Source organism: Nelumbo lutea, chromosome 1, assembly GCF_056320005.1.
Source record: "Nelumbo lutea isolate HS-2025 chromosome 1, American lotus-T2T, whole genome shotgun sequence".
In the NCBI taxonomy this organism is placed as follows: domain Eukaryota; kingdom Viridiplantae; phylum Streptophyta; class Magnoliopsida; order Proteales; family Nelumbonaceae; genus Nelumbo; species Nelumbo lutea.
The window spans coordinates 112,084,028-112,140,037 of NC_142684.1; the positions used below are offsets into that span (position 1 = coordinate 112,084,028).

Here is a 56,010-nt window from a genome sequence, read left to right on the forward strand (position 1 = left end):
ACCTCTGATTGAGAAGATGATGCTTGCTGAGTTCGTCGTCTGACTTTTTCATTCAAAACAGCAGCTTTTACATATTCCAAGGTCACTACACCACCAGGAGCATAACTGGACAAAGTCACGCGCAAATTTTCCCAAGAGTCAGGTAGAGTATTAAGCAACCAAAGTCCCAAAATTTCACCTTCAAATTTTATACCCATGTCGGACAATTGATCAAAGCACCCATGAAATTCACTTATGTGATCAGAAATAGGAGTACCTTCCTTGTACTTCAAATTCATAGCCTGTTTCAACAGAAATAATTTATTGTTCCCAGATTTAGAGGCATACAAAGTCTCAAGCTTATCCCACAAGGTTCTGGCATGCGAATCATTAGCAATATGATTCAAAACATTATCATCTACCCATTGTCGAATAAAGCCACAAACCATCTCATGCTCAAAAGCCCATTCTTCATCAGATTTATTTTCAGGTTTTTGAGTAGAAAAAACTGGTAAATGTAACTTTTTCACAAATAGTAGATCCTTCATTTTTCCTCTCCACTTGTGGTAATTGGTGCCATTCAAACTAATCATTCTACCATAATTAGGCTCCATCATGCAATCAAACAAATCCACAAACAAATAACTTGGCTCTGATACCACTTTGTTGGGAAGAAACTAAGTTTATCCACAAACTATTTCTCTCCCAAAAATAAAAACTTGTAGATATTCAACTATCACAATTCTAAACAAGATATCAACAAAAACAATCATAAGCCAAGCAAAAACACTCTTTATCTTCTTCTTCTTGCCATTTGTTCACGAGAAACGCATCGCTGCCACCCACCACCCGCCTCTAGCAACATTGTCGGAGGTGGTCGGAGGCAGAGGTGGCGACGGTGGCACTGGTGGTCATTCCTCTACCTGCTACCGTCGCCACCTCTGTCTCCACCAATGTTCCGCAACGTTGTCGGAAGTGAAGGTGGAGGTGGGGGCGTTGGACAGAGAAATCACTAGCACTGCCGCCGCCACCTCTGGCAATGTAGCCGGAGTCGGAGGTGGAGGCAGAGGTGGGCGGCAGCGGATGGCGGTGGCGGGTGGTGGTGGGTGGCAGCAGGTGGCAACGGATGGCGACTTTGGTGAACAAATAGCAAGAAGAAGAAGATGAGCACTGTTTTTGTCCTTTACTGATATTAATTTTAAAAAGTTAGCCTATTTTTGAAATTTTTTTAAATATATTACTTTTATTGATATTAAACCCCAAAAGTTGCCCTTATATTGCTATTACCCCCGATCTGGGTTTCAGAGGGCAGGTCGATAGGAGTGAAATTCACATTTTTGGGCGAAATCACTGAAATGGGAGCTAACGAGACGAGATAACGACCGTCCCATTAGCTCCGCATGAGGTTGAGGAGCTTGCATGTGAGAGGACACATGGCGTTTTTTAATGGTGTTGGACATCTTTGGAGCATAAGTCAATGGGTGGCAAATTCAAACTCTCTAGTATCAGGAACGAGACCAGCTCCTCACACGGGGGCGCCTCACATGCACATTCACCATGTATTGGGAACATTTCCCGTGAATAATAATTTATAAGTATGGGAGATATTCCCAATGCATGGTACGATGTGCGTGTGAGGCACAAATGAGGTGCCCTGTGTGAGGAGCAGCATGTCTTTCCGACAGCATAGATTTTCCTTTAATTTAATGATGTGCGTGTGAGGCACGAATGAGGTGCCCTGTGTGAGGAGCAGCATGTCTTTCCGACAGCATAGATTTTCCTTTAATTTAATGATCTCAGCAAAAAAAAAAAAAAAACTCAAGAAGGGAAGGAAGGTTTTATCAAAAAGTCAAAGAAATGAAATGGAATAAACAAAAAATATCCCAAGCCCAGCCTCGTAATTAGGGAAAGATTTGATCTAACCCATCTCATCAAATAATAAAGAAGATAAATAATTTTGGGATCGACCGAAAAGGGAAATACTCAAACAAGACAACTTATATATACCTTGGCTTGCAAAAAAAATATGGGGAAACTCAATGGGTGATAATACATCATATAATATTTAAAAAATAAAATGCCTACTTATAAAAACTTCTTCATGGCTGCTTCTTAATGGAAAATTACCTACAAAAGAAAACACCTAAGAAGGAAGGAAAGGACTAAATAATGATGTGGATTAGCCTGTTTTGTGGGGAAAAGACGATGTTCATGTGGAGTTAGCTGTTTTTTTTTTTTTAATATTGCGCCCAATATACTAGGTCCTAGAGAAGATGAACATTTTTTTTGTGGTAAATAGAGGATGAACAAATAACCATCTAGAATGGTTGAAGAGAGTTAAAAAGGCTGCATTTGTCATTCTCTATTTTAAGGATTTATCTCCTTACAGTTAAAATAGTCACAGCTAAGTGAGAGACAAAAAAAAAAAAGTGAGAGACATGTAAATCTGAAACTTCCTACGAAGGATAGCCTCTCTCTTTTGAAATATTTGGAACTATAGAAAATAGTTCTCCTTTGAAATATTTAGAAATATAGAAAATTGTTTCTCCTTTGAAATATTTGGAAATATTGAAAATTGTTGAATGAATTGCTTGGAGCCCTAATGCCCTTGAAAACAAGAATAATAAACTTGGGCCCATGTTAAAAGAAAACCACAAATGAAGGGAAAGTTGGAAATATTGGATGCTTTGCAAAGAGGCGAAATGATCCACGTGTTTTCGGGTACATTACCAGTAAAAATTTGAGAATGTTCTTTAAAACAAAGTTGTAAATATTGGATCAGTAGAAGCAGAACAAGCTTTTGATCGAGGGGTAACTCATAGGACATAATTGATTGCCTCAATCAGAAGCTGGACATGTTATAGAATGGGAGGTACGCCTAAACGTTAAATACCAGCACATATTCTGGGAGTCCGCAAACTTGCTTTATAACTTGAATTGAAATTTCGTAATATTCTTATGTGAAATATTTCGAGTAATCATCGATATTTGTAACTCTGGTTTCACCTTTCAGATCCCCACACGACTAACGGCCAGTGAAGTCATGCGCATTGCGCACCTGTTCTGCACTTCAACAGTGAGATGGCCTTATAAGAAGGCACATTGCCACTAAGGCTAAGAGCACAAATACATACAAAATAAGAGCACAAATATTTGTATTTGCATCCCTAGCAGACCGATGAAACTCACAGTACAAAACACAAATATGTAGAGTGCAAAATCTTGTATTTTATATCATTTTGTATGTATTTGTACCGTGCATATACAAATAGATAAATCCTGTCCAGCAATGGCAAACTATCAGGCCCTGTTTCGGTTTGCCTACTTGTATGGTTTGATGTAAAACCCAGTTCTAGAAATTATGAACTCGAAGCAATTCACTTGGTGCAAATCAGCAATGAGCAATCTTCATGGAGCTCAGTTAAATAAAAGGATCATGTCTTGACACAGATTTCCAAAACCACTAGTCAAAACTAGTAATATCCAAGCACTACTTGCTATAATTCACCAAACTCTATTTTTAAAAGAAATAAGAGAAACCGTACTCAGGCAAATTATCTATGAGAAAATACTCTACTAAACAGGATTATCCTATTTGGTTGAAAATGAAAAGGCATCTAACTCCATCTACTCTCACTGCTCACCAGGTAATGTTTTAATTATATCAGAATCACCTGTAAGATACGTGGAGAAACAAATTATCCACCAAGTCAGGATAGAAACCCCATGGTAAAGTGTAGATGTAGATCAATAAAAGAATATTGCCCCACCTGGATCAATTATGCTACGGCATGACACACGGTAATACTTTCCACAGGCTGTGCCCAAGTCAACATTGTCTACAGAACAAATAAAGAGGATTTAACATAATGTTTCTCAATCATTTGCAAAGACTTTAAACCCCATTATGATCATTTTATGTATAGAATCATTACTTGGAATTGCAAATCTGAAAAGTATGCATCCTTTTCAAAAATAGACGTCCAGAGAAATAAAATAGTAAAATTGGGTATATCGCCCCATCCATAGAATTGTGTTGCTGTACAGATCTCATTCAATACGTATAGAGAATTAATATTAAAAGCAATGCAGTGGATACCTTCTACTGAGTCTCCGCATTCTGTGCACCGGTGGGTTCACTGGACGCGTGAACCCACCAATCTTAATCAACCACATCATCCAGCCCCAAGATTCAGAACGTTGACGCATTTTTCACCGTTAGCATGGGTTAGCCGGTTCAACTAGCCACAAAAAGACAATATAACTCAAAAACACTCGGCCTGCATTCCTCCCTCATTCTCCCTTCCATTTTGCGGTCACAGCAGAGGGTGACCCAAACCAGCGGCCATCAGCGGCAAGAGCTCCGGCGGTACATTTTCTGGCCTCTGCTCTGAAAATCTTCATGGGAGGATGCCTGTGGATGGATTTCTTTCCATCAGGAATGACTGACTGTACAAGGCAGACCATGGATTCCCATTGGGTTCTCTCAATTGGGTCGCTTATGAACATTAAGTCTTTTGTTTCTCAAAACCTCCAGCAACTTCTTGGCATCAAACCTGAGAAATCCGATGGTCCAATAAATGGACCTTACCAAGAAAAACAGCTACTAGACATGAATCAGGATGACTTTTACATACATGGAAGCCAGTAAATGTTAAGTGTGGACTATGGATTAGTAAAAAGTGTCTAAGTGTGTAGTCATGTATGATTGTAATAAAATTCTTGCTTGTGTAAATGCTTGTTACCTTGGTAGTTTGCACTCGTAAGGCTCCCATCTCCAATTCTGATAAAGAGAATCAGGCCTCCCATTCTTCTAGCATGTCACCTGTTTGGTCAAGTAGGGGCAGCTCTCTTCAGTATACAAGGGATGGGATGCATTGTCCAACACCCATCTCCCATCAAACACATTGCACCAGCCCACAATGGATTCATGGCCAGAATTATCAGTCAATGGTCCCTGCTATTCACTTTCGGATGGTAGAATCTCCAGAGAAGCTGATTGGAGAGAGCAGACGTTTGCATTGTTTCTCCGACAGAAGTTCTCTGAGACTAGGCTCACGGTTCCAAATAAGAGAAGAGAAACCAAAGCAAAGGGGTAGATGGACAGAATCCGGTGATCAGATGAGGGCTGGGTGGCCATTCTGGGTGGGAGGAATGAGATGAGTTTTCTCCATTCTAGTCACCATTTGAGAAAAGTTGTTGTTGTTGTTTGCTTTACAAGTGTATATTGACTCTTGAATTTTGGATGCAACCACCGGTTGGTAACTTGGTAAGGCCAAGTTAGAATATGAGATCTTCCATTATTGGAGAAGAACTGAATGTCAAATAGAATGATGAATTCGCACACCATGTTGTGATGTGATCACTGATCAAACTATCTGAATTTTGGCAGCACAGACCTTGCCCTTCACGGATTGAGCCCTTGAATCGGAAAAAAGGATAAAATCCATACACTGAACAGGGTTTTGGAATTTTGGGCTTTGGAATAAGAAGAAGAAGAAGAAGAGGCCAGCCAGAAAACGTACCATCGAGGCTCTCGCCGCCGATGGCCGCTGGTTCGGGTCACCGTCTGCTGTAGCATGTTGCCGGTGTGTGGGTAGTAGGGCTTGGTGGAGGAAAAGCAACGAAAACTCTAAAAAATGGGAGGGAGAATGAGGGAGGAATGTGGGCTGTGTTTGAGTCATATTTTGTCCTTTTGTGGCTGGTTGAACTGGCTAGTCCATGCTAACAGTGAAAAACGCATTAACATTCTGAATCTTGGGGCTAGGCGATGTGGTTGATTAAGATTGGTGGGTTCACGTGTCCAATGAACCCACCAGTGCACAGAACAAGGACTCCCTTCTACTTGCATTAATTCCAATTTACGATGTGCAAGACACGTCAATCAAGGAAATTTAAGCAGCACCCTTAATAATCCAAATGTATTGTGAATATCTAAGTTGAAAATGTGCCATGAAAATGCCAAAAGTATTTTCACATGTGCAAGCTCAAGTATATGAACATAGAAAGTCACAAGAGTAACACAAAGTAGGATAGGCTTCTGCTTTTATTGGGCACTTTGGGAAACTGGTAATTAAGCACATGTGTTGCATGTGAGAAATTTTTCTTCATATTAATTACTTGAATTTTAGATATATCATAGTTATGATAGAAATTGAAAATTAACAAAAGTAAAACTATGATTAAAAATAAACTTAAATGCTTGTACCAAATATGGGACTCTTAATCCATGTTGGACACAACAAAAAACTTATACTGAAATTGCCCTTTAATGTTGGATGATTGGAAAATAAAAAAAGGGGTTTTAGTTTCTCTCTCTCTCTCTTAATCTCCTTCATACTCTCTCACTCTCACAATCATCGTTATCTACTCGACGACTTTGTGATTTGAAAATAAATAAAAATGGTTTTTGGCTTCTGTATTTACGTTCTCTATATCAATTTCTCTCATTCTCTCCCTCTCTACATATAGTTCTCCTTCAATCTCTCTCATTCTCTTTCTCGATCGATCTCTCGTTCTCCCTTAATTTCTATCGTTCTCCCTCAATTTCTCTCTTGCTCCCTCTCTCATTCTTTTTTTTTTATTTTCTTACACACTTGTATGGTATTAATTAGATCGTATAAAAGAACATGAGAACAACTTGGTATGGTTCAAAAATCAGTACACCAATTTGATAAAAATTCACAAAAAACTCTTGACTATGAAATTTACACCAATTGGAGAATGATAGAGATTAAGGGAGAATAAGATATTGAACGAGGGAGAGTGAAGGATAAGAATGAGAGAGACTAAGGGAGAACGATAGAGAAAAAGAGAGAGAGTGATTTGGCTACAGACCGAAGTTGAGAGAGTGGGAGAGACAGAGGGAGCGGGAGACCGAGAGATGACTATGAGAGTGAGAGAGAACTTAAAGCTTTATCCACTGAACACTTTCACAAAACAGGGGCACAGCCCCTATATTCATTGAAGTTACTTTTCTTTCTTCTATTTCTTGTCATGAATGTGCTGATTTTTTATGTTCTAATACAAAGTTGATACTTTTTAATGAAGATTATTGATAACTACTAGTGAAAGACGATTGCTGGTTACTATGAAATTTGAGAATTTACACTAGATATAGGTTTTTTATTTACAAAAAAAAATAACTACTAGGTGCAAAGGCGCCCCCTGTCCCCTAGACTTGCCTTGGCAACTTAAAAAACTATAATTTTAAAGTAAAAGTGTATCCCATGTTAGCACAAAATCTGCAGCTCTATTGCACTCTCCAATCTCCATATGTGTGTTCAAGCATACCAAATGAAACCATTTCAATTAGCTATTTACTAAAACTTATTACTTATATGAAAATTTTGTCAACTAAAAGAGTTTCGTATACCCACATGTTAGACAAGATCATGTGGAGCATATCAATCTAATTGGAATATATGTTAACCAAAGTCGTGGGAAAAGGGAAATACATGTAATATTTCCTTCAGTCATTTGTTTATAAGCTATCAAAGAACTTTTAACCTTCTTCTTTTCATCTTTGATTTATAACTGACAAAGTTCACTCTTAAACATTCAGATAATAAATCCTTCAAATAAGTGCTAAGAGTGAAAGCTGTTACTTTAATACATAATAAAAAATGTCATTATTTTCATAATGAGCTCAAAGAGGTAAAAGCTTAGTGACAATAACCTAGAAAAGTATATAGAAAAAACAACAAACAAGAATAAATCAAGTATTTAGATACCACTGACTTTTACTACAGGATCGTTTCAAGGAGATTCAAGCATTGTACACTAGTGATAATAGGAATTTATGTCGCATCCCTCTAGTACATAAAGCAGGAAAAAAATCAAGGTTATAAGAGAAAACTAAAACATATGACGACGATTAATTTGAGCGACCTCAAAAAGAAGTGCAGACCCAAAATGTAACAGATGGAAACAAAAATAAAATAAACAAAAGGCGGGGCACATTGAGATAAAGAGCATAGAATGACTCACTGACATTTATTTAGATTTACGCAATTAATCAGTAAGAGAAGCTACTTACTTCCATTGAAATGGTGGACGCCAACCTTGGCAAGCATTGCATAGTACTCAATCTCGGACTTCCGCAGAGGTTGGCAATTGTTTGAAATAATTATCAATTTTGCTGCAAATGCCCAAAATAAAACAAATCACCAAGCCAGATCTTCAAAAGAAATGAAGATGAAAACGGATAAACGTCTCTATTTATTTACATAACGAAGAAACGACATCGAAGGAGAAAGAAGCTAGGATATGAGAATCCACCTTTCGAAGTTCTTAGGGTCCGAAGGACGGTCTTGTATCCAAGCGTGTATTTCCCGCTCTTCATCACGAGAGCGAGTCTGTTGTTGATGCTCTCATGAGTCTTCTTCTATAAAATTCATTCAGAGAGGATTAAGCGACAGAAACATAGAACCAAATAATGAGGTAACGTGACAAGAGGATCATACCGTCTTCTTCGCCGCCACCATCGTTACTCCTTACAGATAAAAGAAAAGAGAGACTTCGAAGAAAACGAAACGACTCAGAGATTAGGTTTTCTATCGGGGAATCTACATTATTTGACAACGTGAAAAACTTCACCTAACTTTCATATATGTGAAATAAGCCCCTATAAGAAATATTAATTATTATATAGTTCCATTGAAGATAAATTATTTGAAACCTCCCCTTCATATTATTGACGATGTCTAGAATTTCCCCTTGATACCTCCAATTCTCCAAAGTATCCCCAGAGATACTTCATTAAATGGCAGGTGACAGCAAAATTACTACTCCGTCCATCACACTATCACATATTATGTACGGTTGTTAATGGAGTAAACCCATCTTCCGATTCCAGATATGCTCCTCACACCGACTTCATACTTCATAGCATATCTTGGCCGCACAGAGTGCCCATGTTAATCGCAGCCATACAGGATTCCGGATCTCTTACCCACGCCTACTACTACTACTACTACATAGCGGGGGTGACCCTGCGTTGCAGCGAATTGGTTGAAATAAATTAATGAGAATGGTAAGGGTGTCATAACAATATGTAAACAAAACAAGGGGTGGTTTGACAATTTTGACATAATTGCAGGAATATATTTGAAATAAATTAATTAAATATCTGAAAGGGGTGTAATAAGAAATGCCCATGAGAATTTAAAGAGATAAACATCAAATATAAAATATTTATATTTAATAAATTAATATAAATATAATATATTAAAATTTCTTTTGTATATATTTTAATATATAATATAATGTATAAAAATATTTGTTTATTATTTTAAATATAATTATAGATATTTTATATGTTAAAATCTATAAATACTATAATATATATAATTACATTAAGATTTTAATTGAATCATATGTGTTTTATGTTAAAATCCATAAAAACACACCATTCACAATAAAACTGGTGCAACGTAACCAGGAGACAAAAATAGTTCATCTCCAAGTCGGTTTTATGAAAAAAGACTTTATATAAAAAACAGACAAACAATCAGCCAATACGAAAATTTCAATGTCTAGGAAAAGCGGAGGCTCAATCATCATGTATTGTCTAAGTACTTATAACAAATAAAAAACATTTCATTGTTTACAGATGCACTCAGCCATTTGATGTTGTTACAATCGAATAAAAAAGGTACGGAGGCTCATTGAAAGGACACCATCAGCTGTCTGACGTCTCATGCCTCGAGCCTCAGCCTTGAGCCTCCTGCACCAACCTGTGAGAAATGAAATAATATTTTCTATCTGTAATTCCCCACCATTCACTAACAACTGTCAAAATTTCGATTAAATTCTGCACATTTAACAAATAACAAAGATTTTTTATTTTAAATTCCCATTCCATGAAGAAAAATTTTTTATCCGTCAAATTGGTCGACTTCCAAGTTCCAACCTTGAATATAATTCATTCCAATTCTATGAAAATCACAAAACAATTAATTAAGCAAACAAAAAAGAAAGAAAGAAATCATGTTGGGCCATTCAACTTACAGTTACAGTTGGCTATTTACCCAGTTCCTCTGTTCTTCTTCAACCCTCACACCTCCCCCCACCCCTAAATTACGTGTTGTGAGCAACAACCACTGAATAATAAGAGCAATCATCCACTAAGGTGTGGCTACATCTGGAGGAGTCCGTGACTCCGTGGAAAGAGTCTGGCCGTTTAATCCCTTTGAATCTTTGACCCATTAATATCCTCTATCATCCACACTACTACCTAAAAATCAGGCCGTCGATCAAGCCATGGCTATCACAATTGCACCATCTCTTCCTCTATGTTCTGATATTTCGTTAGCTCCACATCAAACGCCTCAACCTTCCATTCTTCTCTCTCTCACCATTGACTGGATCCACCTAGGCAAATCAATCCCTTCTTCCCTAAACGACGCTTGATTCAGGGCCTTCCCTGTCAACAACTCTAGTAACAATACACCGAAGCTATACATCAATACATGTTCGAAACGCCACTTTTTTTCATTTTAATACAAATTAAAAATGAAAAGAGGAATTTCCTTTGCTGTAACAGCTCAAGATTCCATACCGTTCACTACATATAAGCGAGAGAAAGAGAAGGAATCCGGCTTTAAAAAGAAAAAAAAAATCGTACCATGCAGAAGAGCAAATTAACTTCCGGCGGCATGTAATCGTAGACAAGCAGCTTCTCGTCCTTGGAGGAATCACAACTCCATCTGCATCTCGAATTAATTCTTTTGAACCACTGCATCCTCGAGCCTCTTCACTACCATGGTCATCCCTTTCTCTAGAACCGCTTTATATGAAGTACCAATACTTTCTTTCCCTAAAACCACCATAGAAACTCTCAGCAAATCTTCCAAATCGAAATTATAAGCCCCACCCTCGAAAAACACCAACTTATTTCTCTCGGCTTCCGCCACTCCACCTGCCATATCGTCCTTTAATGGAGAGGTTCCCACCTCTGTAACCACCGACTGCGATCCATCATGATGCATGACTTCGCGATCACTGAGAGGTGGTAGTCATGGGAAAGAAATAGAGATAGGGAATTGATGGGAGAAGACTTGAAAGAGAGAGAATGCATTAGAGAAGGGAGAAATACAAAGGGAGTTGAGAGAGGGACCAGAGAAGTGGAGAGAAATTGAGAGTGTAGGACGATGGCTTTCTCGGCAAGCTTCTCCTCGGAAGAGGTGAACGAAAAACGATGAGAGGGGTTGGTGAAGGTGAAGGTTAAGAAGTGCGGGGCAGTAACCTCTGAGGGTGCGGAATGGTTGGGAGCATGCAGAGGGCCATTGGCTGTCAAACATCAGGACGCCGGTGCTAGTCCGCCTGTAGTAGTCATGGGGAAGAGATAAGAGAGGGGGAATCGAAGGGAGGACATGACACAGAGAGAGAAGGGATTCATGGGGAAGAGATAGAGGGAGGGGGAGTTGAAAGCAGGAACCAGAGAGCGGAAATGGCTTGATTGGCAAGCTTGAACACAAGAACAAAGAAAGAGGGGGCAGAGATAGATAGACGAGAGAAAAAGTTAAGGTATTCGCACGTTTGGATTAGTGTCATGATGTGTTGCTGTCACGTAGGAATCTACTCCCATTTGCCCATCCCAATCGTATTAATATATATAAGATAATAATAATAATAATATAGGTATTAAGTAATAATTTGTATTTCTGTTTTGCTTTCTGTATTGTATATTTGTGTTTTCTTGAATTTTAGGCTGCATTTGGTTGCAATGCAATTTTATTTGTACTAGTATAAATGTATGAAAGTGCAAATGAAAAAAAATGCAAATTCTTATTTAATTATGTTTGGGGTTTTACTTTATTTTGGTTCATGTCTTAATTCATTTTATTTGTAATGTAATCAAACAAAATAAGTTGCCCATAGACTTTTTCAAAAAAAAAAAATCAAACAAAATAAACTAAAACTTAAAAACAAAAATAAGTTAGAATTTACACTCAAATCATTTGCACTACCATGCTTCAATGCAAATTTATTTGCATTGCAATCAAACACAGCCTTATGTGTATAATTATATCTTGGATAATAATACTTTTATGTGCAAAATGTGTGATTTGATAGGAATAAATTAATAAAATTAAGATATTACATAACATACACCGGGCTTTAGGCTAGGGCCTGAACTTTGAGCTTTATATTAAGCTAGGCTCGAGCTCAGGTCTTTATTTTCTATTAATAAGTGGCAAAGCCCGATTTGGCTCGTGAACAGGTCTCATCACACAGTATACTATTCAAACATGTATATTTTAATTATCCAAAATACCCGCTAAGAGGCCTAATTATTTGAACAAACTAGTGAGGCATCCATGCGGTGCACGGGATTATGTAAAAAGTTACGATAGTATGTATACGAATGAAGAATAGATATAGATGATTTAATTCAAACTTATCGTTGGCACAATAGCAATAGTACTTCAAAACAATTTGAATGTTTGGGTTGAAGCTATATTGGATTCATAAGTTAATTGTTGAATTTAAAAAATAATTATATTATAAAGTTTAGACAAATATCTATATAAATATATTAAGTTAAAACGTGTAAGAAAAGCGTGAGGATGCAAGAAATTGAATTAAATAGTAATTTTTGCCTTTTTTCTTTGAAATTACAAGAATGTCATATAAAGACAAACCCCTTATGTAATTGATTTGTAATTGCCCCTATGTTATTCAAAAATTACATGATTATCACATATAAAACAAATCTTATAATTTATAATTGCCTCTATAATATTTGAAAATTATAAAACTACCACATATATGACAAAGTTTTTAATTTAATTGACTCTAAAGCATTCAAAAATTATAGAAATGCCACATATAAGATAAACATTCCAATTTAATTAACTCTAAGGCATTCAAAAATTACAAGAATGCCACATATAAGACAAATTTACTCTCTTTACAACGGTGCCTCTATGATATTTAAGAATTATAGCAATGCCGTATATAATTATTTACAATTATGCCATCCTACAAAATAAAATGTCATCCATATTCTATCTCGCTTAACTCTCTCTCTCCTCCTATTCTTTATCACAACTTTTATTTATTTATTTATTTACTATTCTTATCTAAGCATTTATTTATTTAATAAATTATTTTAAATCAATAAAATAAAAGAGATTTAACATTAAGAGAAAGATTTTAATAGACATTTATTTATTTAATTTATTATTATCATCTAAGAATTTATTTAGTTAATAAATTATTTATAAATCAGTAAAATAAAGGGGATTTGACATTGAGAGAGAGATTTTAATATACATTTATTTATTTATTTTACTATATTATTTTTTATTATTATATAAGTATTTACTAATTTAATAAAATTAAATAAAATATTTTTAAATCAATAAAATAAAATATATTTGACATTGAGAGAAAGATTTTAGTAGACACTTATTTATTTATTTAACTAAATTATTTATTTAGAAATAATTTACTAACAAATTGTTCTCTCCCCTTGAGCCCAATATTTAAGTAGGGTTGTCAATAGGTCAAGTCTGACCCGGTGGACCCAATGCACCCAAACCAATTGGGCCGATTCTAGTTCTAGGAAATGAAACCAACGAGTTGATTTTGTGTCCTAATATGGGGTCCCAAATTATTAACGTTTAAAAAAAAATAAATATATATATATATATGTGTATACATAATGTATGATATATTAAATAAATAAATTATATATACTATACGTATAATATATATAGAATATTTAGTATATATTATACATAAATATTTGTTTTTTATTTATTATAATCGGGTCTGTCGGGTCCGATCAGTTCGATTTTGATCCAAAATTTGCAAACCCTATCAAGTCTGGGTCAAATTCAAGTAATCAACATTTCATGTTGGGTCGGTTCTGGTTCAAACTGGTTCTGACCTAGACCCGATCTGTTGGCAGTCCTATGTTTAAGGCTATCAATAGGTAGATTTAAGCTTAATATTTATGAAGGGGGCCAAAATGTAAGTGGAATAGGGGGCCATGGCTTCCCAGGGTCCCCTTGGCTCCACCCCTGAGGTTGGGATTAAACCTATTCACAGGTCATGTCGAGATGTGACATTTGCATTTATATCAACCGAACATATTCAAATCCAAGTTTGAGCATGACCGAACCATCGGGTCTAGATCTTGAGCCCAAGCCCGAAGCTCAACCAAGAAATTGAGAAAAAAAAGATTTGTATTCTTTATTTGACAACAAAATTGATTTATTTATATTAAATTGACTTCAAAAGTGAAAATTTTAATTATTTATTTATTATTTTATTTTATTTTATTAAATATATTATTATCCATAATTTTTATTTATTTAATTCAACATGCAACCAATTTAGGGTTGTCAATGGGTCGGGTTTGGTTCGGGATAACTTGGACCAATCATGTCTCAATAATAAATGAGTAGTTACTTATTTATTTTATTACAATAAATAATTGATTTATTTATTTTTCAAAACTAAGTAAATTATTATTCATATATTTATGTTTATTTAATTTACTAAATTATTTAATTAGTTAATAGTTTATTTTACTAACAAATTATTTCTTTTCTCCCCGAGCCTAATAATTTAGGGCTATCAATAGGTTAGGTCTGCATTGGGAGGGGTAAAGCTAGGAATTTTCTATGAGGGGGGCTAAAATCTAAGTGGATTAGGGAGGGGGGGTAATTTAATCAATAGGTTAGGTTTGGGTTGGGCAGGAGAAGAGCTAGGAATTATGAGGGGTGCCAAAATCTAAATGGATTAGGGGGTAGAGGGAATAAATATGGATGGCCTTTGGAGGAGAACCATTGGCGTAGGGAGTGGGGGAGTGGGAAAATATGCATGAAGAGTGGGGATTTATTGGGCCATAGGGGGCCATGGCTCCTTGGGGTCCCCCTATCTCCGCCCCAGGCTTGGGATCAAACCTATTCATAGGCCACGCTAGGCTTTGCCTTTATATCAACGGAACATATTCAGGCCCAATCCTGAGCATGATCGAAACATCGGGCCTAGATCTTGAGCCCAATCTCAACCCCCCCCCCCATATAAAGCCCAAAGCCTAGTCAAGAAATTGAGAAAAAAATATTTGTATTCTTTATTTAACAACAAAACTGATTTATTTATATTAAATTAACTTCAAAATTGAAAAATTTATTTATTTATTTATTAAATTAAATATATAAAAATTGATAAATTTTTACTTATTTTAAATAAACCCTTTTTTCCTAAAAACTATTAATTAAAAAATTTACCTTTCCTATACAATAATTTAACTTATGCAAGCCCTTGCAACGCAAGGCCTCTCCACTAGTACAACTAACATCAAAACACCTTACATTCCTAAATGTTACTAAAATTTCATCAACCCTTAGCCTGATAAAATATATCAACCCTTGACTTTAAAAGACCCTATTGTCATCAATATTGTAATGGACCGAAAGCCATCTCGATTCCTCTTGATAGCTGTTGTAAATCACAGCAGCAATGTGGCCTGAAACCACCCTTTATCCCTCATTTTTTTTTTGTACAAATCTGAGTCCATGTTATGCCATAAACCACTCTAAAGTCTAAACTAACTCTCTTTTGTTGTTATTCCCAATGCATTTCAACTTTGCAAGTTCGAGTTTGGAGTTCCTCTTAAAAAAAATTGTCCCAACATTCATGCATCACCATAAAGCTAGGACCCACCATGTCTCAAATGTGGATACATAGTTCATGTTTTAACATTTTTTTGTTGGGAGCAAAAGTATTCTCTACAACTCCCCCTCCCCACCCCCAAGTCCCCTCTCTTACAATTAAGTTTTATTCATAAGTGAAGGCTTTGGTTTTCTACTAAACATTATGAAAGAATTTGACCACCAAGATTCACCCCAATTGTCCCCCTTATTCTACCATGAATTAATCATAGCAAAGGCTTAGCCCCAAGATCCTCTATGAGGTCTCGATATTTGACAATTTTGTTATGACTCACACATGGCAGAGTTTCCACCCTAAAGCCCCCTCACCCGGTGTTCTGTTATGATTCATATTGCATTAGAATTAAACCTATATTCAGATATTATTCTAGAACGAAATGTTTATCAAAGGGACAAAACTGGATACATGACTATCATGATAATTCAGTGATGGCAGTGTTATTGGAGATTGATTAATAATGAACCTTGATCAAACTTTGGTAAAGCTCGGAAGGGATTTGACCCCACTTTTGACTTTTACCTTTAACCAAAAACAAAGAGACTTAAGATCATCGATAAAACTAAACATTACGATGGAATACAAAGAAAAAAAAAACACAATAATTAATTATATAATACAACAAACGTAATAAAATTGATGGTTGATGGTCTCCAACATATAATAGAAAGATTGACCAGCCCTACAAAACAATGAAAGAAAAGGCAAAAAAAAAAAATTGATAGCAATTATTGTCAATTGAAAAAAAAAAAAGTAAGTAAGGGATTTATTTTCAAATGAAAGAAAAAGAAGGGCATCTTTGTTATCTTTCACACTGTAAAAAAAAAAAAAAATTAAATAGGCCATGTTCGTTTTCCGTGAAGTGAAGGGGGAAGGTTTGTTCACCCATTGACCAATTTACCTGTGTTCGGATTTCAAAATTTTGTGGGACCTGCGGTAAGTTTGATTTACCCGGGAATCACTTTTCCGGGTAAATGATACCCTTGCGAGACTCGGGTAAGTTGATTTCGCGAGTGAATGGTAAGCAGATAAAAATAAGAAATCTCAATATTGTCCCCACAAGATATAAAAGTTCGAGACTCTACCTTTCCGAAAAATCACCTCTGTGTCTCCCTCCTTCACTTCGTTCTACTTCTCTGAAAATCAGCTTCTACGTTTCTCCTCCACTCCTTTCTTCTTCTATGCCATTAATTCTTTCAGACAGAAAATGCTGAGTTCTTCTATTGCTGATGCGTGTCTTTGAGTTCTGCTTCTCTGTGTATCTCTGCGTATCTCTGAGTTCTGCTTCTCTGCGTTTCTCCTCCGAAAATTACCTATGCATATCTCTGCATTTCTCCTCCAAAAATCACCTCTGCGTATCTCAGAGTTCTGCTTCTCTGCCTTCGCTGCTGCTATATCAATTCATCGCAAATGTTGAAGAGTTGTCGTCGCTGTCCTCCCTCTGTTGCCGGCACCATTGATCATCTCAGTTGTTGTCGCCGCTCCATCTAGTTTTCGTCGCTGTTCATTTTTTCTTCCATTTAAACAGTAAGAATCACTATTTCACTTGTCGTTGATCCACCATTCCTCTGTAATGCATCTTTTTTTTTCATCTTATTCAAAAAATGTTGCTTCTCATCTTATTGTTTCTCTTTTATTATTATTTCATTGATTTCCTTTTTTTTTTATTTTTTGTTTCCAGACTTCTTGGATCTAGTATTTTGGTTTTTTAGATCAACAATGATACCTAGAGTCTTCAGAATCAGAACAGAAACAATTCTTATTGTAGAAGATCTACTCGGTGAATCACTGTAAGTAGTTGATTAATTTTGAATTTCTAGGTAACATTGTCTTGTTCTCTATTTCATGAATTTGTTAGGCACTAAGGAAGATGTTAGGCACTAAAAACATGTTAAAAGATATATTAAGAACATTTGGTGGCTGAATATTGTTAGGTAGAGGAAGAACAATGCAGGACTGAAAATCTGCACGGACCTCATTAATTGTTTCTTCGGAAGCTTCAAGCAAGCCTTTGGTGTCTGAATCTGAAGCCCTTGAATTAAATGATAAAAGATCATATTGAGAATTATCAGAAATAGGAGATACACCACGAGGCAAACTACTTTGGGAACTAGTTGAATCTTTTATTTCAGTTGGATCATATGCATCGCCACTCAAGTTGTTTCCAGGGGATTTCTTTGTAGTTTCTATTGGCTTAAGCATGAGTGGTTTTATTTTTAACTCAAATCAGGTTTGGATGTTACTATATTTACATCATGTTGATGCTTATTTGTTGCTGAATATGATAAAAAGGACATATATGGATTGAGGTAGTGAGAAATGATTTAATAGCCCATATTTTTTTATGAAGGGTGATTTGGTCCTACCTAGTAGAAAGGGGACATGTGAATACGAATTGACTAAGAGATGACAATTCAGCATGGCATACCTAGTTTGCAACAATTGAGTTCAGGTATTCAGGCACCTCGGCACAAGGAACGCCTCGCCTTGAGGCTCATCTCGGCGTAGGGTCACCTCGGCACTAGTCTCACTTCGACATCGAGGCCCCTTAGTATTCAATCCAGTTTGGAACTAAAAGACCGAAGTACCGGCTTGGGACCACAACTCGAATCGCCACGAACTGACTCCCACGTAACAAACCCCAGAGGTCTCTCCAACAGATCCTGAATCTCTCGGGATCATGATGAGTTAACAGATCCCAACCTTTTCGGGATTGTGATGAGGACTTACCCTGACTCCGTCGGAATCGGAAGTGGAATGAGATAAGCCTTACCTGTATACTGCTCCTTAGAAAGCGGATCAAACTCTATCTCCACACCCCATATATCCCTGAGCTCTTTCGTGTGCCCCACGACTACTCTAGTATATAAAGGCACCAACCCCAATGGCGCAAGGTATGTGTGATTTTTCAGCTCTCTAGCACTCTAAGCTCTCAAAGCTCTTCAGCTCGCATCAGATTACTAACATAAGCATCGAAGCGACCTCGTCGGGTTAGCCACCTCGAGTTCTTTGATCCTTTCTTGTAGATTCACTTAGCTCACCATCCAACTGGAAGCCAGATCATCCTCCAACAGGGAGCAATCAGATTGTGCTACATCAATTGGCGTCGTCTGTGGGAAGATGATAAAAAAGCCTTCTTCACAATCAACAACTTCTCACTAAAATCAATGGCCTCTTCCAGTCATGTTGGACAGAGTAATGAGATGAATGTCTCTGGGGGGAAACCTCAGCTTCCTTCAGTGTACATTGGCCAGTTCACCATACCGCTTACTGCGGCTGGGGTCCCAACACTGACCATGCCACAAAACACCACACAAGTGAACGCCCCACTCCCTCTAGTGGTAGGTGCAACCTTCGCTGAGCCGTCTGTGGTTCCCCCCGGAGTTGGACAATCTCAATTTGACAACTTGGTGCACTACGTGCGGGCCATCTAGGTCCAAATGTAGCAGTTCCATCAGTACCAGCAGTATATGTTCTACCAGCACTACCAGCAGTAGTTCCCTCCACTACCATAGAGCCAGCAACCAGTTCCACCAAGGCACCCAGCAGAACCAGAACCGACCTTGCGTGAACTAGGACATCACTCGATCTCCCCACCGAGGCAAGGAGACTTCCTAGGTCCCAGTTCCTCCCAGGAGTCAAGTCTCACCTCGCGGGAGGAAAGACAATCAGATCACTCCACCTACTTCACAAGGCAACCTCATAAACAAGTCCGGTGACACTCAACCCAACCGGGCCATTCTTCCTCGGCGTTCACATCAAGAAGGATCACTCGCAAGAAACCGGTTTGGGGTTCTGGGTGTGAACTCAAGGCAAGGCCCCTCCATCCACGATAGTCAACCCCAGAACCCCACAAGGAACCAGGAGCTATCTCGCAGTAGAATAGTACCAGAGCATGCCGAGGTTAGCAGCACCAATGCAGAGCCATCAAAGAAGTAGCAATGGAGGCGTCGCAAGGCACGCCGAACTTCAGTACAGAACAGCCAGCTCGTGAGACCGAACCAATAAGAGCAGATGAAAGGTAAAGAGGAAGCGAGCTCGGTAGCTACAAAGACCGCTCCTCTACTCTCCGGGTCGTCCCTTCTGTCTTTCGAACTCTTGGCGACCCCAATGCCCAAGGACTTCAAGATGCCTCCCCTAGATAAGTATGACGGATCTTTTGATCCTAATGATCACGTGGATTCCTTCCAGTCCTAGATGCACCTGGCTGGGGCTGATGAGTCCTGCATGTGCGTAACTTTCTCCACCAACTTCAAGGGAGTAGCTCGGACTTGGTACCGAAACCTCGAGCCAGGATCAATCAAGAGCTGGGCGCAGTTCATGGAATTATTTACCTCGCACTTCATCACCAGCAAGAAGTGCCCGAGGTCGTAGGAGAGTCTGATTAACGTAGTTCAAAGAGAAGGGGAGTCTATCAGAAGCTACATCAAGCAGTTCAATGACACCTGTTTGCAGATCCCTGACCTAGACCCAGCAGTGAGACTCATGGCATCCAAAAAGGGCATAACTCACAGAGAGTTCAAATGGCATGTGGTGGCCAATAAACCGAAAGACATAATAGAATTCCTCAATCTCGCTGACCAGTTCATTAGAATCGAGGAAGAGATGATTCAGAAGATAGAAAATCCAGCAGAGAAAAAAAAAAGAGATGGGGACAACACAAGTAATGACAGGAATAAAAGAAGAAAGAGTAAGTCCCTAACTAGGGGAGGAAACAAGTCTAGGAGCCGATCTCCTTTGTGATCTCGCAAGTCAGGTCAGCGCTCCAGGACCCCACTTGTTGAAAGGACGAACTACACACCCCTCAACGCTAAGCGAGGAGAAATCTTGATGGCTATCAAAGACTCCTCCTTTGTCAAGTGGCCTCCAAGGTTAAGGGGAGATCCCGCCACCAGAAACAAAAATGTCTACTGTCACTTCCACAGAGACCACAGGCACAGTACAGAGAACTATAGGAACCTCTGCAATGAGATTGAGGAGCTCATCCGTCGCAGGCATTTGAAAATTTTTGTACAGAGAGAAGAAAGAAGCCAGACAGATCGACAAACAGATCGATAGGAGAACCAAAGAAGGAGTGCCCCCGAATCTAGCAATAGATAGAATGAGCAGCCGCCACGACAACTGCCCGAGGAGAGATTGATCCATGGGGTAATCAATATGGCTACTGGCGGGTCCATCATTGCAGGGTGCACTTTAGCAGCCGAACGAACCTCAGTCCATGAACTAGAAAGCAAGGAGGAGAACCCGCCAAAACGACCCCGACTTGAAGACCCTATTTACTTCATGGAGGATGATGTGCGCGGGATCCAGTATCCTCACGATGATGCCCTGGTGATAAAGCTGAGGTTGAATGACTTCGAAGTCAAGCGCATCTTGGTGCATTCGAATAGCTCGGCGGACATATTATTCAAGGACACATTCGACAATAGGGTTGTTCATGGGTTGGTCTGGGTAGGTTTATTGAGGTTTTTCCAACCGACCCGACTTGTTTGGGTTACCTGAGATGGAAACTGAAACCGACCCAGTGTTAAGCAAAACCGACTTGGTCGGTTTGAGTCGGTTTCGGCTCTAAGTTCATCCATGCCCCCCATGGCCACCTAGTTTTCTGGAAATATATTTAAAACTGAAATATGTATTTTAGAATATATATATATATATATATATATATATATATAAACAAAAATGTACATACAAATATATTGAAATATATATTTTCTAGAAATATATATCTGACATATTTCATAATATATATTTTTTAGATATAGATATTGGAATATATATTTTCAGATATTTCAGTTTTTAGTTAAGTAGGAACTAAGTCGGTTCGGTTCGGGTTGGTTTCGGTTTTCACACAAGAAAACTAAAACCGACCCGAACCATCGGTTTATGAATTTGTACAACTCAAAACCGACCGGTGCTGATGAAAACCCGACCGACTCGGGTTGGATCGGTCTAGGTTGATCGGTTTGGGGCTTCTTATGAATAGCCCTATTCGACAAGTTGCAGCTCCAAGAAAGCGACCTAAAGCTGACAAATACTCCCCTGGTAGGCTTCAGTGGTGAGGAGGTCAGACCTCTAGGACAAGTTTCAGTACCCGTAGAGGTCGACACGTGGCTGAATATTGTAAGGTTCAAGCACACATTTCTTGTAGTCGCAACTCCTCTCCCTACAATGCCATAGTAGGTCGGCCCATTACGCATGCCCTACATGCGGTAGTATCCACCTACTACCTAGCAATGAAGTTCTCAACAGACTACGGAGTAGGAGTTGTGCAAGGTAACCATCTTGAATCTCGCAAATGCTACGTAACCGCCCTCAAGGGGAAAGCCAAGCTAGCGACTGACATCAAGCTCGAGCGACCAATAGAGTATGCCAACGAGTGAGCTACACCAATAGAAGAGACGGTCCACATCCCAGTCTCAACCGATGACCTAGGTAAGACTCTCTAGATCGACGCTTCGATCAAGGAGCCACTTCGCTCGCAGTTGGTAAGCTTTTTACTTCAAAATTTAGATATATTTGCTTGGTTCGCGGCAGAAATGCCCGGAATAGATTCTAAAATTTTAACGTCATTAATCGGCAATAAAGTTGAGTGTTATGTAGTTGACATGGCCATGAAGACCCAATTTTCAAAATTTTTGTTAGGCGATTTGCAAAGTGTTTTTGAAAATTTGCGTAAGTATAATATGAAATTAAATCCCAACAAGTGTGTCTTCGGGGATACCTTGGGTAAATTTTTGGACTACATAGTCAACCGACGTGGCATTGAAGCCAACCCAAAAAAAATAAAGGCCATCTTAGATATGAGACCACCCCGCAAATTAAAAGAGGTTCAGAGATAGCCGCTCTGAGCCGTCTCATGTCCAAATCAGCAGATCGCTGCCTACCTTTCTTTAAAGCTATAAAAAAGAATAATGACTTCAAGTGGACTGCAGAGTGTCAACTCGCTTTCGACGAGCTAAAAAGATACTTAGCTAGTACCCCGATTTTGACCCGACCCAAGGAAGGGGATATTTTAAACCTGTACATTTCCGCAAGTGACAAAGTGGTCAGCTCAGTACTGATCAAAGAGGTAGATCGGGTCCAACAACCCATCTATTATGTTAGCAAAGTTTTGCAAGATGTTGAAACAAGGTACCTAGAGATCGAGAAATTGGCGTACACACTAGTCAAAGTAGCTCACAAGCTTCGTTCGTACTTCCAAGCCCACACCATCATCGTCCTCACCAACAAGCCTCTGAGACAGATCCTGCTCAAGCCCGAGGTGTCTGGCAGATTGACAAAGTGGGCTATCGAACTCAATGAGTACGACATCTAGTATGAACCTCGGACGAAATTTAAAGCCCAAGCCTTGGCCGATTTCGTGGCAGAGTGTACGTTCAGTATTGCAACTCCCGAGCTGGCCGAGCTCGAGCACACGGTGGAAGCTTCAACCAATGTGGCACCAATCTCGGTTAGAGCTGGTCCAACCCGGGATGAGGAGCCCTAGATCCACCACGTTGACAGCTCATCCAACCAACAAGGAAGCGGTGCGTGAATAATTCTGTACGGTCCAAGCGAGGTGAAGCTAGAATACGCACTCCGGTTCGGGTTCCCAGCATCGAACAACGAAGCAGAGTACGAAGCATTGGTTGTCGGGCTCACTCTAGCAAAGGAAGTAAAAGCTAAGCACCTCGTCATATGTAGCAACTCTCAGCTCGTGGTCAACCAAGTCAGCGGCAAGTATGAAGCCCGCGACCCCACCATGGCTGCCTATTTGACCAAAGTCAGGGAGATCCTGTGCGGCTTCATCTCTTACTTCACCAGACAGATCCTGAGATCCGAGAACGTTGAGGCCGATGCCTTTTCCTGATTAGCCAGCACAAGCAGCAACACCATGCGGATCATGTACGTAGAGGACTTACCTCAGCCTAGCATTCTTAGGGGGAGGAGAGGTTGCCCTTGTCGTACAAGCAGAGCCGAGCTGGATTGATCCACTCGTGAGTTATTTGTTTTACGGGACCCTCCTTGCAGAACGCAATGCGGCCCGAAGGGTAGAGCACCAGTCGACTAAGTACGTCATTAAAGACGGACAGTTGTACAAGAGATCTTTCATGCTCCCCTACTTGCGCTGTTTGCGAACCTCAGAGGCCGAGTTTGTTCTCCACGACACCCACGAAGGCTTGTGCGGCGGACACTTGGGGGGTAGGGCTCTCGCCCAAAAGGCGTTACGGCAGGGCTACTACTGGCCCATGATGAAGCCTGACGCACTCGAGCTCGTCAAGAAGTGCAATAAGTGTCAGAGGCATGCTAATATCCACCACCAACCTGCTGCTGACCTGAAATACCTCACCAATCCATGACCATTCGCACAGTGGGGAATTGACATACTAGGCCCATTCCCGCCAGCGACCAGACACAGGAAGTTTCTGGTCATGGTAGTTGACTATTTCATGAAGTGGGTGGAAGTTGAACCTCTAACAACAATCATAGCCTACAATGTACAAAACTTCTTTTGGAAGAACATAGTGTGTCGCTTTGGGCTACCTCGGGTACTCATCTCTGAAAATGGGAAGCAGTTCGAAGATATAAAATTTCAAAATTGGTGTGCTGAAATGGGAATTTAGCAGAATTTCACCTCGGTGGCACACCCCTAGGAAAACGGGCAAGCGGAAGTCACCAACAGAGCTATACTTCATGGACTGAAAGCCCACCTAACTCGAGCCAAACGATTGTGGGTAGACGAATTGTCCAATGTGCTCTAGGCCTATCGGACTACCATTAAGACTGACACAGGTGAGACTCCCTTCAACCTCACTTATGGCACAGAAGTGGTAATCCCTACAAAGATCGAGGTGCCTACACTACACTTGGAGGCCTACGATGAAGAAACGAATGATGACGAGCTCTGTACTAACCTAGACCTAGTGGAAGAAGTACAAGACCTAGCATACATTCGGACTGCAGCTTACCAACAGAGAGTAGCTCGGTACTATAATGCCCAGGTCAAGAAGCGACACTTCCGCATCGGCAACATGGTTCTTCGGAAGGTTATGGTACCTGAGACCAGTGTCGGTAAGTTCAGACCGAATTGGGAAGGTCTGTAACGAGTAAGACATGTATATGGGGAAGGTACGTACGAGCTCGAGACTCTGGAAGGGAAGCAAGTACCTCGAGTGTGAAACATCAGCAACCTAAGAAGATACTACTTGTAATCACCGAGCTAGAGAGAGGACTGCGAGTCACTCCTAGGGGCCCAAGGGCCACGATGCCCATGATGCCGAGCTGATATAAGACCTCGACACTATGATAAGTCCTAGTCACCTCTTCGGCATAGGCAAACAAGTCCTAGTTGCCTCTTCGGCATAGGTAGACAAGTCCTAGTCGCCTCTTTGGCATAGGCAAATCAGTTTTCATGCCCAAGGCATAGACAGCTTGAGTAGAAACCCAACGACGTCTAGCCCGCTTCGGCATATAGCAACAGGTTGATCCCATTTGAGGTCAGGCCCAATGGCTTGACACTATGACCTAAGCGAGTAGCCCGCGTGCAGACAGGTTGGGTATATACACTACAATGTTCGCCCACCTCGGCGTGCAATAATGCGAAGTTACCCCTACATGGAGTCTAGCTTGTTAGCTCAACAATTTGGGGTAACCAACACTTAGAAAAAATCTATTTCAGTTATCCCTACTCGTAGTCCAGCTTGTTAGCTTGATGATTCGGGGCAACCAACGCTGACAAATTTTTGCTCCTATGTGGTTTAGTTTGCTAGTTTGGGAGTTACTTACACTTAGAAAGTTTTCGCATAGAAATAGTCAAAGTTCTTGCATTTCATTGATATAAAATTTTGAATAAAAAAAAAAAACTTTCACTATGAACCAAGCTTGGAGGCTTGGGGTATACATCATAAAGACCAAAGAGAAGACAAGACTCAGGTATCCAAACTACTGGGCAGGTTAGTCTCCATGCGATCTTCCTCCACGCCCTTTTGACCTGATGGGCATACCTTAGCTTCAATCCAATTTGATGTACTTTTGACATTTAGTGTAAATAAACAAAGTACATGTTTGATTCATGTTGTTTGATATATTTCTGTGTAAAACCCTAAAACTGGACACTTATAGAGACTCGTGTTAGTTTTAAATGTTCACAGCCATTGGATAAGTCTGGGGAGATTTATCCTGCCAAGGCTAATACTGATGTATGACCAAGTGTTGGGATGGCTTGTCTCGGCCATTAGGGTAAGACCTAAGGCACATGCAATATGGGATTGCTTGAATCCTTGAACTGGACCAGATTTCCAGTATTGCCCTAGGCCTTGGAGACAGATGGGCAAAACTGGAAATTTACACCTGACCCCTGGACTCGATTATGACACTTCACTAGGTGTCGGATTGGGCTGTCTTTGATATGTCAATCAGTGAAATCCTTAGTGGGGTCAAAACCTGGACATGTTGGGGCAGTTTGAGAATTCATCTAAGTGAGTGATCATAGTGACAGGATTAGCCCCTTTGTCGGACAATGGTAGTGATCAGGAATGCATTCTCTCTGATGGAAACCAAATTGTCAGCAGTTGATTTCAATCGTTGGAATTTTGTTTTGCAAAATTAATATATATATATATATATATATATATATATGTGTGTGTGTGTGTGTGTGTGTGTGTGTGTATGTACAATTTCAAAAACATTTGCAAAATGTTTTAATTGCCGGGATCCATGTGAGTAGAGAGTGCGGCACTGTTCCTTGCAGTCGAGGGAGAGGTCTTCTCTTGTCGGGTAGTGCTTGATCATTAAGGGCTGAGAGGTTAAGTGTAAGACCATTTAGGATAATACCTGATGGGCTAATCTTACACCTGCCCACAGTCCCTGGGTTTTTATAAGATGGCTTGGCCTAGAGACCACTTAATGTAAGTGTTGGGCCCATAGGGTCCATGTGATGGGCTCAAGGGGGTCATTGAGTTTTTCAGTGAATTCGGTTGGGCTTTGTAATAAAAGCTGGGCCAAACCCATGTGGTTGGTGTGTAGATCAATGCTTGGGTCCCACGTCATACAAAGAAGTTCAACTGGGCAGCAAATTGGAAACTAATTAAACACTGAACACTTAATGGGCCAAAAGCCCATTACGAGCTGGGCTGATATGATCACCCATCTGTGGGGTGAATCTGAGATTAATGTTAGTGAAAGGATTGGGCCTTTTACCTTATCCACTCTGGGAGACCAAATTCAAATCAGATTTGAATCTGGTAACCTCCTGATAAGATCAGGAGTAAACTAACTTAATCTGTAGATAGGATTAAGATTATCCCCTATCCAAATATTGATTTGGATTGGGATAACTCCTAATCAGGAGGATTTCTTAATCAAGAAGAAAGGAGGAGAAAGCGAATTCGAATATACCAGATTTCGAACCAAGTTTTTCCAAGAAAAAAGAAGAAAGTCTTCTGCAATAGAGATTTGATCTCAAGAACTCCAGAGAGAAGAAAAGTTGTTCAGCCATCTTCGTCCCAGGAGTTCTCCTCCAGTCGCCGCCAACCCCCTCTTGCAAGATTCAATCTTTGTAGGAGAAAGAAGTCAAGAAACCAATTCTTGACATCAGTGTTGCAGAAAAGACTGAAAATGATTCAGTGTTCAGAGTTTCCAGTGGGTTCTTGCGAATGATCCAATGTGTAGGACGCACTCTGCTGGTTCCGTTCCATCAACAGCTGTGTCATCTTCAGCAGGAGCGGATCTTGGCAACTTTTTTGGGCATGAACACCAACTTTGGGAGATATTGTTTCTCCGGATCAGGTATAATTCTTCTTGTTTCCTTTTGGTTCAGATCTGGTTTGATTATGGTTCAAGTAGAATCATTGAATATTGTATTCTAAAGTTAGGGAATATGATTCCTAGTTGGAAGAAAGTAGCAAAACTTTTGAAATTCGTCCACCTATTCTGCACCCTCCATGCCGTCCATTAGATGGATCCTACCCTTCTTTCAATGGTATCAGAGCCACATGTTCGAATCTTGAACCAAAAGAAAATCAGATCTGAACCTGCGTAGATGGACAGAAGTTGTTCTGCCAAGATTTGCGCAAATTGTTTTCTTTTTTTTTTCAAGAAATTATTTCTTGTTAAGGGCGATTGATCTGAAATTAATTTCTGTTAAATTCAAAATTTATTTAGAACTGCTCTTTATTTATTTTTATTTAATGGCCTATTCGAACCTGGAGATCGCAGTGCCTCTAAGCACCCTTTTTTCCTTTTCTATTCAATTCGGTCTGTAAATATATTTTTTTTTCTAGACTGAATGTATAGGATTTAATCAAGAATGTAATTAATTAATAGAAATAGGATTTCTGTTTTATTTTCTTTTATTTTCTTGATTAAAGAAGAAGGAAGAGGAAGGCGGCATTGGAGATTTGCAGATGGAGAAATCATTCTCTACGATTTGCAGTTTGTGAAACTGCAACCCTAGTGATTAACCTCTATTTTGCAGGTGGTGCGAACAGTCCATAGTTGATTTGTGCTTGTCTAAAATCAAAATTATTAATTTCAGATCTTTCATGAATTAATTCTTGAATTGAAAATCAGTTTCGGACCATTTCGGACCAGATTGGACCAAAACTGTTTGGGCCAAATCTGGGGGTTCGAAAGGGACTGTTTTTCAGTCCACTTTTCTCACACTTTCGTTCCAAATGATGTTCAATTATAGGGATTAATTCGGCCCACCTATAAAGCCTAGTTTTAAAGGGTTAAAACTGCAAAAGCCCACACTTGTGAGAAAATTTGTATGGGCCGAACTGCTAACTGCGATTCAGCCCATACACCTAGTAGACATTAATTGTTAATGTTATGGATTTCATATGGGCCTTTTAATGGGCTTTGCAGCAATTGATTGATTGGATTAATTCCTCCTTTTTCATGTGATGATTGGATGTTTGATGTGTTGCGACCATGGGCCATAAGCACTTGGCCCATGATGATTCGTTAGTGGCTCTTGCGCACACCATGGCTGAATGCACATCATTGCCATGGTGTTCCTTAAGGTCATTGGATGACCCTTCCTTTCTTGGTGGGCCCCACAATCCTGAAAAGGGATGCGTACGGAACCCCTAGCCGATCAAGGCCCATCAAAAATCTGACTTTATGAAAGTCAATGGGAGCCACTTTGGTTTGACCTAAATTAGAACTAGGGCGTAATTTTGTTCCCTCCAGCAAATATGAAAGCATGTAATAAGGAGATCCATATGATGGATTCTCTAAAGGCCTTTCATCATTAGCACAATGATGGGTCCATCAGTAATGAGGAAATGCACCATAAAATTGGGTTATCCATTTACTGTTGGATCTGTTAGAGTGTTTCATAAGATGATAGGGACGTCATAGACTGATGTGAGAGGGGCTTCACTAGAAAATGGGAACTCTCTCATGGTACCTTGGCGTAACCTAAATATGATGGGTGTGCACTCACTGGACAGAAAGGTTTACCTAAAAACAACTCTGAACATTGTCTGACAGAGGCCAAAGGGAAACTCATCTGACGAGTGGATATGATCCGTCACAGAAAGGTGGTGGAGTTATGCAGCTGAAACAGTTGGCTTCGTGCACCCCATGTGATTTTCCACATTTCCAGAGACATTTCGTCGTCTCCGTCACTGAGAAAGGAGGAAAATCTCAGAGATGAATAAATGGGAATGGAACGTAGATTAAAAGCCATATCTATGTAGGTAACTTGAATCAAACTAAGGTTGTGGACAAATGATTTTGTTGTTTTATCAAAAAATGGCAAACGGTCAATTCGCAAAGCTTCTAGATGATAACAAGCTTAAGGGCCCAAACTATGCCGACTGGTACAGAAATCTTATGTTGGTCCTAACTTTTGAAAAGTTAGATAAGGTAGTGAAAAATTCTGCCCCGGAGTCCGAGTGATAGGGCTTCTGAGGCCCATAGGAGGAACTACCAAGATTGGGAGGATAAGAACTCCCTAACCCGCTGCTTTGTCATTGCCTCACTAGACAACTCAATACAGAGGCTAGACAACTCAATACAGAGGAAGTTCGATCAAATCGAACTAGCCAAGGACATATTGGACAGTCTAAAGACAATGTATGAAGAGTAGAACCGTTCTACTCGGTAGAAAGTCCTGAAACAGTTCATGACCGCATAGATGTCCAAAGGGCAGAAAGTTCATGACCATTGTCTTCGGATGATGGGTTACATTAACGAACTTGAAGCCCTTGGATCCGGGCTAGATCTTGGCACGCAAGTGGATGCTATCCTGAATTCTTTGCCCTCTTCCTTCAATGCGTTCACAATGAACTATAACATGAATAAGCTGAATGTCAGCGTCCAGGAACTCAGCAATATGTTGCAGAGGGCCGAGGATCTACTAAAGAAGGATGAGCCTGTGGTTATGCTTGCTGAAGCTAACAAATCGGGCAAGAAAAAGAGAAAGGCAAAGAAGCCCCAGAAGAAAGCTGCTAAACCCAAGAAGTAGAAGAAGAACAAGGCATCTGATGTCTGTCACTTTTGCAAGCAGACCGGCCACTGGAAGAGGAACTGTCCTACCTACCTGGAATCTAAGAAAGGTAACGTCAAAACTTGTGTCATAGAAACTAATATGTTAGTTACTTTTGTGTCCTGGTGTGTTGACTCTGGGGCATCAACTCATGCGTGTAACTCACTGCAGGGGTTCAAAGTTAGCAGAAGATTGAGTGAAGGCGAAGTGACACTGTTTTTGGGAACAACTGCAAGTGTTGCAGCTGTGGCAATAAGAATCGTAGAATTAGTTTTTAGAGAATGAGTGTTTGTACTTAAAGATTGTCTTTATGTACAGAACTTGAGAAGAAATCGTAGAATTTGTTTCTAAATTGTGTGCTGATGGATATACTGTTTATTTTAGTAATATGATTACAGTTAAACGGAATAACAAATTCAACGCATGTGGAGAACTGGAGAACGGTCTCTATGTTCTACATCCTTCCCTGGAAACTAACTTAACTGAAACTACATCGGTCGAAAATCCCAAGAAAAGAAATCGAGATACAGTAAATCCCACGTGCCTCTGGCATTACCAACTTGGCCACATCGGTGTTGACCGAATCACAAGGCTGGTAAAGGATGGTCTTTTGAATTTTCTAACTGTAGAAAATCTTCCCACTTGTAAGCCTTGCCTTCAAGGCAACATGACTAAGCGGCCATTTGACGGTAAGCCTGAAAGAGCTGCAAGCAAATTTGACCTAATACATACTGATGTATGTGGTCCCCTGAGTATTAGGACACGAAATCAACACGTGTATTTCATCACTTTTACAGATGATTTTTCACGACATGGTTACGTGTACCAAATGAGACACAAGTCTGAGTCATTTGAAAAGTTCAAAGAATTCAGACAAGAAGTCGAGAAACAGTTAGGGAGAGTAATCAAGGCCCTTCAATCAGATCGAGGTGGCGAGTATCTCTCTGACGACTTCACGGACTTCTTAAAAGTCAATAGGATAGTGTCACAATTAGCTCCTCCTGCCACACCTCAACTCAATGGTGTTTCAGAGAGGAGGAATAGGACCTTGTTGGACATGGTCCAGTCACTTCTCGTCCACTCAGAATTACCCACATTCTTTTGGGGATATGCATTAGAGACTATTATCTACGTACTGAATCGGGTTCCAACCAAACCGGTTCCAAAGACTCCATATGAACTATGGACCGAAAGGAAGCCAAGTGTAAGACACTTGAAGGTTTGGGGTTGTCCTACACACGTTAAAAGAACAAGTGTGGACAAGTTGAAATCCAGAACCAGTCGTTGTCTATTTATAAGCTACCCAAAAGATTCGGTGGGTTATCTATTCTATGACTCAAGTGAGCAGAAAGTGTTCTGCAGTCGAAACGCCCAATTCTTAGAAACCGATTACATCCTGGACACCCATTGTCAAGAAATAGTTCTTGATGAGGAGAGCTCAGGTGCAGTGGGAGATGTCCCACAAACTCCAGGTAGTGACCAACCTAGAAGATCCACTCGGGTATCCAGGCCACCAGTCCGATATGGTTATGACCAGGATAGTTACCTGGTGGAAGCCTTGACTAGTGAAGAGGATCTCGTAACTTACGCAGAAACTAAGTTAGACATAGATTCCCAGAAGTGGGTGGAGGCCATGAGAGCTGAGATGGACTCGATGGAGACCAATGGAGTCTGGACTCTAGTAGATCCGCCCTCCGGGGTAAAAGCAATTGGTTTCAAATGGATCTACAAGAGGAAGAAGGGCCCCGATGGCAGGATTGAGACCTACAAAGCTCGTTTGGTGGCAAAAGGGTACACTCAGAAAGAAGGTATCGATTATGAGGAAACCTTTTCGCCCGTGGCCATGCTCAAATCCATTAGGATCCTACTAGCTGTAGTAGCATACCACGACTACGAGATTTGGAAGATGGATGTCAAAACCGCATTCCTGAATGGAGATCTTAATGAAGATATCTACATGCAGCAGCCACAAGGCTTCATTGCTGCTGGTCAGGAACATATGGTATGTAAACTTAATAGATCCATATATGGACTTAAGCATGATTCTAGGAGTTGGAACATCCATTTTGATTCTGCTGTCAAAACGTTTGACTTTGTGCAGAATCCGAATGAGCCTTGTATTTACAGGAAATCCAGTGGGGATAAGATCACCCTTTTGGTGTTGTACGTGGATGATATCCTACTCATTGGGAATGATGTAGGAATGTTGACTTCGGTCAAGGTATGGCTATCACAGCAGTTCTCCATGAAAGATCTTGGAGAAACTTCATACATACTGGGTCTTCGACTCTATAGAGACACATCGAAGCGGATAATTGGATTATCCCAGACTGCTTACATTGGCAAAATTGTCAAAAGATACAGCATGGAGAATTCCAAGAAAGGAAATGTTCCTTCCAGGCATGGAGTTACTCTCTCCAAGAAGATGTCTCCCAAGACTTCTGAGGAGATTGAGGACATGAGAGACATTCCCTATGCCTCAGCCATAGGGAGCATCATGTATGCCATGCTGTGCACTCGCCTGGACATAGCTCAGGCGGTGAGTGTGGTAAGTAGATTCTAGGCCAACCCAGGGCAGGAGCATTGGACTGCTGTGAAGAACATACTTAAATACCTTCGAAGAACAAAAGAGTTTTGTCTAGTATTCAATGGTAGTTCACTACAAGTTCTAGGGTATACCGATGCCGATTTTCAGTCAAATCCAGATGATAGAAAGTCTACATCTGGGTATGTTTTCACGATAGGATCATGTGTTGTTTGCTGGAGGGGTCCACTGCAGACTCCACAACCAAGGCCAAGTACATTGTCACAAGTGAAACTGCCAAGGAAGCCATGTGGATGAAGAAATTCATACACGAATTGGGAGTGATTCCATCCAGCATATCACCCATCCCGTTGTTGTGTGACAACAATGGAGCGACCGCCCAGGCTAAAGAGCCTTGGGCTCACTCGAAGTCAAAGCACATTGAGAGACTCGTTGGTAGAGGGGACGTCCTAATTCAGAAGGTAGCATCAGTGGACAATGTGGCAAACCCATTGACTAAGCCACTGACACAGAAGGTGTTTGAGAAACACGTGGAAAGTATGAGACTCCGGCTTGTACCAGATTGGACCTAAGTGCAAATGGGAACTGTTAGACAGTTTTGCATGCCCTTAGCTTCAATCCAATTTGATGTACTTTTGACATTTAGTGTAAATAAACAAAGTACATGTTTGATTCATGTTGTTTGGTATATTTCTGTATAAGACCCTAAAACTGGACACTTATAGAGACTCGTGTTAGTTTTAAATGTTCACAACCATTGGATAAGTCTGGGGAGATTTATCCTGCCAAGGCTGATACTGATGTACCAAATGTTGGGATGGTTTGTCTCGGCCATTAGGGTAAGACCCAAGGCACATGCAATATGGGATTGCTTGAATCCTTGAACCGGACCAGATTTCCAGTATTGCCCTAGACCTTGGAGACAGATGAGCAAAACTGGAAAGTTACACCTGACCCCTAGACTCGATTATGACACTTCACTAGGTGTCGGATCGGATTGTCTTTGATATGTCAATCAGTGAGATCCTTAGTGGGGTCAAAACTTGGACATGTTGGGGCAGTCTGAGAATTCATCTGAGTGAGTGATCATAGTGACAGGATCAGCCCCTTTGTCGGACAATGGTAATGATCGGGAATGCACTCTCTCTGATGGAAACCAAACTACCGGTAGTTGATTTCAATCGTTGGAATTTTGTTTTGCAAAATTAATATATATATATATGTGTGTGTGTGTGTGTGTGTGTGTGTGTGTGTTTACGGTTTCAAAAGCATTTGCAAAAGGTTTTAATTCCCGGGATCCATGTGAGTAGAGAGTGCGGCACTGTTCTTTGCAACCGAGGGAGAGGTCTTCTCTTGTCGGACAGTGCTTGATCATTAAGGGCTTAAAGGTTAAGTGTAAGACCATTTAGGATAATACCTGATGGGCTAATCTTGTACCTGCCCACAGTCCATGGGTTTTTATAAGATGGCTTGGCCCAGAGACCACTTAATGTAAGTGTTGGGCCCATAGGGTCCATGTGATGGGCTCAGGGGGGTCACTGAGTTTTTCAGTGAATTCAGCTGGGCCTTGTAATAAAAGTTGGGCCGAACCCATGTGGCTGGTGTGTAGATCAATGCTTGGGTCCCACACCATACAAAGAAGCCCAACTGGGCAGCAGATTGGAAACTAATTAAACAATGAACACTTAATGGGCCAAAAGCCCATTACGAGCTGGGCTGATATGATCACCCATCTGTGGGGCGAATATGAGATTAATGTTAGTGAAAGGATTGGGCATTTTACCTTATCCACTCTGGGAGACCAAATTCAAATCAGATTTGAATATGGTAACCTCCTGATAAGATCAAGAGTAAACTAACTTAATCTGCAAATAGGATTAAGATTATCCCCTATCCAAATATTGATTTGGATTGGGATAACTCCTAATTAGGAGGATTTCTTAATCAAGAAGAAAGGAGGAGAAAGCGAATTTGAATATACCAGATTTCAAACCAAGTTTTCCACGAAAAAAGAAGAAAATCTTCTGCAATAGAGATTTGATCTCAAGAACTCCAGAGAGAAGAAAAGATGTTCAACCATCTTCGTCCCAGGAGTTCTCCTCCAGCCGCCGCCAACCCCCTCTTGCAAGATTCGATCTTTGTAGGAGAAAGAAGTCAAGAAACCAGTTCTTGACATCAGTGTTGCAGAAAAGACTGAAAATGATTCAGCGTGTAGGACGCACCCTGCTGGTTCCGTTCCATCAACAGTTGTGTCATCTTCAGCAGGAGCGGATCTTGGCAACTTCTTTGGGCGTGAACACCAACTTTGGAAGATATTGTTTATCCGGATCAGGTATAATCCTTCCTGTTTCATTTTGGTTCAGGTCTGGTTTGATTATGGTTCAAGTAGAATTTTTGAATATTGTATTCTAAATTTAGGGAATATGATTCCCAGTTGGGAGAAAGTAGGAAAATTTTTGAAATTTGCCCACCCATTCTGCACCCTTCATGGCGTCCATTAGATTGATCCTACCCTTCTTTCATTACTTACACTTAGAAAGTTTTCACATAGAAATAGTCAAAGTTCTTGCATTTCATTGATATAAAATTTTGAATATAGAAAAAAAAAAACTTTCACTATGAACGAAGCTTGGAGGCTCGGGGTATACATCATAAAGACCCAAGAGAAGACAAGACTCATGTATCCGAACTATGGGGCAGGTCAGTCTCCATGCGATCTTCCTCTGTGCCCTTTTGACCTGATGGACCTGTCTCGGGGACTTCATCGTCGCTTTCCTCTTCGGAGGAGTCAGGTTCTTCGTTCACTGCCTTCGCCACCTCAGGAGTAAGGTCAAACATAGAAACAAATCCCGAGGTCCATTTCGGGAAACTTTTGTCACATATGATATTTACATAGCTTGAAGCCAGACCGGTAAGAGCTCGATGCGTACTCGACCTGGAGATTGTGAAACTCCGGAGACTCTTTGAATCTTTCGATGGCGTGCTCTTTTTCTTCAGCTCGTGCCTCTTGAATAGCAGTCTCAAAGATCTCGGTGCGCTCTTTGATCATCGCTTCAAGGTTCTCTTTCTCGCATTGGAGCTTCTTCTTCTCCTCAGTCCGTGCCAGGATCAACTTCTGTTGACTCCGAGCTCCCTTCTTAGCTTGAAGAACCTCACCCCGAGCTATGTCCAACTCGCGGTAAAGTTTCCATGCATTCTCCTCGGCTTCCCGAGCTTGCTTCAGGTGGACCTCGGACTAGTAGACCAACAAGTGAATGGCAGAGTTCACCTAGCAAAAGGAAGCAAAGGAAAGTACACTTATAAAGCAGACAAGGAAATGAAGTGTGGAGTTAGAATACTCACCACCATACAATAGTTGGCAGCCCGGCCTCCAAGCTGGCTTGTAGGCATGTCAGCCCACTCCACGACGTCGGCAGGAAATACGACGTCCTTACTGTTGAGGAGCCCGAACCGAGGGGTCATTATGCTCTCCCTTGGGAGCTAAGGCTCAGGCATGAAAGTGCTCTCTGGTTCACGATGTGGAGCGCCTTCGTCCTGGTCTTCATCCAGGTCCACAATGAGAGGCTAGGGATGGACCTCCTCCTTCAGAAGCTCGGTAGAGATCGGCTCTAGCGTAGCGACCTCGGGCGGGACGGGGGCAGAGGGACCGGCCTCCCGACGAACCTTCTTTGAGGCCTTCCTCTTCTTCCCTCTCTGGAAGCTCTTCAAAAGGTTCTTTGCATCGACCTTTGGCATGGCTACTGCAAGAGAAAAAGAAAAGGTTAGTCACGAACTAAAGAAAATTCAAAGTAAATAAGTACCGAGGTGGAGGCCTACCAAGAGGGCTCAATCCAGCTCGCACAAGTTTCTCCTCGGCCAAGAAATCTTTCATCTCCAAGCAGTGGTCCCTCCAAGAGTTAACGACCACCCTAGTTTCTGCATCTAGCCTCACCCCGGGGTCTTTGATAGCCACCCGCCAGTGAGTCAGGAAGGACCATCCCTCAGGGTTCCGGACAAGTATCTCCCTTTCCAGGCCGGTAATTTATTCGGGTTGCCAAATAGGATTTTGAACCCAGGCCGAGGAGAGATGTAGTAACTATGTCGGACGTCCCCACACAGGCAAGCAGAGTTCTTTTTGATTGAGCAAATTGAACTAAAAACGTCTAAGGACAGAGGTCGGTTGTACTCGTGGAACAGGGGATCGTACGTACTATAGTTCGGATGGAGTTCGGGTGTAGTTGGTTGATGGTGATGCCAAAAAACTTGATTATTTCTATAATGAATGGGTGGAGCGGGAAGCGCAGCCCAGCCACAAGCTACTCTTCGAAAACCGCGAGCTCATGGTGACCATGAACCCAAGGGTACCGACCTAAAGGAATACTAAAAACTAGGTTGTTAGGAAGACGATAACGAGCTACCATGGGCAATAGCCTATCTGAGGTCATAGTAGAAGGCCCGAAGTCATCCGGATCCTGACCCCGAGAAGAAGATGGGACCCCCTCTCTGGAGGTCGGTCCCTCCTCCTGAGCTGCAAGCTCCTTAGGCCGAGATGGCCCAACTTCGGGTAAAGAGGTTTCTTCTAAAGGTTGAAGGGGGGAACTACCTAGCGAGGAGCTGACCTCGCCAACGAGAACCGAGGACTGCACCTTGGCACCCTCAAGCTCACTAGAGTCACCAAGGAGTCTATCTATGCTAGTACTAGACATATTGAAATAGGAACAGGAAAAGAGAACAAACTAAGGAAGAAAAGACAACTCACCAAAAAAGAAAACGACCTGGGAATACAAAGGAAGAAGTGGCGAGCTAAAGGACTCCAACGTGACCTCGGGGGAGCTCGATCATAGGATTTTTGGCAAAAAAGAGGGGCCCCTTGGTCCCCTATTTATAGTTCACCGCGAGGCGATCAACGGCTGAGACCTGCTCAATCCAACGACTCTCATGAAAATTGGCTACATGACACCCGAGGATGAAATTGGTTGAGCGTGTTTTTTGACGTCCGCGGAGTCTATAAACAGTGACATCCACGCGTACCTGGGACATGATCTGGGTCATTTGGTGGTTGAGCCAGACAATTGAACAGGACCGACCAGCGGTTCACTCTTCAGGATGTCAGACCCCGCACCAATTCCACCTAGATCGCCTGTGAACTCCTCGCACCGGGTTGGGACCCTTGGCACGAGGAGTGGGGGGCAATTGATGAAGGGTGATTTGGCCCAACCTAGCAAAAAGGGAACACATGGACACGAACTGACTAAGAGATGACAACTCAGCATGGCATACCTAGTTCGCAACAATTGAGCTCGAGTATTCAGGCACCTCGGCATAAGTACTGCCTCGGCGCAGGGCCACCTCGGCATTAGTCTCACTTCGGCATCGAGGTGCCTCGGTATTCAATCCAATTTGGAACTAAAAGACCGATGTACCGGCTCGGGTCTCTCCAACGGATCCCGAATTTCTCGGGATCACGATGAGTTAACAGATCCTGACCTTTTCGAGATTGCGATGAGGACTTACCCTAACTCCACCGGAATCGAAAGTGGAACGAGATAAGCCTTACCTGTATACTGCTCCTTAGGAAGCGTAGCGAATTCTATCTCCACACCCCGGATATTCCGGAGCTCTTTCATGTGCCCCACGACGACTACAATATATAAAGGCACCAACCCCAATGGCGCAAGGTACGCGTGATTTTTCTGCTCTCTAGCTCTCTAAGCTCTTCAACTCGCATCATATTACTAACTTAAGCATCGGAGCGACCTTGCCGGGTTAGCCACCCTGGATTCTCTTATCCTTTCTTACAGATTCACTTATCTCGCCATCCGACTAAAAGCCAGATCATCCTCCAATAGAGAACAGTCAGATCGCGCTACATTATTTTTATAATGGATATGGCACTGAATAGAATGGTGCGGCAGAACAGGATTCATGTAGTTGACTGGCCCAACCTCATATAGTTGGGACAAAGCTTAGATGATGACAATGATGATAATAGCCACCCATGGTATGCAGTTGTCCTAAGTTTTAATTTGCTAAAAAAATACCATGGGACTTACTGCTTTAGGGGTCCAAAAATATCTGGTAAAACTTATAAGATAACAAAAGGTAAGAGTTGACATATCTCAAATGTTCTATCATTTTGGGGATTGCCTTTTCTAAGAAAAGGTAAGAGTTATATTACATCTAGAAAGCAAAAAAAAACATACAAAATATGGAGAAGCAGTTTCATGCATGGGAATGGAGATATTGGTCCATAAAAAATAAATAAATAAATAAATAAACAAAAAACTACTGATTTCTGAAGTAGGGAGACCATCTTCTATGGCATTCAGGCTAGTAGAGGCAGAGCACTATGCAAAAATGGATCTTCATGCTCATGGTGTGGTCAAGTTAAATTTTGATAATTGATCCATCAGCAAGCCTGTCGAGAATGAAGACAATGTTTGTTGATAGTAGCAATACGTTTTAGGTGCTACCTTCTTCTTACCTGGTTCATATATAGCAGAAATTACCATCTCAAGTCTGAACTGGAGAAATTAATTTCCAACTGCTAAGAGTAGACTCAAAGTTGTGGTCATTTCATGGTTTCATGAAATTATTGAAATGATTCCATTTCACATCAATTAAACATGCCATAAGGCTCAGTTTGGAAAGACTGTACAATTGCAATATGTACAGTTTAAAAATAAGGTTTACAAATAACATTTATTGCACATGCAGTTCACTAAACATATTTGTATCTGCGTTCTTTTCAAATGGAGCCTAAGGAACCAAAATTTTTCACTATTAGTAAGGATTCATTTTGGTTGGCAGTCGGAAATCGGAATTATTAAAATAATTAGTATTTAATAATTCATAGATGTGTCCATGAATCTTTGGTTTTTCATCTTGCCAAGTCAGATTCCTGAACGTGTGTTGGATTCTGATTCTTGTGACTATGTCCATGCAACATTGCTTTGTAGTTTTTGGGAAGGCTTGCTGCTTGTATCTCTTTCTTTCAACTAAAGAAGTTTCCATTATCAATCAAAAGTTAAATTGGGGACCATCCCGTATCAGATTCATGTTGAAGTTGATTAGTTTTATTTCCATTTATATAGTTAGAACAAGCATGGGATTCAAAATATGCTTTCACTGCAAACTTTTCTTTTGCAATTCCACTCTAGGGCCTTATCATCTTAATTAATGGATTGTAAGTCCCCAGTTCAGTTTCTGCTAATACAATCACTCTCCTTGTTGGCCTTCCCCTATCTCTTTTAAGTTCATTCACTTGAATAGTGATATGTTTATCTTCTATAAATTGGTTCCTTTTCTATATTTCTAGCATTTCAAATAAAAAAGATACACTTACAATCGAGTGTATCCTTAGGAACCCAGTATGTAACAACCTCAATAAAATTTAACAATGTTCAATATAAAAATGTAGCATTCTCTTTCTTTTATTATGTACTTAAATTCACTCATGCCCCAAGGTATCATTCTCTGTGATGCTCCTCCCTGGCACAAAATCACCATTCTCCCTTGAAATAACTGTCAAAATATATACATAAGCAAAACCCAATATATATATATATATATATATATATATATACAACATTCTGAAGAAATTTGTAGTTTTGTACATGCATTTATAGAGACTAACAGGTCTAGCTTCCCCAAAAAAGTCTCTAGCTTATTATCATCTTCTTCAGGAATGGCCATAATTATCATCAGCACCTCATGGTGCTATACCAAACAACTTAACAAGCAATTCATGGGCTTTCAAGGGAAATGAATGTAGTAGCAGCTCGCACGAGATTCCTCATGATTTAGGCATTAGACAATTCTCAGTCTGTTGACGGTCAGTTCTCCGGTGAGCTTGAATTTTCTCAGCAAGGAAGAAGGCAATACATGGAACTTGGGAGCTCAAGGGTGTATGATTCTTCTAATAATCAGATGCACTGGTCTCTTTAAATGGACTCACTTAAAGCTTAATAGGTTTATGCTATGCATTTGCCTTTTTCCCCAGTTTTGCTTGGACCTCTTTTTTGAGTTTCAATTCATGCCTTTTGACCTTGAAAATAAGTTCTGGTTTTGCTCAGATTTAAGTTGCAGTTCTACTCCTTTAGTAGCTTATTGGGTATGCTGGTATTAATTAGGAAGAGCAAGAGCTCTTTTAATTAGTTTATTTTAAATTTGAAATCCAGATATTTAACTTGGCCTTGGAATATCAATGGAGCATCCACTTTTCAGGTAATGCAAGCAGCTAGCAAACTTGGTATCTCAATTACTGTCAATAAAGTAGGAAGTGATTCCCCAAACACTGGAGCTCCTACTACTGTCTCTCCAATTGATGGGTCTAAAGAATGGAAACCAACATTTACTTTGGACGAAGATGGGCTCCTTCATCAGTTACGTGCTGCTCTTGTGCAGTCTCTTGATATTGCTGCATGGCAGTTGCTCATACACTGTTATTATCCTCTTTTGAAGGAATCTACTTGAAGAATTATGAATATCTGGGGAGTGGGGAGGTTTATGACAAAGTGAACAAGAAATGGACTCTTGAGCTTCCAACAGATTCTCACTTGCTAGTATATCTTTTTTTATTTTGGTAGGATGAGGTGGGGTATCTCTGTTAATAACACTTCACTTCTTTCATTACAGGAAGTAGCAGAGAAACTTATGTTGCCAAGTGCTTCGGGTCCTCACATTATTCTTTTCTTCATTTGTTGTATATGCCCATTTGTGAATTTCATAATTGTGATTTTGGAGGTCAAAGGATTGACATGATCTTATAAGCATTGACATTTTAAACTCTCCTCCGCTATTTGTTATTTGTGAAAATTCAATGGTTCATTAAATAACCAGAACTAGTTTGATTTTCATAAAGAAAACCAGAAATTATGACAACAGTCTTAAATGCCCAAAATAATGGCAGATGGTGTTTTCTTCTATCGTTCCAGAGGAAAAACTTGAATTAGGCTCAAATTGGGTTTAAAAGAAGAGGCAGCATGGTTTATTTCCAAAAATTTTAGGGGCATTTAAGAGTTTGTGACATGGTTTTCAAATCCATGTCCAAAAGGTAAAATTGGAAAGAGATGAAAAAAATAATAATTTACCCAGGAAAGTGGGTGTTGCAAAAGAACATGGGAAAAATAAGAAACTTCATTTACTTAGGTAAATCAAAGAAAAAAAAGAACATGGGTAAATGCACTACCCAATTAAGTATTTCCCAGGAAACACTCTTACCCAGGTAAATATGTTTCCGAAAAAAGAACATGGCCTTAATGTAAAATGAGAAATCCAACTTCCCTTATCTCTTATAACTTTTACTTCCCATGTTCTTCTCTCTTACCCAGGTAAATATGTTTCCGAAAAAAGAACATGGCCTTAATGTAAAATGAGAAATCCAACTTCCCTTATCTCTTATAACTTTTACTTCCCATGTTCTTCTCTCTTACCCAGGTAAATTTATTCTTCTCTTATAACTTTTACCATGGCTAACCAGGACCAAATGATTTTTTTTTTCTTCACTTAGAAGGCATCCTAAGTCATTCTCTCTACTCCATTTTCAAGAAACAGATAAATACACCCTTGTAAAAATGATGGATTTAATTGAACAAGGTGCATATGGTACTTTTTGAAGCAAAAGAAATAGTACGAAAATTAATGGATAAAAAGAACAATGGTCTTGGCCTCAATGTATAAATCCGACAAACCTTTTTGATCCGTATAGCTATTTGGAATGTGCAAACATATCATAGATATGCATATCTAAGAATATTCTAGCTCATATAGAAAGTTCAAAATTAGAAAATTAAACATGATCATCTTGGACACATGATTGGGAGATTAAAGAGAAGCACTTGAGAGGTAAACCAATTGAAAGTAAAACTAGACAAAGTTACATAATTAGATTAGGTTTGGGAGAAGTCGGAGTTTAGTCATTTTGGCAGCAACATATAAAAGCAGAGCAAATAAAAAAACCTACTTCCCTAGAAAGCTAGAGTTTAGAAAAGAATACCTGATCTATTTTCTTGAGTGTATGATTGAGCTAGAAAAGAGGTTCACATGTCTATTTAAGAGCAAAACATATCCACCTATAATGATTCTATTGATACAAATTTGCATATTTGATTAACACAAAATATGGAGACAAATTATAAAAATAAATTTGTAATGAAGGAAAAAAACAAGGGATTTGAACTCTCTTTGATTCATGCTTGATGATGTGAGCAACTTCTAATTAACGGTTGAATTCGATGAAGACGATGGCCATCGGCATATTTCTCGTATTTCTTAAAGTGTTGGTGTACTTTTTCTTGAATTTGGTGCTTCTGAATAATTGATGTAGATTTCTTCACTCTATGCTTCACGCTTGATCGGTTGTGAATGATGCTTTTGTAAGAAGGGCCCTTTTGTAGTTGCTTGATTTTCTTTAGAGATCTTGAATCCAAGTGTGTTGTAGAGAATTAAGAAGTTTTTCCCTTTTTTTTTCTCTCTTGTTCTTAAAATTGTTGGAGTTTGTAGGAGCTTGTAGTTGCTTGTAATCCTTAAGTATTGGTGTGTGAGAACTTCTTGCAATGTGAGTGTTGAAAAAGATGAGATCTTTCTCCCTATGCAACGCTATTTATAGTCATGAATTAAGACTACCACCTCAGCCCATTTTGCTAACCAATCCCATGTGAGTGGGGTGTTAGGTTAGGGTTAACTCCCATACATGCTCCAATATATGGGAATTAATTGTCTTGCCAATTGGACCACCCCTATTACAATAGGAGATGGGCTAGATTGGAATTAATACACTTGGATTCTTGGGCCACCAAATCATATTTATGTAGACTTGGGCCTTAGGCCCACCCATTTCTTTGGCTTAAAAATTCACATGTATACATATTTATTTACAAAGGCTTGTGTAGCTATACATATCCACCTGTAACGTGCATTTGTAAAAGCTTGTGTATATATACCTATTATTCAAAATTAAAGAATGAATTAAAGACAATATTATGCAACCTTTATTCAAGGAGTTGGAGGAGAATTACTCAGATTTAAAGGAGTTTTAGAGGAGAATTCCTCAAATTATAGAAACGGATGAGCATTGAAGAGAAAAAGGACAATGGAGAGAAATGGGTGGAAGAAGGTAATTACAACATGGGAAGAAATAATTCGGAGAAATTTGTCTTTTTCATGCCATGAATGTAAAGCAATGGTTAACAATTCTAGGTGTACAAATAACAGGCTAGAGGAACTCGTGTGAGCAATGTGGCAAGAGGTTTCTGCCTCCCCTCCTTCCTCTTTTTATTTTATATATAGATTGTCACATAAACTAATGAAATCAGGCCAGACTCTTGGCATCCCTATAATAAGACAAATGTCCTCCCATTAATTTGCAAAATGAAGAACAATCTGATTAATGGCCTTCTAAAATTTATGAGAAAAATTAGACACCTGTCAACAATCATAGAAGTGGCCATTCAAGAACACAGCCCACAACCACTCTCTACCGGTTCCTAAAAAACAGGAGAATAAGATGCATTTCAATGTTTGCATCTCAGACACGTCTCCAACTCTGAGAAATATACAACCCATAGAACTCTGCAACTTAAAGATTCAATCTAACAAAAACAAAAACTTGCTGCTCATTCAACGTGTCTGTCAAAACTTTTCTGCTCATTCATCTTGGTTGGCGATGTAATGGAAGTTGAAGACTCCCGCAGCACTCACGGTGACCTCCACCCTTTTCAGGTTACTTCAACAAAGCAGCCGTATAGAATCTCATTCATCTTGGTTGGCGATATAACTGAAGTTGAAGACTCCCGCAACACTCACGGTGAGCTGCACCTTCTTCATCGGACTGATAATTAATAATGACATTAATAATTGTAATTATTAATTTGACTATAGTCATTTAATATTCTTATTAATTCATAAATATATAAGTAAAGTTAATTATTAATAATATTATTATTAGTAATAATAATGAATAATAGTGTTATTATCCATTAAAATTAATTACTGTTAATTATAATATTGTTAATTAATAAATACATTAACTTAATTGTATTTATAGTAATTTATTAGATTACAGATAATTATCATAAATATTAACTATATTTATCAAAATACTGTTAATTAATTACTGTAATTACTGTCAATTTGAATTAATCAACAGTAATTTCATTAACCAAAATTTCAATATTTATTAACATTTAAAATAAGTAATGATTATTGCATATTTACATTTTATATTTATTTTTATTAATAATAATATTAATTATTATACTGATTAATTAAATATTATAATATTATAATACTGAATATTTATTGCAATAAGTCTAAATTTATAATATTACTGATAATATTATTATTTTCAATAATAAATTTTATATATATATATATACACACACACACATACACACACTGCAATCCAATGCAAAATTCTGATTTAAAACGGATAAATTCAGCAAATAATTTTAACATTATTTTCTATCAATGGAAATAATAATTATTAACTTCCCTGTACTAACTAATGTTAATTATGATTAACTTTACGTGTATAATTATAAATATAAAAGAATTATTAATATTTTTGTTATTAATTATCAGTATTTAATTTAATCGGGTTTGATAGTAATAGGTAAGTATCATTAATTTATTTTTATCTTTTGGAAAACTCAATAAGAGAAAAATAAAATGGTTAGTATTGAAAATGAAAATTTAATTGGATTTTTGAAAAAAACAATATTTATTGAACATAAAAAAACCAATTATTCAAAGGTAAGGTCGCCCTACAATAAATTAGCAAAAGTGTTTTTTTAATAAATTGACCAAAATTACAGAAAATATCAAAATTAATGTCAAAGTTGGAAAAATATATTCAATTACACTGAAATAAATTTTCTAATGAAATGTTATCGATAATTTTTAGTTATGAAATTTATATATATATTAAAGGAATGATTTCAGGCCAAAGCCTCCCTCATTCAGACATGTGGTTCTCCTCTATCTAGACACCTGTCATTCTAAAGATTTAAACAAAATGGACACGTGTCAAATTCTGATTAGTGGTAGTTCAAGAAAAGAGCCCACTAACATCCAGATTGGAGCCCACCACCATGTAGAGTTGTGAGAATTGGGAAGCTCCCACTTTCAATCATTTCCTAAAAAAAATGAAATTGTGCTATTAATTATTGTTAACTACTAAACTAATTAATTAATTTCAGCTATTGATTATTAATAATAATCTACTTCTAATTAATTAAGTACATCTATTAATTACTAATAATAATCATTGTTAATTACTAATTAACAATAATTGTTTATTTCGTGTGCATTTTCTGAATTCATATCGTAAATTAGGAGTAGAGTATCATTGGATACTCGACATCATATAAAGTATTTTAAAATCACAAGTTAAATACTTAATACTACTACTGCTTCACTACTACTACTACTACTACTACTACTACTAATACTACTACTACTAATAATAATAATAATAATAATAATTATTAAATATTACAATACAAATAATCTTTCTAAAAATAAAGAAATAATAATAGAAATTAAACATTTTTCTTTGCTTAAACAAATGTCATTCCTAAACTTCTCTAAACTTCTTTGTGTCTGCAACTCATACAAGCTTGCAATCTTAGAGAAACTAGTTCTATCAGGTTAGTTAATTCGTATGTGTCTGCAACTCATACGCACGCACGCACACATATAGGATTGTATCTGCCTTTCAATACCTTCACCAATTATAGGCAAGGTTGGCCCAAGTTAGCATGTCACATTACTTCAAGCTTGGGCTTTGGGCCAGACCCACTCAAATTTTGACAAGAGCCCAACCCGAACCCTCCCAAGTTGCGCCCCATTGTTCAGCTCGAACAAAGGTCACCTCATTGCCCATTTATTATTGTTTTTTATAATTCTCATTTTCTCATTTATCTTAGACTTTATATTTTATTTCTTCTAAATCACATGCATCATATATATACTCTTCACTAATGCATATTAGTGCAACAACAAAATAAGAATGCCTTGTTCTTAAAACAATGTTGGTTCATATCCCTAAATTAAAGGAAAAAAAAAACTACTTTGGTAAGATTCTAAGTCAAATTGTACTATATATTTGGGGCACCAATACCCCCTTTTAAGGTGTTTTTTTAATCTTTTTAAAATTAGATAATATAAAACTGACCTTGGAAAATTAAAAATAAAAACTTAAAAAAATTATGCATGATTCAGAGTGTAGATCATCAATACATCCCTTTCCGCATATTGGGGTGTATAAATACTTTAAACCACAAATCCATGTCTAATACATCATACAAGCCATATAAAATTCTAATTGTAGGTTTTCATGTCTTTATTGTTTATGGATTATTTCCTTTTTCTTTTTTTTTTTCCTCAAGACTAATGCCTCAAGACGTCTTTTAGGCTTACACTTGCCCATACGAGACAGCCGCCTTACGTTATTGTTTATGGATTATATCCTTCTCATTTTTCCTCAAGACTATACACCTCACAACGCTTATAGGCTCATGCCTCACCCGTATGAGACACAACCACCTCACCTTCAACTTTAGCCTTTTAAAACCTCATCTCCAACAAAGTTCATACAACCCGATCCACCGGCATGGACAGATCGGCCCTCGCTCCCCATTTTTGTCTTTTTTGTGAACCTGACTTAGAGGGGTCAGTCTAAGGCCCTTCTAACCCCTGAACTGGGTGAAACCCAAAAACACCCCTGTAAAGGTGTATCAGGAGACTTCCAATACGAATATATCAGCCGACACGGGCTGATATGTGACAAAATATTGAACCTTGGTCTCAAAGAAACTCTTAAAATATAGAAACTAAAAATGCCTTTTCAAGCTCTTGTGATACCAGTACTTAGAAACCCGCACTTTTCTTTTCACTTCATGATATGGTTGAAGTTAAACCATTTTAACATAATGAAACAACGGAATGGAACCATAGGTGCATCGAAGCGATATTTGACGGGGAAAAGGTAATCATTTATCAGGAGGCAACCCATGTCAGCGTTCAAAACTGAAAATCTCACTCATCCCTTGCCGCACAACCTGTCCTGGTCTGCCTTTAGACCTGCAAAGGCTTTACTAATAAAATGTATCACCGTACTATATTACATAAGAGAAGACTAATATCCCATGGGCCAAATACAAGAATGGCATAATGCTATCATCCCTACTTAGCATTCTTGCGAGCAGCAACTTTTGCAGCAACCTGTTCTTCAGACAATGGTAGGTAGTATATCCTAGGGGTCGCTCTTGTTTTCCTGAAGAGATCGTCGAGGGTAACTATAGGTGGGTCTGGCTTCTTTGGAAGCGGTGGTGGGGGTGGAAGAGGGAGACGTTCCCGTATTGTGGACGGGTCGGTTATTGGGGGTGGTGGTGGGAGAGGAGGGGGAGGAAGTTGTTGTCGCAGATTCTGTTGGTGAGGGGATGGCTGGGGCTGAAGTGTTGGAGAAGTAGGTGCCGTTGCGTTGGTGCTGGCAGAAGCTGCTGGAGACTGTGGAGGAGCTTCAACCCGCATTTTCACTTCTTGGGGATCGACAAATTCTGCCACCAAAAGGCGCCCTCCATTTGAAGGCCATTGCAGATTGTACAAAGCATTTCGTGTTTCTATGGCTTCTTCCACCGAGGAATACTGCAAGGCACCGAACATGCATCAAACATTTAGTTATAAATTACTTCAATCCAAAAGGTAGAATAACCTTGATAAACATTTACAAAAGAAATATCACCATCAAACAGAAGATATAAACTATACCGTCACATAACAATGAGTCTTGATATGGTCCATCCAGAAGCTGCATACATTTCCAGTTTTTGCAAGAAGCTCCTGAGCTGCCCTTAGTGTAAATGGACGAAGAAAATGGTCAATTCGGAGGGAAGTAGTTGGGGGCTTTGGCGATGGTGGAACTGCCAACATGAAGGAATAACAACCCTATTCAGATGCATGAAACCTTTTTTTTACCAGGTAAACACTGAATATACAACAAGCAAACAGCATCATACCAACTCGTTCCTTTGATGCCTCTTCACTAAGTGATGAGTCAGACCTGATGAAGTTGCGCTTGGGAATGGTGGGCTGTAAAGCATCTTTAGGTGTTGTAGATGAGGAGGTGAGATTAGAAGTTTGCACTTCAGGAACTTTGATGCTTTCAGAGTTCCATCGACGCTGCCTCTTTGGAGGCTCATTGTTCCCTACATCTTTATCTGCTACAGATCGTACAATCCCATGAAGATGAGAAATGAGCTTTCCCGATAGAATAGCACAAGTTTCATAATCAGAATCATAATTGCACTTAATTTTATTACCCCACTGTATCTAAGTTCAAGGGTCTTGAACAAAAAGGTACAATGCCGACAAAAGGATCACCAATATAATTCTAGTAGGGAATAATAACCAGTGCAATATTAATATTAGTTACGGTGTAACTGTCAATTTTGCTGGTTGTGATTGTTGATAATAACTAGTATTCATTTAGTAATGGTTCTTTTTGATACTTGTCATTTTGTTTAATGCCTACTATACAATTTTGTGGAATATGAAATGTCATTCTAATTAGGGCTGTTCACAAATAAATCCAAACCAACCAACCCGGCCCGACTCAACCCGAGTTGGCCGGTTTTTCTTCACTACCGGTCTGTTTCGGGTTGCAAAGATAAACAAACCAATAATTCGGTTCAGTTTCTGTTTTCATATGTGAAAACAAAACCGAACCGAACCGAGTTATGTGAAAAATATATAGATTCTGAAAAAATCTGTTAAATATAGCTATTTTAGTTTTAAATAATAAATATATATCTGAAAAAATATATATTCTGAAATATATCAGATATACATTCCCGAAATATATATTTCCAGAAATTAGAAAATATATATTTGTATATATGTTTTGGTTTTAAATATATATTTTCAGAAAAAAAAAAAATTTAATATTATATATAATATTAGCACTTTGACTTCATGTGCATTGTGCAAGCTTGGAGCTGGTTGAAACCCAAACCGACTGAAACCAACCAGGTCGGTTTTACTTAATAGAGGGTCGGTTTCGGTTTGATCTATAGGTAACCCGACCAGGTCAGGTCGGTTGAAAAAACACTAGTAAACCGACCCAACCCGACCCGTGAACAGCCCTAATTCTAATAAAAAGGGATGGATGAGTGGTTAAACTATAAGCACAGGATTAGAAGGTCAATGGTTAACCATAGATACATATGCATCTGATGCAAGTTGAAGGAACCAGAAGAAGGGCAGGCAAAAAAGTCATGAATTGAGGAAGTGAAAAATGATTTAATGGTTCTTGGTTAACCATAGATATGATCCCACATAGAGTGGAATAGTGAAAGAAGATTCATATAGCTGAACCCATAGTAAGGCCCCACAGAGAGTTGGGAGAAGAAGGCTTTATCAAGTTGAGCGCTCAAATAAAAAGAAACTACCCATAAAGGAAAAGGATACACACCCGTGGTGTGTTAAATCAAATCTACCAAGTGCTAGCATTTTTCAGGACATATATTATCATTCTAATTAAGAGGTTACACCAAGAGAGGCATGGAGTAATGAACATCTAGACATACATCCATGATACAAAAATAATCAAACTGCACTTTCATGGAAGAGCAACAAAGAACAAAAGATAACCAACACGAATAATAATCATGATAATGTTGTTGATAATAATGCACCAAATATTGGATGGAAAAATGCTTCAATGCAACAGATGGAAAACTAAATGAAGAGGAATATCCCAGTCACCCATACTGTGACATGCTTGTCACTAACTGGAAATTTAGGCCCATACTCTTTCTCATCTTGGAAAAATAGGAAGTAACTAAAAGGATCTGACACAACATTAGAATTCTAGCTCTTCAGTTCCAAAGTGGAATCTCGTTGATGGCTCCCCCCCCCCCCCAATCCCAAAGGAGCCCATCTTCATCTACCCCAAAGCCAATAAGAACAGTAAAGCTTCATAAGGTCTTTCTGTCCAGGCATAGATGGTCTAATTGAGCAACACAAACATAGGTGAGAATTCAATGCCCCAAAAGCCAGGGGAGAGGAGGGGAAAATGGACTCCCAAGAAAAGAAGAGGCAACCATAAAATCGCCTAATTGGCCACTGATAAACTTTATCAAATGCTTCTTTTAACTTTGCATGGTCATCAAACAAGCATATCTAAATCCCTAGGCAAATAGGCATAACAAAACTAACAAATGAAAACAATAAATTAACAAGATTTACAAAAAGCAGAATATCATGGTCAACTTCTGGCTTTAAGCAAACAATGCTACAAAACCATTGGATAAAATAATTTGTAATCAGAACGGCAAGAATTGGATTACAAAATATATTGCCTGTACCAACAACAATAAGATGGGACCAAATACATGAAGTAAAGTTTAAACTTCAATTCATCTATCACTAAAATCACTCTTGAGAGGGACCTATTACTTCAATATCAATTCATGGCTTGAATAATATCAACAGCATTTTCTGTTACAAGTAATTGGCCGGTATTAATAGTGAAGAAAGATAGCAAGGAGTGTACTGATACTGCATCATGTATAGAGACTTTACCAGGAAGGCAAACTGGCACATGCTATTCAACATCCTAATAATTGAATCAACAATACCTTGGTCAATTCTGTTTGGTTGAGTTTGACTACCTCTAAGCAATGTTGCACTTGTAACAGTACTTAAGGATTCAAAAAGACAAATTCAGTTAACACTTACAACATTGTACAATCCTTTGCGTTGTTCTTTCAGTATATACATTTAGTGGTTTGAAATTTGTGTGTTAAGCAACAGGTTGATTTTTTCACTAACCAGCAACAGGTTAAATTTCAAAAACTCAAAAGCAATACTAATTATCAAAATGTAGGCAATGTACAATTATTAGGATCAGGTCCAACCGTCCATCTACAACATGAACCATCAACATGAATTACAAATCTCATATCCATAACATCAAAAGTAGGATCCTAAATAAACAAACAAGTTAAATTGTAACCTTTCAGCAATCATATAGATGCATTGCAAAAGCATAGTTGGAGTTCAAAATCAATACCAACTTTCTGCATCTTCAGCACCCAGAGCATCATCAAAGAGATTCAATAAGAAATTTCACACCAATCACTAATCCAAATAATGTATCTGGATATAAATTAAGGGACTGTTTGGTTCATGGTCAGGATTAGAACCAGAATCAGAATCCCCAGGAATTGGAACCGTAACCCATTCCCAACGCTTGTTTGGTTCAGACAAGAACCAGCATTGGATTCCAATTGTTGATATTCGTTTCAACTGGAAAGAGGAGGTGGAGGGAAGAGAGAAGAGGGGCAGATTCCAAGCTCTGTTCGGCTGCTGTCACGATGGCAGCAGGAGATTTGGAAGAAAAAAAGGGCAGATCCAAGCTCTGTTCGGCTGGGCAGAGATATGGAAGAAGAGGCAAGAAATAAGAGGGGCAGAAATAAGAAAGGAGAGGGGAGGAAGAAGAGGATCTGCAAATACTGGCCTTCAGCATTATTAGCAGCAGTGACGTAGAGGGCAGGAGGAAGAGGGAGAGAGAAGAGGGGAGAAAAGAGGAAGAATAGGAAGATAGAGAAGATACAGGAGAAAGGCGACTGGTATCTTGCCTCGCCGGAGATGGTGGTCATCAACAGCTAACTTGGATGGAGAAAGGCCTGTGAGATGATGAGGACTTGGGGTCGAGTAGGGCTTTGGGTCGAAATGGATTTTTTTGTCAAAAAAAAAGGAGGCGGAATGGGAATCACACTCCCAGGGAAGGGGTGGAATGGCCATTCCCCCAAATGGGGGAATCCCATTCTAATCAACCATTCAACCGTTGGAATCAGAATGGGCCATTTCAATTCCAATTCTAGGCACCTATTCCTGTGAACCAAACAGACCCTATAATATTATTGTTTCATGTCTAGAGCCAGTTAAGTGTCAGAATTAGCTTTTTTTCAAAGCAACCAAAGTTGAGCTGAGAACAGTGCAACAAAGATCACAATCATGCATTAAATGCTCCTAAAATCACACACTTCCAATGCTAAAATATAAATACTAGGGATGCTGGCCTAGCTCCTTAAAAAAAGAAAAGAAAAGGTAGGCCTACCAATGCACATAAAGACACCCAAAATGGTTTATGCATGCACTTGCATCATCCAGTGCAGATGGAGAAAAGGAACAAATAGCCAATTGCAGGTAACACCCACAAAAACAGGAGTCCAACATTTTTATGAGCAATTGAACATGAGATGGTTGAGACCTCAAATCACCCAAAAAAACATGTTGGTAGTATATAGAAAGTAAGATGATAAAGCAGATAAATCTATTCCGCTAGCAGAACCTTATTTATTACTAACTTCATAATAATTATAAGAGTTCAAATAAAAAAAGGCATCATGCAGTGTTGGTCCAAATAAAGAAGTCCAAATACCATAAACAAAAGATAGTGCACAACGGCTATAAAAGAACCATTTGAAAAAGAAATCAGCAAAAGAAGGAATGGGTATCCTGAATGAAACAAAGCACATAAAAGGGAAGTCATGTATGTTTTAAACTTTAATTGCAATGAAGAGAGAAGAAGCATTTAATGAAGTGTACCTTCAACTTTTCTTTTTTCACCAGGCACAGCAGAAGCAATTTTATTTTCAGCAGGACTTTCCTTCTTCTCAGAAGAGAAACCATCACCCACAACATCAATTACATTTTCCTCTTTTACAGTTAGCTCATTCCTATCTCCCACGCCATCAGAATTTTGATTTGAATCAATTTGCTTACTTTCCAATGTATCATCCTCCATAGAATCACCACCTGAACTTCGTTCTAAATTTAATTTTTCTGAGGACCCCGCATCTGCACCATCATTTTTCTTCCCAAGGTCCAGATTTGGAGCATTGGTATCATCAATATCTTCAATAGGGCCCCGGTTCTCACATGGCTCTTGGTCACCCAGTGGATGTAGATCGCCACCTGTAGGATGAACATCACTGGATGATGGTTGCACCATCTCTGTCTTAACAACTTCCAGTTCTAAAGGGAAATTACCAGTATTCAAATTATCCTTTAGTTCATTCTTTTGAATAATTGACACAGAATCAGTAGAAATAGACTCAGACTTTACTTGAGACCCTAAAACAGGGCTGACCTCAGATACCTGATTGTTTGGACCGGACATGTTGGGCACTGCATCTTCATGGGGAGGATTTGAAACCCCGCTCTCTAACTGGATTTCAATGTTCTGTGGCTCCTGATGGTTTGATGCTAATTGGGTTTCCACAATCTGACTGACAGTGACACTATCTTCCTCAGATACTGTAACAATTGCCGGTTCATGAACTGCCGCAACAGAATCATACTTACTCAGTGACTCGGTTTCAGATTTCTCTTGGACCATCTCAGCAGCACCATCATCAATACCAACCTCAGAAGCATCATTTTCTGCCCCTATGGTTTTATTTTTACCATCATCCTGACTCTCTTCAACAACTTGAGTATCATTTGGCTTTGCAACCTTCTCTTCAAACTTAAACTCAGGTTCAGGGTCACAACTTAGACCATTAACAACTTCTTCCTTTACAGATTCTCCCTCATTCCGTATTGCTTCACCCAAGCGCCTTATCAAGTCATCCTTCAACCCCTTTGTTGTAATTTTCCGTCTCTTAAGCTCTTCTTTTAGTTCTGCTACCTTCCATTGATCAATTGGCCTATTATCAAGTACAGGATACTCTGTCGACATCTTTCCCAGTTGCCTAGTCAACCAATCGTCTTCACAACCCTAATAATTAGACCAATTAAGAGTGAATCTAACAGCACTAAAACATGATCGTCAAAGAAACTATTAAAAATCACCTCCTTGAACAGAAGAATCGTCAATTGCATTCAAACAATGGATTTCAATAGAACAGTGAGAAAGCAAATTGAACCGAATTTCATGCCAGCTAACAAGAAAAAAATGCAAAAAGGGAAAATTAACAAATCAAAATTGTATATTGAACCCAATGTAAATTGCAGTATCGGAGGACAGTCAGCGCTCATTACTCAAAGGAAAAGGTTGCGAGCGAGGAAAGAGGAAAAGAAAAACAGGGAAAGAAAAAAAAAATCCATTAACGAGTATGATATTCAAAATTGAGCCCTCAGAGAAAAATCTCGTAATATAAACAAGAGACATAAAATGCAAGAACCAATAAAAGTAAAGTAGAAATTAATATATATAAATTCTAAGAAACGTGCAACCTTTACGAACCTAGATGGACATTTCGGTATAAAAAAATGAAAGAAAACTCAGTTCCTACAACAAGGTGAAGCCCGGAAAATAATAACAAACTATAAAAGCAAAGCAAATTCAACCTAAAAGAGAAGACCTACTTTACGCATTGCAAGCTTCAATGCTCCAAGATCCACACACAAATATATGGGGAAAGGGGGAGTTGAGGGAGTGGAAGCCATTCATCAAGTGGTAAAAGACATATAAAGAGAAATGATTGAGAGGGAGAGCTCACAGTATTAATAGCTCCGCTGACTACAAGCGCTCGAATATCGTCAATTCCTTGAGATAAAGAAGCGAAACCCTAATTTCAGAGCAGAAAACCAACCATTAGAGAATACGAATCAAAACCCACATAAAAGACACTCAGAAGAGCAACCAATAGAGCTCCAACACTAGACCAAACACCGGACAACTCGTTGGTTCGTTCTCTTTTCCTTCCCTGTAAGATAAAACTAAAAACAAAAACAGAAAACACAGGAAAAAGAGGAACACGAAGTGAAGCGAAGAGATATAAGAACAAAAGAAAAGGGATTTTGTTTCTCTGTCTGTGTATTTTAGGGTTTTTTTCTTAACGCTTCTACTCTCGTCTGTATTTTAGCCTCTGTTCGAGGGAATTCAGAGAGAGAGAGTGGGACTAAGGGCGCGAGTTCGTTGATTGGGCCCTTGGAGTTGGTATATGGAGCTTTACCCTCGTGGCCTCGTGGGAAAGGGAAAGAGTAATTTTAACCAAATGTTTTAGTTGAAAAGACCAATAAGGACTGAGTGAGATAAGGTGTCATGCCGAAAAAGCTCAAAACAACTGGGTATCAGAGTGTGATTGACCAATCAGCTGGCATTCATCAAAATCCACAGGGGGTCTGATTGGTCAAATTTCAATTGGTATCTATGTCTAGTTTTGCTTGGCGGGTCGTGTGGCAAAAAAAAATGTTCCAGATGAGGTGAGGTGGACAAGGAATTTAAAACGTGGCAAATTATGTACCCCAAATTGATTATGTGTGCTCTACAGTGGCAAAGTATTAATGTCCAATATCAGGAAATATTTTCGCTGTTCAAAAT

At 39.3% G+C, this 56,010-nt stretch overlaps 2 protein-coding genes and 1 long non-coding RNA gene across 5 annotated transcripts; all 3 read right to left on the reverse strand.

Moving 5' to 3' along the window:
- Positions 1 to 3,360: 3,360 nt before the first annotated feature.
- On the reverse strand, positions 3,361 to 8,972 carry LOC148876836 (large ribosomal subunit protein eL30-like). 2 transcript variants are annotated; one of them, XM_088973142.1, is made up of 5 exons: positions 8,445 to 8,972; positions 8,260 to 8,365; positions 8,018 to 8,119; positions 3,750 to 3,818; positions 3,361 to 3,653 (listed from the first exon to the last, which is right to left on the reverse strand). In XM_088973142.1, the coding sequence occupies exons 1-5, from the start codon at positions 8,463 to 8,465 to the stop codon at positions 3,613 to 3,615; spliced, it is 339 nt and encodes a 112-aa protein (XP_088829268.1). In that variant the 5' UTR covers positions 8,466 to 8,972; the 3' UTR covers positions 3,361 to 3,612. The 2 variants fall into 2 exon arrangements, with proteins under 2 accessions (XP_088829268.1, XP_088829262.1); XM_088973136.1 differs by lacking the exons at positions 3,361 to 3,653; positions 3,750 to 3,818 and adding an exon at positions 5,518 to 5,820.
- Positions 8,973 to 9,514: 542 nt separating this feature from the next.
- Positions 9,515 to 10,160, reverse strand: LOC148876837 (uncharacterized). The gene is made up of 2 exons (XR_016107999.1): positions 9,991 to 10,160; positions 9,515 to 9,716 (listed from the first exon to the last, which is right to left on the reverse strand). It is a non-coding gene; the product is annotated as an uncharacterized LOC148876837 (long non-coding RNA).
- A 37,486-nt stretch (positions 10,161 to 47,646) lies between these two features.
- Positions 47,647 to 55,652, reverse strand: LOC148876838 (uncharacterized). 2 transcript variants are annotated; one of them, XM_088973274.1, is made up of 5 exons: positions 55,187 to 55,652; positions 53,289 to 54,462; positions 48,692 to 48,892; positions 48,444 to 48,595; positions 47,647 to 48,320 (listed from the first exon to the last, which is right to left on the reverse strand). In XM_088973274.1, exons 2-5 carry the CDS (start codon positions 54,421 to 54,423, stop codon positions 47,859 to 47,861), a joined length of 1,950 nt encoding a protein of 649 aa, XP_088829400.1. In that variant the 5' UTR covers positions 54,424 to 54,462; positions 55,187 to 55,652; the 3' UTR covers positions 47,647 to 47,858. The 2 variants fall into 2 exon arrangements, with proteins under 2 accessions (XP_088829400.1, XP_088829391.1); XM_088973265.1 differs by having other exon boundaries at positions 48,692 to 48,895.
- Between the last annotated feature and the right edge of the window lie 358 nt (positions 55,653 to 56,010).

What these genes read in the sequence shown, in the direction of transcription:
- LOC148876836 (XM_088973136.1), bottom strand. Translation starts at nt 8,465, where the DNA reads ATGGTGGCGGCGAAGAAGACG. An exon ending in TGGTGGCGGCGAAGAAGACG is followed by an intron (nt 8,366 to 8,444) that starts GTATGATCCTCT and finishes TGAATTTTATAG; the next exon opens with AAGAAGACTCATGAGAGCAT. An exon ending in CGTCCACCATTTCAATGGAA is followed by an intron (nt 5,821 to 8,017) that starts GTAAGTAGCTTC and finishes TAATGCAAGTAG; the next exon opens with AAGGGAGTCCTTGTTCTGTG.
- LOC148876838 (XM_088973265.1), bottom strand. Translation starts at nt 54,423, where the DNA reads ATGTCGACAGAGTATCCTGTACTTGATAATAGGCCAATTGATCAATGG. An exon ending in TGAAAAAAGAAAAGTTGAAG is followed by an intron (nt 48,896 to 53,288) that starts GTACACTTCATT and finishes TACGATCTGTAG; the next exon opens with CAGATAAAGATGTAGGGAAC. An exon ending in AGACTCATTGTTATGTGACG is followed by an intron (nt 48,321 to 48,443) that starts GTATAGTTTATA and finishes GGTGCCTTGCAG; the next exon opens with TATTCCTCGGTGGAAGAAGC.